The 69,931-nt window shown below is 53.6% G+C and overlaps 3 protein-coding genes and 1 long non-coding RNA gene across 4 annotated transcripts in view; 2 read left to right on the plus strand and 2 right to left on the minus strand.

The window, feature by feature from the left end:
* Nucleotides 1-814: 814 nt before the first annotated feature.
* Nucleotides 815-25,081, minus strand: LOC116941366 (G-protein coupled receptor 54-like). Its single transcript, XM_076068005.1, has 6 exons — nucleotides 22,207-25,081; nucleotides 20,832-20,956; nucleotides 19,107-19,242; nucleotides 8,106-8,344; nucleotides 7,660-7,779; nucleotides 815-1,147 (listed from the first exon to the last, which is right to left on the minus strand). Exons 1-6 carry the CDS (start codon nucleotides 22,550-22,552, stop codon nucleotides 815-817), a joined length of 1,299 nt encoding a protein of 432 aa, XP_075924120.1. The 5' UTR covers nucleotides 22,553-25,081.
* A 3,143-nt stretch (nucleotides 25,082-28,224) lies between these two features.
* LOC142931254 (uncharacterized) lies at nucleotides 28,225-29,532 on the minus strand. The gene is made up of 2 exons (XR_012947261.1): nucleotides 29,414-29,532; nucleotides 28,225-29,368 (listed from the first exon to the last, which is right to left on the minus strand). It is a non-coding gene; the product is annotated as an uncharacterized LOC142931254 (long non-coding RNA).
* On the plus strand, nucleotides 28,852-59,978 carry LOC116942005 (uncharacterized). Its single transcript, XM_032953503.2, has 9 exons — nucleotides 28,852-29,621; nucleotides 46,818-46,996; nucleotides 47,289-47,410; nucleotides 47,574-47,685; nucleotides 47,870-47,955; nucleotides 49,505-49,590; nucleotides 51,244-51,299; nucleotides 52,982-54,331; nucleotides 54,371-59,978. The coding sequence occupies exons 1-8, from the start codon at nucleotides 28,852-28,854 to the stop codon at nucleotides 53,083-53,085; spliced, it is 1,515 nt and encodes a 504-aa protein (XP_032809394.2). The 3' UTR covers nucleotides 53,086-54,331; nucleotides 54,371-59,978.
* A 9,452-nt stretch (nucleotides 59,979-69,430) lies between these two features.
* The window catches only part of PET100 (PET100 cytochrome c oxidase chaperone), a 6,188-nt gene continuing 5,687 nt past the window's right edge, over nucleotides 69,431-69,931 (plus strand). The window contains exon 1 of the mRNA XM_032953787.2: nucleotides 69,431-69,591. Within this exon, the coding sequence (XP_032809678.1) occupies nucleotides 69,562-69,591 (30 nt within the window). The 5' untranslated portion in view covers nucleotides 69,431-69,561. The remainder of the gene's footprint in view (nucleotides 69,592-69,931) is intronic.

Here is a 69,931-nt window from a genome sequence, read left to right on the forward strand (position 1 = left end):
AGCCACAACGGGTCAACAACAAAACCGGGTCAGTCAGCGACCCTGCCTGACCCACGATACCGAGCTCGAGACCGAAACGACGACCGAAAACCGACGACCGACGAGTTGATTCCACAATACAGCCGCGATTGTTCTCCGACCATCCCTCTTATCCTCTCGAGCGTGGCCTCGCAACAACAATTGTCACAACAACAACAACCACCATCGCAGGAATAGCTCCGACCGCACTCGCAACCACCAACCGATGCTAAAGGTCGAAGCTACGACGACAGCCTAACCACAGCGACAAGCAACCACAACCACCACAGCAGCCAACAACAACAACGACATATCACCATAGCAACGGTGACTACAGCCACAGAAGCAGCAGCGAGCGCAGCCTCTGCTGAGTCGTTGGGTGGCCTGAACGACGAATCCGGCCACACGTTCGGCTCTACCGAGCTGGTGGTCTCGACAAGGCTGACGGCTTTTGTTACATGCACTGCGCTGGTGCGTGTTGTTGAATTCAACAGCTGCCACAATCACGCCCCAACCACGGTCCACCACAACCACAACCGCAACATTAACCCCCTGCGGCGGTCACCGCGACCTCCGTCGCGGTGACCGCGCCGTCCGCGACGACTCCCACGCCGCGCGTGGAGCCGGCGGGCCGGAGCCTGCGGGGCCTCGCGGCTCGCGCCGCCTCCGTCGAGCGGCGGCGACGAGGCTCTGCGGTGCGGCCCGAACCGCCGTCGTCGCTACGGCGTGCCACCGGGCCGCGCGGACTCTGGAACTCCGCCCCGCCACCGCCGCCGAGTTCGCGCCGCCGACGCCGCTACGGTGCCTGCGCCATGCGCGCCATCTCCGCGTGGAGCGCGGCGACGCAGGCGGCGGCGGAGGAACCTGGGGCCGGGACCGGCACGGCCGTCGGCGGCGGCGGTGCCGGCGGCGGTGCCGGCGGCGGCGACGGAGGCGGCGGCGGCGGCGGAGCGGCGTGCACGCGCCGGTTGCACGCGCGCGGGAAGGCCGCGCGGAAGAGCTTGCGGAAGGAGCCGCCCATGAAGGCGTAGACGATTGGGTTGAGCGCCGAGTTGGCGTACGACATGCAGTGCGCCCAGATTTTCAGCTTGTAGGTGCCGTAGCTGTGCGAGAACGCCGGCGCCAAGGCCTGCGGGGGGAACCCAGAGAGCCGCGGGGGGTTAAACTTCTGGGTCGGGCGTCTCGAGCGACGCGCGCCACGTCGCCGTCGCGATCTTTAGTCACGCCCGGGGGAATCCGACGAGCTGTAAAGCTCTTGTTCACCGGTGTCCGGTCAGGGGGCGGGTTGGAGAGGTACAACAACTGAGAAAGCTCCGATGACAGGCGCCCTGAATGTGATGACTACTGCTCTGTGTGTGTGTGTGTGTGGATCGGAGGTCACCATGAACAATGGATCTCTCTCAGATGGAGCTCTGCGAGAGATCCGTTTCCGTGGGCCGTTCTCGAACGAAACGCGGAGAGACCTCCGAAGGGGAAGTCTTCATCACGTGATGACGCCGACAGCAGCGGGGTCGCGGGTAAAATACAATGGGGGGAGGGGGTGTGGGTGGGTGGGTGAGGTTGTGGGTGGCTGTGTGAGGGTTTCGGTGGGTAAGGGTGCGGGTGGGTGGGTGGCGGTGTGTGTGGGTGGTTGGGGGTGTGTGTGAATGAGAGGTGGACAGTCCTCTACTCGGGGCAGGAGACTACCAAACAACAGGGAATGGTCTTCTTTTATTTCTTTCGGTAAAGTCACGTAGAATGAGAATAAAATAATGAAGGGGGCGTGGGAGCGTGGCGGTGAGGTGTGGGAAGCTGGAAGCCCCAGGCTACTTTGAGCTCGCCTTCCCATCAACCGGAGGCGAGGAGTGGTGGTCGTAGTTACTTATGCCCCCACCGAAGACGAACATCCGTGTAGGGATGCAGGCAAAGCCGATGAGTCAGATGCCTTCTATGACCTCCTGTCACAGGTGCGAGCTAAAGTGGCCCCTCGGGATGGAGTCATCCTGTTGGGTGACTTCAATGCCCGAGTTGGTCATGATGCTGGCACCTGGTCTGGAGTGATTGGAAGGCATGGGCCAGATCAGCTCAATAACAACGGTAGGAGGCTGCTAGATTTTTGTGTAGCCCATGGCCTTGTAATTACCAATACGCTGTTCCGGCATCGGCGTATCCACACAACATCATGGATGCATGTCGGGTCCAAGCAAGAACATCTGCTGGTCTACGTAGTGATGGAACAGTGGATACGGGCCCATGTCCTTGACACCAAGACCTACCGTGGAGCTGATCTGCCCACTGACCATCAACTTGTCATCTGTAAGATGCGCCTGCCATTGTTCCACTCCGGTGGTGGGTGTACACCCAGGATCCAATTCAAACCCAGGGTGGCCTGGTCTCAGCTAGCTGATGAAAGTTGCAAGCGAGAATTTAATCATCGCTTGCAGCTGGGGTTCGCATTGTCCCCCACTCCTCCAGATGTCGAGGGGAAATGGGCGAGGTTTAGGACTGTGGCTCATGTAGCTGCAATGGCTGCTTTGGGTACACGGTCCAGACCTCTCCAAAGACCTTTGCTGACAGAGGAAGTGTTCAGGCTGGCTGAGAAAAAGCGACAGGTCTACTCTCATCGTCTACAGCATCCCATGTCAAAGAATGAGGAGGCTTACCGCAGCCTTCGCTCGGAGGTTCGGAGAGCCGTGAGGCGCTGCAAGGATGGGTGGTGGTCGCGGGTTGCTGAGGAGATGGAGTCTGCCTCAATGGCCCGCGATCATAAATCCCTATTTAACTCCATCAAAAAAGTGGCCTGAAGGGCCACACCTATTACCATCATGAGGGGGGAAAATGGTGATCCAATCTCCGACCCCCAGGAACAGGTTTGCAGATTTGCTGAGCATATCTGTGAAGTCCTGGGGGATGGGAAATCCCTCGGCATGGAAAACATCATGGGATAAAGTGGGGATGACCCTGCTGAGGCTGCGGTGTCTCAAATATTGGAAGAAGTCACCTCCTGTGAGTGGCTGACTGAGGTGCCATCTGTTGAGGACGTACTAAAGGCGATCCAGAGTCTGAGACCAGGAAAGGCACCGGGCAGAGATGATCTTCCAAGCGAAATGCTGAGGGAGGGTGGCGTTTGTGCACAGACTGCCCTACATTACATCATAACAAGTCTGGACCACTGGACGGGTTCCACAGGATTGGAAGGATGCCCTGGTGGTCCCCCTCTTTATGAAGGGGGACCGCACAGACTGTAACAACTACAGGGGCATCTCACTCCTCAGTGTGCCGGGAAAGGTCCCAGCAAGGATTATTCAATGTCGCCTTGCTAGGCACGCTGAGGAGACGCTTGCGGAGCCCCAATGCGGTTTTAGGAAAGAGCGGTCCTGCACAGATGCCATATTTTACGTCCGTCTTCTACAGCAGAGGTGTAGGGAATTCCAACAAGACCTACATCTCTGCTTTATTGACCTGGTCAAGGCCTATGATACCATCAGTAGGCCTAAGCTCTGGGTTATTCTTCATGCTTTCGGAGTCCCTGACCCTCTGATCACGATCATTAAGGACCTTCATGATGGTGAGCGGGCCCGGGTAAAACTATGTGGCCGGGAGTCGGAGCCATTCCCTGTTCACCTTGGGGTGCGACAGGGATGTTCTCTGGCTCCCACATTATTTAACATCTATTTTGACCACGTAGTTCGTGAAGCCTTTAATAGCTGTACCAAAGGAATTTCCATCTGGTACAGATACAATGGGAGGCTGATTGATGCCCGGGTGCGGTCAAGGGATGGCTCCCTATTGCTCAACCATGTTATATATGCCGATGATTTGGTAATTGCTGCTCACTCAGAGGAGGAGTTGGAGGCGCTGCTGCTGAACCTGGAACTTGCCACTAAGAGGTGGGGCCTTACCATCAGCCCCACCAAAACGAAGCACCTGCCTGGGTATTTTGTACCATCGGACACTCCATCCCCACAACTCCAGTACAACGAAATTTAAAGTGCTCACCAGTCAGTACATCATTCATAAATTTAAATAAATAAAACAAGAAATAAAAATAAAATAAAAGATAATCAATAAATTTTATATATAAAAACTGCCCAAGCATATCCACATACCCACATAAAACGGGAGCTGTGTAGTTCCTCCAGTGTGGGGAGAGAGCAGCCGGCGATTTTTTGGGCCGTGTTGATGACCCTCTGCAGCGCTTTCCTCTGAGCCACTGTGCAGCTGGTGCACCATACACAGATGCAGTATGTAAGAATGCTCTCGATGGAGGCTCGGTAGAAGGACACCAGCAGTTTCTGTGTGATGTTATTCTTCCTGAGTATTCTCAGGAAGAATGGGCCTTTTTCAGTAGCTCAGAAGTGTTGGCGCTCCAGGTCAGGCCCACCCCAATGTGGACTCCCAGGAAGCGGAAGTCTGCCACCCTCTCCACACAGTCCCCGTTGATGGTTAGTGGTGGAGTGTCCGTTTTCTTTCTCCTGCAGTCTATTATGAGCTCCTTGGTCTTTGCGGTGTTAAGGAGCATGTTGTTGCCCCTGCACCATGCTGTCAGCCGCTCCACCTCGTCCCTGTAGGCAAACTCATCCCGCCCAGAGATGAGCCCCACCACTGTGGTGTCATCAGCAAACTTCACGATGGTGTTCCTATGGTGGACGGGGGCACAGTCATGTGTGTATAGGGAGTAGAGCAGGGGGCTCAGTACACAGCCCTGGGGGGAGCCAGTACTGAGGCTCAGGGCTGTGGATGTATGACGGCCCACTCTGACCCTCTGTCTGCGGCCCGAGAGGAAGCTATGTATCCACATGCAGGTGGAATGTGGAAGCCCCAGGTCGCCCAGTTTTACCACCAGTTTGTGTGGCAGGATGGTGTTGAACGCAGAACTGTAATCCACGAAGAGCATCCGCACATAGCTCCCCTGCTGCTCCAGGTGTGACAGTGCAGCATGTAGTGCTGTGGCCACGGCGTCCTCCGTGGATCGGTTCGCTCTGTAGGCAAACTGGTGGGGGTCAAGGCTTCGGGGGAAATGTTGCAATGATGCGACTCCGGACCAGTTTTTCAAAGCACTTCATCACCACTGGCATCAGTGCTACTGGCCGATAGTCGTTGAGGCTGGAAATGTGGGGTTTTTTCGGCAGGGGGACAATGGTGGAGGACTTTAGGCAGGGTGGTACCGTGGACTGTTCCAGAGACAGGTTGAAAATCCTTGTGAAGACTCCAGCCAGCTCGTCAGCACAGTCCCTCGGCACACGTCCCGGGACGCCGTCAGGTCCCGCAGCCTCCCTCAGGTTGACGGCCCGCAGGGTGTGCCTCACCTCATGCTCCTCTACTGTGAGGTTCAAGCTGCTGTGGACCGTGGGGTTTGGTTATGCTGTCCCTGGTGGTGTCACCTCAAAGCGGGCAAAGAAGAGGTTCAACTCCTCTGCCAGAGCGGTGTCACCATCAGCAGCTCCGAGGTTGGCCCCGTAGTTGGTGAGGTGCTGGACTCCCTGCCACACCTGCCTGCTGTCGTTACCGTCCAGGCGTTCCTCAATCCTCCTCCTGTAGTCTGCTTTGGCCTCATGGATGCCTCTCTTCAGGTTAGCTCGGGCTGTGTCTGTAGAGAGCTTTGTCTCTCGATTTGAAGGCGATGTTCCTCTCCTTCAGCCGCTGCTGGACCTCCCGGGTCATCCAGGGCTTCTGGTTGGGGTAGACCCGAATGCGTTTGACCACAGTGACAGTGTCTATGCAGTTTTTAATGTAGCACAATACACTATCTGTGAACACCTCCAGGTCCTGATGTTCGAAGACCCCCCCAGTTGGTCCTATCAAAGCAGTCCTGCAGCTGCTGGGTGGCACCCTCAGGCCAGGTGGCGACAGTTTTTGTGATGGTAGGAGCCGTTTTCTTGATGGGGGCGTATGCAGGGATCAAAAGCAGGGACAAATGGTCAGACTGGCCCATGTGTGGTAGTGGTCTAGCCCTGTAACCTAGTTTGATGTTGGTGTAGACCTTGTCCAGAGTCTTAGTTCCCCTAGTAGCACACTTAACATGCTGCTGGAATTTAGGGAGTGCTCGCTTTAAATCTGCATGGTTGAAATCCCCTGCTATAATCTGCACAGCGTTAGGATACTTGCTCTGCTGAATGCTAATGCTGCCATGTAAAAGTCCAATAGCTGAGTTAGCATTAGCATCCGGTGGGATGTAAACAGCAGTTATCATGACCACAGTAAACTCTCTTGGGAGGTAAATGGGCCTGCATTTAACAGTCACATACTCCAGATCTGGGGCGCATTGGCTGTCCGCAGTCACTGTGTTAGTACACCAGCTGTTATTCATGTACACACAGAGCCCCCCTCCTCTGCTCTTACCGGAGTCTACTGTTCTGTCATGGCGCTGTGCTGTGTAGCCTGATAGCTCAATAGCAGATTCCGGGATGGATGAATGAAGCCAGGTTTCTGTGAAAAGCAGAATGCAACTGTCCTTCACTGTAGCATCGGTTCATCCATTTTGTTCGTGAGGGATCTGGCATTCGTGAGAAATAGGCTGGGTAGCGGTGGTTTGAGTGGCTGCCTCCATAACCTGGCTAGCGCACCGGCCCTGCAGCCTCGCTTCTGCCTTCTCTCTCTATGCTGCCTTCACCTCCTCCCTGCCGGGATAATCCACGGAGAGCTCCTTGCCAACGCCACCGGAATCTTGTGAAGACGGAGAAACTCGCTTGTAACACTCCGTTCGTAACATAGTCCGATCTTAAGGAGAATGTGCCAGCTAAAGGTGTTACTCGCCCGACAAAATGTACTCAAAACAAGACGTAATGCATACATAAACAACCATACAAGTCACCGACCGGGTAGACACTGAGCTGCAGAGGTCTCGCTCCAAATCATCGGTTGCGTAACGCTGTGTGGAAGCTACCTGGTCTGTTGCTCCGCACTAAGCTTCAGGTCTGCTTGGCCACGGTCATTCCCTCCCTTCTCTACGCTTGCGAAACGTGTACCCCCCTAATGGAACATCTTCGCCAGTTAGAAACATTTAGGATGGCCTGCCTACGATCCATCCTGGGTTTAACCAGGCTGGATTGTGAAAGATCTGGACAAAGTTCCAACAGTGAGCTCCTCTGGCAGGCAAGGCTGCGTTGGTTGGGTCATGTAGCCCGCATGCCTAGTCACCGCATGCCTAAACAGCTTTTGTTCGGCTGGATAGAGGGGGTTAAACGGGCGCGGCACGGGCTAGAGAAGAGATGGAGTGATGTGGTACAGGAGGACGTGGAGCTGAGTGGACTTGCCGATGACTGGTACCAGCGGTGTCAAGATCGGCCTCTGTGGAGGAGGCTCGTGAAGGACGCTGCTATTGGGCAGTTGGAGGCAGTCGCCCTCCAACAACAACGGAGGGCGGAGGAGCGACGCTCACAACAACGAGCGGAGCGCCGGGTGGCTAAAGCACAGCAGGTTGGCACAGTAGGGGGCACAGGTGGTGCATCAGCCAGTCATCTCAGTCAGTCGACCCGTGGCATCTGGGGTGTGCACCGTAACCTCCTGCCAGCGGGCGTTCGACACTCCGCGTGGCCTCAACGAGCCTGGCACAAGCGTCGTGGTGACGTCACCGCCACTTAGTGGCGAATGGCGCTTGTTGTTGTTGTTTTTGTGTGTGTGGGTGGCTGGGTGGCTGGGTCACGGGAGGGAGTGCGCCACCTGGTAGAGGATGAGGATCTGGATGGGGCCCCAGCAGACGGCGAACAGCACCACGACGGCGACCACCATGCGGGACACGGCGGCGTGCACCGCCCGCGAACGCTCCGACACCAGCTGCTCCTGGCGTGCAAGGACCCAGCGGGCGACGAGGGGGGCGGTACAACCGTGGTCAGGGCGCGACCCCCAACCCACCCCACTCCACATCCCTCCGCCCCCCTCCCACCCCCCGGGGTGACGGTTTTGCCGAGGTCTCACACAGAAGGTGGGGGGGGGGGGGGGGCGGCACATATATGTCTGTGGAACTTCCTTCGCAACCGTACGTGGCCAACCGCGTCAATCGGAGATGCAGAGGGGAGGTCAACAATCTGAACGCAAAAGGCGGCTGTGGAGGAATGCGTTTTCTGAGTCGCACCACCACCGTGGCCCCGTCCCGTCCCCTCTCCCACCTGGTGGTTGTTGTCGACGGGCTGCACGACGGGGCGGCCAATGCGGTTGAGCATGAATCCGTAGCTGAGGCAGATGGTGAGCAGGGGCAGCAGGTAGGTGAGCGCGAAGGTGTAGAGGAGGAAGGCAACGCGGCGGCCCTCCGACAGGAAGCTCTCCACGCAGTAGGTCCGAGGGCCGTACCAGAAGCCCTCCTCCACCCGGTGGTGCAGGGCCACGGGAAGCGAGGCCACGAACGACCCTGCGGGGGCGGGGTGGGGGGAGGGAGACACGGGGAGGGAGACAGGGTGACACGGAGGGTGACACGGAGGGTGACACGGAGGGTGACGAAGAGGGATACAGAGAGACAGAAAGGGTGACACGGAGGGTGACAAAGAGGGATACAGAGAGACAGAAAGGGTGACAGGGATACAGGGAGGGAGACACGGGGAGGGAGACAGGGTGACACGGAGGGTGACACGGAGGGTGACGAAGAGGGATACAGAGAGACAGAAAGGGTGACACGGAGGGTGACAAAGAGGGATACAGAGAGACAGAAAGGGTGACAGGGATACAGGGAGGGAGACACGGAGGGAGACACGGGGAGGGAGACAGGGTGACACGGAGGGTGACACGGACGGTGACAAGGAGGGATACAGAGAGACAGAGAGGGAGACACGGAGGGAGACAGGGAGGGAGACAAGGAGGGAGACACGGAGGGTGACAAGGAGGGATACAGAGAGACAGAGAGGGAGACACGGAGGGAGACAAGGAGGGATACAGAGAGACAGAGAGGGAGACACGGAGGGAGACAGGGAGGGATACAGAGAGACAGAGAGGGAGACACGGAGTGAGACAGGGAGGGTGACAAGGAGGGATACCGAGAGACAGAGAGGGAGACACAGAGGGAGACACGGAGGGAGACACGGAGGGTGACAAGGAGGGATACAGAGAGACAGAGAGGGAGACACGGAGGGAGACAGGGAGGGATACAGAGAGACAGAAAGGGTGACACGGAGGGTGACAAGGAGGGATACAGAGAGACAGAAAGGGTGACACGGAGGGAGACAGGGAGGGATCAGATAGCGTTAAGTACAACGGTTGCTTGTGTTGCGATCGAAACGCCGTAGCTTTGTTTGTTTGTTATTTTTGTTCTTTTCTTTCATCCTGTCCACGTGACTTTACCGAAAGACCCAAGAATACGTACGACGCATTTATATTTACGCGATCTTACCCCAGAAACAACAACCTTCATCCTTCACTATGGATTCTATTGGTGGCCCTTCGTCTTCCACTGGCAGCGCCGAGTGGTTGCGAGCGACCGCCATCCCACCTGGCCACGACAACGCGACCCCATCAGCACGTTCCGTGTCAATACCACTGCGCGTCACCTCGAGAAGTAATTACATATGTAATAGGCGACGTTTCCTGCAACGGCCCTTTTGTCATCGCACGTTTCTCTACGTATCGAGATTGCTAATCCGAGCTATTTGAAAATGCGGCAGGAGACCGGAGCTTGCCCCGACAGCACGTGGCGGCAATCCGGGAAAAGCTTTGTCTTTAACAGTAGCTGCTCTCATCCTCTCCCAAGAGCCGTGGGTGACCTTGAGCATCGTGAAACGTGGGCACGTGGGCACCTCCACCCACGTGGGCGCACCTCCACCCACGTGGGTGCACCTCCACCCACGTGGAGTGTTCCGTGGGCTGGACTCAAGGCCATTGATGAATATATTTTTTGTTGTTGTATATTTAGCGGTCAATCCATACCGTTTGGCCGTATTTTTGCACAGGGAAATTAAAATTCCAGGTCCATAGGGCATGCAGCTGTCTCAATACGGGCAAAGAAAAGGTTTTTTTGTCTATTTGTTTGTGTTTTTCCCTTGTGATGTGACTTTGTAGGATGAACTTTGAGATTTAGAAGGGTCACGGGGGTGACCATTGAGGCCTGAATTGGTCTGTAACAAGTTGGGCACTGATACGCGGTTGACAGGTGTGTAGTGGTGAGTGTACCAATGGTGAGTGTAGTGGTGGTGAGTGTACTAGTGGTGTCTATGGGTTTGTGTTTCTCCCTTGTGATGGGACTTTGTAGGATGAACGTTGAGATTTAGAAGGGCACGGGGGTGACCAATGAGGTCTGAATTGGTCACCGTATGGTGCTGGCCCGGGTCGTGCCCTTCGATGTTCCTACATCGTGGACAGCACCGTGTGGGTGGCTGTGTGTAACACCAGCCCTAGCAGGGCTTGGCGAGCACTGGGCTAGTGCGGGCACCACGCACATCGTGTGGTGGTGGCTCCCACGAGGGGGAGTGGGTGAGCGTCAGCCCAGGGGCAGGGTTGCCCCAGGCCATGGCACTCTGGTTGACCCCCAGGTGGGGGGGCTAGTGGGTGCTCACCGGGGAGAGCTCTTGAGAAGGATCGAGAGGGAACGAGAATGCTCGAGAAGGCTCCGCCCTCGGCCCCGCCCGGAGAGGGATATAAGGCGGGTCCCTGAGAGGGACTGGGGTCGCTGCATTCTACAAGCTGAAAGCTCAACATCTACAAGTTGGAAGCTATACGTCTACAAGCTGGAAGCTCCACGTCTACAAGCTGGAAGCTCAACACCTACAAGCTGGAAGGTCAACATCTACAAGCTGGAAGCTCAACACCTACAAGCTGGAAGCTCAACATCTACAAGCTGGAAGCTCAACATCTACAAGCTGGAAGCTCAACACCTACAAGCTGGAAGCTCAACACCTCCAAGCTGGAAGCTCAACATCTAGAAGTGGGAAGCTCAACACCTACAAGCTGGAAGCTCAACATCTACAAGCTGGAAGCTCAACACCTACAAGCTGGAAGCTCAACACCTACAAGCTGGAAGCTCAACATCTACAAGCCGGAAGCTCAACATCTACAAGCTGGAAGCTCAACATCTACAAGCTGGAAGCTCAACATCTACAAGCTGGAAGCTCAACACCTACAAGCAGGAAACTCAACACCTACAAGCTGGAAGCTCAACATCTATAAGCTGGAAGCTCAACACCTACAAGCTGGAAGCTCAACATCTACAATCTGGAAGTTCAACATCTACAAGCTGGAAGCTCAACATCTATAAGCTGGAAGCTCAACACCTACAAGCTGGAAGCTCAACATCTACAAGCTGGAAGCTCAACACCTCCAAACTGGAAGCTCAACGTCTACAAGCTGGAAGCTCAACATCTACAAGCTGGAAGTTCAACATCTACAAGCTGGAAGCTCAACACCTACAAGCTGGAAGCTCAACACCTACAAGCTAGAAACTCAACATCTACAAGCTGGAAGCTCTACGTCCTACAAGCTGGAAGCTCAACATCTACAAGCTGGAAGCTCAGCATCTACAAGCTGGAAGCTCAACATCTACAAGCTGGAAGCTCAACACCTCCAAGCTGGAAGCTCAACATCTAGAAGTGGGAAGCTCAACACCTACAAGCTGGAAGCTCAACATCTACAAGCTGGAAGCTCAACATCTACAAGCTGGAAGCTCAACATCTACAAGCTGGAAGCTCAACATCTACAAGCTGGAAGCTCTACGTCCTACAAGCTGGAAGCTCAACATCTACAAGCTGGAAGCTCAGCATCTACAAGCTGGAAGCTCAACATCTACAAGCTGGAAGCTCAACATCTACAAGCTGGAAGCTCAACACCTCCAAGATGGAAGCTCAACATCTAGAAGTGGGAAGCTCAACACCTACAAGCTGGAAGCTCAACATCTACAAGCTGGAAGCTCAACATCTACAAGCTGGAAGCTCAACACCTACAAGCTGGAAGGTCAACATCTACAAGCTGGAAGCTCAGCATCTACAAGCTGGAAGCTCAACATCTACAAGCTGGAAGCTCAACATCTACAAGCTGGAAGCTCAACATCTACAAGCTGGAAGCTCAACACCTACAAGCTGGAAGGTCAACATCTACAAGCTGGAAGCTCAGCATCTACAAGCTGGAAGCTCAACATCTACAAGCTGGAAGCTCAACATCTACAAGCTGGAAGCTCAACATCTACAAGCGGGAAGCTCAACATCTACAAGCTGGAAGCTCAACATCTACAAGCTGGAAGCTCAACACCTACAAGCTGGAAGCTCAACACCTACAAGCTGGAAGCTCAACATCTCTACAAGCGGGAAGCTCAACACCTACAAGCTGGAAGCTCAACATCTACAAGCTGGAAGCTCAACATCTCTACAAGCTGGAAGCTCAACACCTACATGATGGAAGCTCAACATCTACAAGCTGGAAGCTCAACATCTACAAGCTGGAAGCTCAACATCTACAAGCTGGAAGCTCTACGTCTACAAGCTGGAAGCTCAACACCTACAAGCTGGAAGCTCAACACCTACAAGCTGGAAGCTCTACATCTACAAGCTGGAAACTCAACATCTACAAGCTGGAAGCTCAACACCTACAAGCTGGAAGCTCAACATCTACAAGCTGGAAGCTCAACGTCTACAAGCTGGAAGCTCTACACCTACAAGCTGGAAGCTCAACACCTACAAGCGGGAAGCTCAACACCTACAAGCAGGAAGCTCAACATCTACAAGCTGGAAGCTCAACACCTACAAGCTGGAAGCTCAACATCTACAAGCTGGAAGCTCAACACCTACAAGCTGGAAGCTCTACGTCCTACAAGCTGAAGCTCAACACCTACAAGCTGGAAGCTCAACATCTACAAGCTGGAAGCTCAACATCTACAAGCTGGAAGCTCGACACCTACAAGCTGGAAGCTCAACACCTACAAGCTGGAAGCTCAACATCTACAAGCTGGAAGCTCAACATCTACAAGCTGGAAGCTCAACACCTACAAGCTGGAAGCTCAACATCTACAAGCTGGAAGCTCCACGTCATACAAGCTGGAAGCTCAACATCTACAAGCTGGAAGCTCCACGTCATACAAGCTGGAAGCTCAACACCTACAAGCTGGAAGCTCAACACCTCCAAGCTGGAAGCTCAACATCTAGAAGTGGGTAGCTCAACACCTACAAGCTGGAAGCTCTATACCTACAAGCTGGAAGCTCAACATCTACAAGCAGGAAGCTGAACACCTACAAGCTGGAAGCTCAACACCTACAAGCTGGAAGCTCAACACCTACAAGCTGGAAGCTCAACACCTACAAGCTGGAAGCTCCACGTCATACAAGCTGGAAGCTCAACATCTACAAGCTGGAAGCTCCACGTCATACAAGCTGGAAGCTCAACACCTACAAGCTGGAAGCTCAACACCTCCAAGCTGGAAGCTCAACATCTAGAAGTGGGTAGCTCAACACCTACAAGCTGGAAGCTCTATACCTACAAGCTGGAAGCTCAACATCTACAAGCAGGAAGCTGAACACCTACAAGCTGGAAGCTCAACACCTACAAGCTGGAAGCTCAACATCTACAAGCTGGAAGCTCAACATCTACAAGCGGGAAGCTCAACATCCACAAGCTGGGAGCTCAACATCTACAAGCTGGGAGCTCAACATCCACAAGCTGGAAGCTCAACACCTACAAGCTGGAAGCTCTACACCTACAAGCGGGAAGCTCAACATCTACAAGCTGGTAGCTCAACACCTACAAGCTGAAGCTCTTCGTCCTACGAGACAACCACGTGGTCGGAGACCCGAGTGAGGGTCTGACCCTTCGTAGCAGTAACTCCTCTGTAGAGAGTAGTTAGCTGGGTGGTCACCACCCTATGCGGTATCTTGTGTTACGTGTTACAAATAAATGTCTTTCCTCTAAAACGAGCGTCTGCGACTCAGTTGGACTCACTACAGGTCTGTCACAAGGTAGGCATTGCTAAGGGGTTGACCGGTGGACACAGGGAGCGCCGTAGCAGCTCAAGGCGCTGTCTATAACATCGTTTTGAAAAGCGGTGACAACATTTGAGTGATTTAGATGGCCAGGGGTAGTGAGCGTCAGGGCCGGGGAATTAATGACCGTGACAGAGAGCACGTGGGGAGTCACGAAAGGGCGATAGGGGAGGGGGAGAGGGAGTGGAGGGGCGAGGGGAGGGGGGGACGGAGTGGAGGGGCGAGGGGAGGGGGGGAGTGGAGGGGCGAGGGGCGGGGCGAGGGGAGACCGCGTGGGGCTCTCACCCCCTGGCCCGTCACCGTGAGGCGCCTGCCATCCCATTGTCTGTCTGTATCTGTGTGTGTGTCTGTCTGTGTGTTTGTCTGTGTGTGTGTCTGTGTGTGTGTCTGTGTGTGTCTGTGTGTGTGTGTCTGTGTGTGTGTCTGTGTGTCTGTGTGTGTCTGTCTGTGTGTGTCTGTCTGTGTGTGTGTCTGTGTGTGTGTCTGTGTGTGTGTGTCTGTGTGTGTGTGTGTGTTTCAGCAAAGGGCGGTCCTGCACAGATGCCATATTTTCTGTCCGTCTGCTACAGCAGAGGTGTAGGGAATTCCAACAAGACCTACATCTCTGCTTTATTGACCTGGTCAAGGCCTCTGATACCATCAGTAGGCCTGGGCTCTGGGTCGTTCTTCGTGCTTTTGGAGTACCTGACCCTCTGCTCACGATCATTAAGGACCTTCATGATGGTGAGCGGGCCCGGGTAAAACTACGTGGCCGGGAGTCAGAGCCATTCCCTGTACACCTTGGGGTGCGACAGGGATGTCCTCTGGCTCCCACATTATTTAACATCTATTTTGACCACGGAGTTCGTGAAGCCTTCAATAGCTGTACGGGGGGAATCTCCATATGGTACAGATATAATGGGAGGCTGATCGATGCCCGGGTGCGGTCAAGGGATGGCTCCCTATTGCTCAACCACGTTATGTATGCTGATGATTTGGTAATAGCTGCTCAGTCAGAGGAGGAGTTGGAGACGCTGCTGCTGAGACTGGAGCGTGCCACTAAGAGATGGGGCCTTACCATCAGCCGCACCAAAACTAAACACCTGCGGGGGTATTTTGTACCATCGGACACTCCACCCCCACAACTCCCAATCGGTGATGGGGCAGTTGTGGAGAGAGTGGAGAGTTTCCCATACTTGGGCAGTGTGCTTATGACTGGCTCCAGTTTAACAGCAGAGGTCTCACTCCGAATCAGTCGAGCGGCAATATCTTTTCATCGGTTGCGTAACGCTGTGTGGAAGCTACCTGGTCTGTCGCTCCGCACTAAGCTTCAGGTCTTCTCGGCCACGGTCATTCCCTCCCTTCTCTACGCTTGCGAAACGTGGACCCCCCTAATGGAACATCTTCGCCGGTTAGAAAAATTTAGGCTGGCCTGCCTACGATACATCCTGGGTTTAACCAGACTGGATTGTGTGAGGAGCTCACAAATCCTTGAAAGATCTGGGCAAGGTCCCATCGGTGAGCTCCTCTGGCGGGCAAGGCTGCGATGGCTGGGTCATGTAGCCCGCATGCCCAGCCACCGCATGCCGAAACAGCTTTTGTTCGGCCGGATTGAGGGGGCTAAGCGGGCGCGGCAAGGGCTAGAGAAGAGATGGAGTGATTTGGTACAGGAGGACGTGGAGCTGAGTGGACTTGCCGATGACTGGTACCAGCAGAGTCAAGATCGGCCTCTGTGGAGGAGGCTTGTGAAGGATGCTACTGGGCAGTTGGAGGTAGTCGCCCTCCAACAACAACGGAGGGCGGAGGAGCGACGCTCAGAACAACGAGCGGAGCGCCGGGTGGCTAAAAGCACAGCAGGTTGGCACAGTAGGGGGCACAGGTGGTGCATCAGCCAGTCATCTCAGTCAGTCGACCCGTGGCACCTGGGTCTGCCCCGTGACCTCCTGCCAGCGGGCGTTCGACACTTCACGTGGCCTCAGAGTGCACATAGCCTGGCACAAGCGTCGTGGTGACGTCACCGCCACTTAGTGGCGAATGGCGGTTGCTGTTGTGTGTCTGTGTGTGTGTCTGTGTCGGTTTCAGGAAAGGGCGGTCCTGCACAGATGCCATATTTTCTGTCCGTCTGCTACAGCAGAGGTATAGGGAATTCCAGCAAGACCTACATCTCTGCTTTATTGACCTGGTCAAGGTCTATGATACCATCAGTAGGCCTGGGGTCTGGGTTGTTTATCGTGCTTTTGGAGTCCCTGACCCTCTGCTCACGATCATTAAGGACCTTCATTATGGTGAGCGGGCCCGGGTAAAACTACGTGGCCGGGAGTCAGAGCCATTCCCTGTACACCTTGGGGTGCGACAGGGATGTCTTCTGGCTCCCACATTATTTAACATCTATTTTTACCACGTAGTTCGTGAAGCCTTCAATAGCTGTACCGGGGGAATCTCAATATGGTACAGATATAATGGGAGGCTGATCGATGCCCGGGTGCGGACAAGGGATGGCTCCCTATTGCTCAACCACGTTATGTATGCCGATGATTTGGTAATAGCTGCTCATTCAGAGGAGGAGTTAGAGACGCTGCTGCTGAGACGGGAGCGTGCCACTAAGAGATGGGGCCTTACCATCAGCCCCACCAAAACTAAGCACCTGCCTGGGTATTTTGTACCATCAGACACTCCACCCCCACAACTCCCAATCGGTGATGGGGCAGTTGTGGAGAGAGTGGAGAGTTTCCCATACCTGGGCAGTGTGCTTATGACCGGTTACAGTTTAACAGCAGAGGTCTCACTCCCAATCAGTCGAGTGGCAATATCTTTTCATCGGTTGCGTATCGCTGTGTGGAAGCTACCTGGTCTGTCACTCCGCACTAAGCTTCAGGTCTTCTCAGCCATGGTCAGTCCCTCCCTTCTCTACGCTTGCGAAACGTGGACCCCCCGAATGGAACATCTTCGCCAGTTAGAAACATGTAGGCTAGCCTGCCTACGATCCATCCTGGGTTTAACCAGGCTGGATTGTGTGAGGAGCTCACAAATCCTTGTGAACTACTCCGGCAGGCAAGGCTGCGATGGCTGGGTCATGTAGCCCGCATGCCCAGCCACCGCATGCCGAAACAGCTTTTGTTCGGCCGGATTGAGGGGGCTAAACGGGCGTGGCACGGGCAAGAGAAGAGATGGAGTGATGTGGTACAGGAGGACGTGGAGCTGAGTGGACTTGCCGATGACTGGTACCAGCGGCGTCAAGATCGGCCTCTGCGGAGGAGGCTCGTGAAGGACGCTACTGGGCAGTTGGAGGCAGTCGCCCTCCAACAACAACGGAGGGCGGAGGAGCAACGCTCACAACAACGAGCGGAGCGCCGGGTGGCTAAAGCACAGCAGGTTGGCACAGTAGGGGGCACAGGTGGTGCATCAGCCAGTCATCTCGGTCAGTCGACCAGTGGCACCTGGGTCTGCCCCGTGACCTCCTGCCAGCGGGCGTTCGACACTTCACGTGGCCTCAAGGTGCACATGGCCTGGCACAAACGTCGTGGTGACGTCACCGCCACTTCGTGGCGAATGGCGGTTGTTGTTGTTGTGTCTGTGTGTGTGTCTATTTGTTTGTTTGTCCTTGGGGGGGGGGGTAGGAGGGGGAATTCGTCTCGACCGTGGAAGTGGCGGCAATTCCCATTTGGCGATGGATGGGATGCGAGGTGATTCGCCTTCCTCGCGCGTCAGACACCTTCAGTCAGCCGCTCCTCGTGCACCGACAACGATCGTACTGATGGCTTTCATCGCCACCATCACCACTATCATCACCATCATCACCACCATTGTCATCACCATCATCACCACCACCATCATCATCACCATCATCATCACCACCATCATCACCACCATCATCATCACCACCATCATCATCACCACCATCACCATCAGCATCACCATCATCATCACCATCATCATTTCCATCATCACCACCATCACCATCATCATCACCACCATCACCACCATCATCACCACCATCAGCATCACCATCATCATCACCATCATCACCATCATCATCTCCATCATCACCACCATCACCATCATCAACACCATCATCATCATTACCATCATCACCATCACCGTTATTATTATTTCTTTGTATCTTATGTACACGTCTTCACAGAGTCTCAAGACGCTGGTTGGTTTTCAAGAGGTTCCTGGCCAAGCGTTGAGCAGTTGGGGGGGGGGGAGTTGGGGTGGGGTGGTCGCAGGGGGAGTTGAGGATTAAAATTTTGACTGAAACCTTTCGTGACTGCAGGAATCCACATTCCTTGGGTATTTCGATAAAGTCACGTAAATAGGTTCAACGAAAATAACAAAAAATATTTAACAAAAATTGTTATTAACGTTAAAAAAGTATTTTTTTTGTTATTTTCTATGAATAAATCTACGTGACTTTACCGAAAGACCCAATCAATGAAATTTGACTTCAAACTTTCGTGACTGCAGGAATTAACATTCTTGGTTCTTTCGGTAAAGTCACGTAGATAGAAAATACAAATAAATTAAAAATAAATGTAAATAAAAAATAAAAGAAAAAAAACCCCGCCACGTTTCGATAAATAAAAAAATAAATTGTAAAAAATTTAAGCAAAAAACCCACCACGTTTCGATTGCAACAGAAGCGGTCTTCATCTCTACCGCCTGATGAAGACCGCTTGCATTGCGATCGAAACGTCGTGGTTTTTTTGCTTTTAATTTTAATTAATTATTTTTATTTTCTATCTACGTGACTTCACCGAAAGAACCAAGAATCCACGGACGATAGTTGAGGTTTATTTTGTTTTAGTATTTTTGTTAAATTCCAGTCGTGGGTAATCAAATTCGCTGACGTGAAAGATCCCGCCGCCGCTGCTGCACGAGGGAGTTCCCCCGGAGCCCACCCGGGCCTGCGCGCCAGCCTCGCCGGCCGCAGTGGGCCAGTCCCCGACAAATCGCGCCGCGAATTCCCCGCGACGAGACGGGGTGGGGGGTGGGGGTGGGTGGCTCGGATCACCGCGGGACAACATCGCCCCCTCGCGGCAGAAACGTGAACAGCGGCAGCCTCTCTGCTGCTGCTGCCGCTGCTGCTGCCGGCTAGGACGACGGCGCTGGGGCACTGCCCGCCTGCCGCCTGCCCATCCCTGGTACCCGTCCAGATGGGGGCGCTGCCCGCCAGCCCTCCCTGCCCCTCTGCCCTCCCCGGTACCTGTCCAGATGGCGGCGCTGCCCGCCTGCCCCCCGTGTTACCCGTCCAGATGGCGGCGCTGACGGTGAGTGCGAGGCGCGTGGTGCGGCGGTAGAGCGACTTGAGTGGCCGCAGCGCGAGGTAGCAGCGGTCGATGCTCATGGCCGTGAGTGTCGCGCACGTGGCCTGCACCGTCACCTGGTCTCGCGCCAAGACACAACAGACAAAGGTCCCCCGGGTAGCCTGCGACGGGCTGGTGGGGCAAGTGCTTGGTAGCGAGCCACGACACTTAACACACGCGGAGTGTCCAAGTCTGCTGGCCACTACGAGGTGGCTACACACTCACACTCACTCACACTCATTCACACTCTCACTCATTCACACTCATCCACACTCTCACTCATTCACACTCACACTCATTCACACTCTCACTCATTCACACGCATTCACACTCTCACTCACACTCACTCACACTCATTCACACTCTCACTCATTCACACTCACTCACACTCATTCACACACACTCACACTCATTCACACTCACTCACACTCATTCACACTCATTCACACTCATTCACACTCATTCACACTCTCACTCTTTCTCATTCACACTCATTCACACTCATTCACACTCACACTCACTCATTCACACTCACTCACACTCATTCACACACACTCACACTCATTCACACACACTCACACTCATTCACACTCACTCACACTCACTCACACTCATTCACACTCATTCACACTCTCACTCTTTCTCATTCACACTCATTCACACTCATTCACACTCATTCACACTCTCACTCTTTCTCATTCACACTCTCACTCATTCACACTCATTCACACTCTCACTCTTTCACATTCACACCCATTCTCACTCTCACTCACCCGCACTCACATCCACACTCATTCACACTCTCACTCACCCACACTCACATCCACACTCATTCACACTCTCAGCCACACTCACCCACACTCTCACTCACACTCACCCACACTCTCACTCACACTCATTCACACTCACTCACACTCATTCACACTCATTCACACTCACCCACACTCTCACTCACACTCACCCACACTCGCACTCACACTTACTCACACTCACACTCATTCAGACTCACTCACACTCACTCACACTCATTCTCACTCATTCACACTCATTCTCACCCACACTCACATCCACACTCATTCACACTCTCAGCCACACTCACCCACACTCTCACTCACACTCACCGACACTCTCACTCACACTCATTCACACTCACTCACACTCATTCACACTCATTCACACTCACCCATACTCTCACTCACACTCACCCACACTCGCACTCACACTCACTCACACTCATTCACACTCATTCACACTCACCCACACTCTCACTCACACTCACCCACACTCGCACTCACACTCATTCACACTCACACTCATTCAGACTCACTCACACTCACTCACACTCATTCTCACTCATTCACACTCATTCTCACTCACACTCACATCCACACTCATTCACACTCTCAGCCACACTCACCCACACTCACACTCACCCACACTCGCACTCACACTCATTCACACTGACACTCATTCAGACTCACTCACACTCCCTCACACTCATTCTCACTCATTCTCACTCACACTCACATCCACACTCATTCACACTCTCAGCCACACTCACCCACACTCTCACCCACACTCAGCCACACTCACGCGCTCCATGACGAAGGGGTGGCGCGTGGGTGCTGAACACACACGACGTCACCACTGGCAAGCCGACGGTCACCTGCTGCAGGAAGTTGACGAACTTGCACATGAAATCCCCGAACACCCAGCTGGGCAGCGAGTAGAGCGTGGCCGTGAAGGGGACGCAGCTCACCAGGAAGATGACGTCCGTGCATGCCAGGTTCGCTGTGGCCACAGCAGCAGCGGCAGCGGGGATAGCAGCGGCAGTAGCGGTGGTGACCGCCTCCACGACTGCTTTGTCTACATCTGAGCGAGCAGTTGCTCGGTCAAGCACGGCTCTGGAAACCCAGAGACGTAAATCATGGCCCCCCACGACTAGTTTGACTACATCTGAGCGAGCAGTTGCTCGGTCAACCACGGCTCTCGAGAAACCGCGCAACGTAAACCATCGCCAGCGACTGCTTTAGCTAAAGCAATATACAGTCCAAAATGTATACTGTACATGATGACCCAGATGTCCCGTGACCCCCCCCCCCCCATGTGTTTTTTATTGGCCTCTAACATTTTTTTTAATTCTTGGGTCTTTCGGTAAAGTCACGTTGATTGGTTCAAAGGAAATAACAAAAATAACAAAAAAACACACGACCGCTTGTGTTGCGATTGAAACTTCGTCGTTCGTTTTTTTGTTATTTGAACCAATCTACGTGAAGGGAAACAATAAAATAATAAAATATATATAAAACAATAAAAAAATTCTCACGGACGTTTCGACCATAACGCAAACGGTCATCATCAATCAGTCACGAAAGCTTTAAATCAAAATTCATCATGATGACCGTTTGCGTTATGGTCGAAACGTCGTGAGAATTTTTATTGTTTTATGTTTTTTATTATTTTATTGTTTCCCTTCAACGTGACTTTACCGAAAGAGCTAAGAATATGAATCCCTGCAGTCACGAAAGCTTTAAATCAAAATTTAATCTACGTGGTGACTTTACCGAAAGAACCATGAATATGAATCCCTGCAGTCACGAAAGCTTCAAATCAAAATTTAAGTCAAATGTTTTTTTTCCTTTGCATATTTATTTCTGTTTTAAATAGACCTTACTTTTAAAAAAATATATACATAAGCGGAACGATGATGATGATGATGTTGATGATGTCTGTCTGTATCTCTGTATTGTATCGCGGTTCTGCCTATCGGATCAGCACGGTTGGCTACGCACGGTAAAGTCACGTAGGTATAAAATAATAACACCTACGTGGCTTTACCGAAGTATGGATTCCTGCAGTCACGAAAGCTTCAAATCAAAATACAAAAGTTGCCGGGGGTGGTCACGAACAAACCGCACTTGCCCCGATAGTCCTTCGAAGGCTACAACACTGTGGATATTTGTCCCTGCGTGTGCGCCTCTGTGTCTGTGCATCCGCGCGTCTCCATCTCTCTCCAAGGCCGGCCCCCTCCCCTCCCTTACCGATGTAGAAGTTGGTGACCGTGCGCATCCGTCTGTTCCTGCCGACGACGATCACCACCAGCAAGTTCCCCGTGAGCCCCAGGGCCATGATGAGGGCGAATACGAGCGGCACCAGCCACGCGTCCGTCAGGGGAGGCGGCGTGGCCCCTGCCGCCCATGCCATCGTCTCGACCGCCGCCGTCCCCTGAGGCCCCGCGATGACCTCTTCTGACCCCCGGGTCGCGGTCTCCCCGCGGCACCGCGCAGGCGAAACCTCCGGCTCAGTGCCGATCGCCAGGAGCGCCGACAGGAGGCAAGTCCAGCCGTCCTGCTGGCCCGTCACGTTGAGCGGAGCGTGCTGTGACATTCCCGTCTGTGTGAGCGTGAGAGTGTGTGCTGAGTGTGTGTGTGGGGAGCGGTGGTGCAGCGGTTAGGTGCCACGCTGCGCTACGAACCCGAGTTCGATTTACGCTCACGGACAAAAATCAGTGACGATTTTCTGAACCGGTCCTGGGTCTCCCCTAGGTCGACTCAGACTTCAGATGAGTACTCGGTGCGGTGTGTGAACATCGGAGACAAAGGCGGCCGGGCGTGGTGGTGCTGGTCACCCAACCCCCTCGTGTTCCGTTCTGGCCTTCACAGGTGCTGCTCGCTAACGGCACTTGCCCCAACAGTCTGTTAAGGCTATACGGGTGATCTTTGTCTTTGTGTGAGGTTGCTCGCTAGATAACAGCACTTGCCCCAACAGTCTGTTAAGGCTATACGGGTGATCTTTGTCTTTGTTTGAGGTTGCTCGCTAGCTAACAGCACTTGCTCCCTTACAGTCTGTTGAAGGCTATACGGGTGATCTTTGTCTTTGTGTGAGGTTGCTCGCTAGCTAACAGCACTTGCCCCAACAGTCTGTTATGTCTATACGGGTGATCTTTGTCTTTGTGTGAGGTTGCTCGCTAGCTAACAACACTTGCTCCCTTACAGTCTGTTGAAGGCTATACGGGTGATCTTTGTCTTTGTGTGAGGTTGCTCGCTAGCTAACAGCACTTGCCCCAACAGTCTGTTAAGGCTATACGAGTGATCTTTGTCTTTGTGTAAGGTTGCTCGCTAGCTAACAGCACTTGGCCCAACAGTCTGTTGAAGGCAATACGGGTGATCTTTGTCTTTGTGTAAGGTTGCTCGCTAGCTAACAGCACTTGGCCCAACAGTCTGTTAAGGCTATACGGGTGATCTTTGTGTGAGGTTGCTCGCTAGCTAGCAGCACTTGCTCCCTTACAGTCTGTTGAAGGCTATACGGGTGATCTTTGTCTTTGTGTGAGGTTGCTCGCTAGCTAACAGCACTTGGCCCAACAGTCTGTTAAGGCTATACGGGTGATCTTTGTCTTTGTGTAAGGTTGCTCGCTAGCTAACAGCACTTGCCCCTACAGTCAGTTGAAGGCTATACGGGTGATCTTTGTCTTTGTGTGAGGTTGCTCGCTAGCTAACAGCACTTGCTCCCTTACAGTCTGTTGAAGGCTATACGGGTGATCTTTGTCTTTGTGTGAAGTTGCTCGCTAGCTAACAGCACTTGCCCCAACAGTCTGTTAAGGCTATACGAGTGATCGTTGTCTTTGTGTGAGGTTGCTCGCTAGCTAACAGCACTTGCCCCAACAGTCTGTTATGGCTATACGGGTGATCTTTGTCTTTGTGTGAGGTTGCTCGCTAGCTAACAGCACTTGCTCCCTTACAGTCTGTTAAGGCTATACGGGTGATCTTTGTCTTTGTGTGAGGTTGCTCGCTAGCTAACAGCACTTGCTCCCTTACAGTCTGTTGAAGGCTATACGGGTGATCTTTGTCTTTGTGTGAGGTTGCTCGCTAGCTAACAGCACTTGCCCCAACAGTCTGTTAAGGCTATACGGGTGATCTTTGTGTGAGGCTGCTCGCTAGCTAACAGCACTTGCCCCCTTACAGTCTGTTAAGGCAATACGGGTGATCTTTGTCTTTGTGTGAGGCTGCTCGCTAGCTAACAGCACTTGCCCCCTTACAGTCTGTTAAGGCTATACGGGTGATCTTTGTGTGAGGTTGCTCGCTAGCTAACAGCACTTGCTCCCTCACAGTCTATTGAAGGCTATGCGGGTGATCTTTGTCTTTGTGTATTTGCGTTTGCGCACGGCCGCGCTACGAACCCCAACGGCACCCCGAGTTCGATTCCCGCTCCAATATCCGAACCTACCCTGAGTGCCCCTCCCTCCCTTCCTCCCCCTAGGTCGACTCAGACTTAAATGAGTGCCTGGTGCGGTGTGCCGTGCCGGCCTTCACAGATGCTGCCCGCTAGCAGCACTTGCCCTCGAATCGTCCGCGTGGGCTGCACGTGCCATCTCTTGCACGTGTGCGAGCGCGCAGCGCGCATACTCACGCGTGCGTTGCAGCGAAGCGAACGGTCGCACGCAACCTGGTTGCATGCAACCCGCCGGGAGTTGGACTGACCGCCCGGACCTGAGCGCGACTGATCGCCCGGACGATGCACCACGGACTCACGCGCGGTTATATTTGTCCGAAGGAGGTGGCGGTCTTCGTGGTGCGTCGTTTGTCCAATTCGGCTCGCCTGCCGAGAGATTGTCGATCGCCTTGGCGCACCGCTGGCGAGGACTGTGTGTTGACCAGCATATCGCCTGACCCGATGTGCGTGTGCGTGTGTGTTAGCCTGTTGGCTTGTGCGTGATACCACCAAATTGTCGCTGTGTCCGACCGACACTCTGGTGGTGCGTCTGCGCGACTTATCAGACGACGTGTCCGCCTGTCAGCTTATAGCACCCCGAGCACGACTGTCGTTGTGTCCGCCTGTTTGTGAACTCCTCAGTGTCCGCTCGCCTCGTGACGTTTCTGCCTGCCTAGCGAGACGGTAACCTCTATGAAGGTGGGAAATCACCAAGCCTGGGCCACCTCTCCCCCCCCCCGCCCCCCCCCCCCCCCAGTATCGACGTTTCGCACAGCCGACCAGGAAAGTGATTTCAGGCTGAGCAGATTTTCGGTGATGCGCAGGACCGGCTCAGATATTCGCCACTGAGCGGGAATCAAACTCGGGTCGCCGGATTGGTAGCGCAGTTGCGCTAACCACTGCGCCACCGCTCCCACAAGCGAGGATCCAACAAAGACAAAGATCCCCCGTGTAGCCTTTTAAAAGAGTGTTGGGGCAAGTGCTGTTAGCGAGTCAGCACGCTCATACGGGCAGGTGCATTTTTTTTATTCCACGATGGATCGGGCGTGATATCGAATAGCGGTTGTCCCCTGTTTAGACTCGCCATAGCAACGTGGAATTTCCACCAATAGTTCGGGGCTGTGAGCGGGAGATGAGTGCCTCAATGATCACTTGAGTGGGGAATCGCCGATTATCTGTAGTTTATGTTCAGGAGCGATGCACGCTTGGATTGATTACATCGATTTGTGGATTCGTGGACACACACCCAGGTTAGAGCATCACGTTGATCTTCATCCAGCAGTAGACAGACCATGTTACTGATAGCACAATTGTCAGGCCGTGGTCAATCCACTGCTGGACGAAGGCCTTCCTCCGCAAGCCACCGCCGACCACCTCTCACGATGATCCTGCGATGTAGCAATGACACTCGCCATCTGCTCGTCAACTGATGACATCGCTCCATCTCCTGCGGCCCACCCTTTGTCCGCCACGCCGTTATCATTCTTTGCCAAATCATCCGGCGATGACGCAGCTGCTGCGTAGGTAGAGGCGCACAATCATAACCAACAACAACAACAAACTCAACACGCTCCGTGTCAATAACAACAACACCGCGCGCGCGTGTGTGGCCTTAAAAGGGATAACATAACAGGAGACGTTTCGGGCAATGGCCCTTCTTCAAAGCAGATTTCTTTTTTAATTTTGATTTAAAGCTTTCGTGACTGCAGAGATTAATATTCTTGGTTCTTTCGGTAAAGTCACGTAGAAGGGAAACAATAAAATAATAAAAATAAAATATATAAAACAATAAAATTCTCATAATCTGATGACTGTTGCAATCGAAACGTCGTGAGAATTTTATTGTTTTATATATATTTTATTGTTATTTTATTGTTTTCTTTCTACGTGACTTTACCGAAAGAACCAAGAATATAGCAGATATATTATTACTCGCATTTTTCCCGTCCAAGGACGAATATGCATTGCAGTAAATGTGAAACTTGCAAGCGACAAGCAGCCGGCGACGTGATACATTCATTGCATCCGTTCGTGTGCAATGTGTAAGGCCGCGGTGACCCAGACTGGTTTCATGTCAAGGTTATAATCCCTTGTTCATCACGACGTCCTTTTTACTCCCATGTCTCAACAACAGCGCTACGGAGATCACGTGATGACGTGACGGTTGTCAGTTGACGCCGGGGAGGGGGGAGGAGGCGCCTCGCCCCCCCATGTGGAGTGACGTCAGCCGCTCATGATTATTAATGAGGGGGGTTCTCAATGCGGAGTGACGTCAGGCGCTCATGATTATTCATGAGGGGGGTTCTCAATGCGGAGTGACGTCAGCCGCTCATGATTATTAATCAGGGGGTTCTCAATGCGGAGTGACGTCAGCCGTCATGATTATTAATGAGGGGGGGTTCTCAATGCGGAGTGACGTCACCCGCTCATGATTATTAATGAGGGGGTTCTCAATGCGGAGTGACGTCACCCGCTCATGATTATTAATGAGGGTCGGGTCCATGTGGAGGACGTCACCCGCTCATGATTATTAATGAGATATATTATTACTGGTGGAGTGACGTGACGCGCGTTACACACTGACATCCTTGGGTAATACTGGTAGCAACATCATTTTCACCATCGGCCATCGTGGTTACACCCAAGCTCCACCCCCACCCAGTTGATTATCGCGACACAGCGCAAGAGAAGCACAGTTAATGATTGGCACGTCGCGTGTAGTGGGATGGGTGTGTGAAGTGTGGGTACTCCGGATTATTCCGAGATGTACCGCCCCCCCCCCACCATAGCAGAGGGGCTGTCTCGAGTGGAGGTCTCCACCACAGGCAATGGCACTTGCAGGGCTGCGCCTTGACATTGTTTTTTTTTCTCAAGGGGAACTGGAGCCGTCCCGTGGCCCGGTGTGAGCGAGACCACAATGCTGCCCAGCGCGTGGCTCGACGTTCTGTTGAAGGCTGTGTGGGAGGCCTTTGTCCTTTGACCACACGGTGCACCTAGCCTGGCACGAGCGGGTCTCGTGAGCGGCGAGGCTCGCTCACACACCGCTTGTAAAATGTGACTGTCACTGCCATCGTGAGGGTGACGGGGAGGGGAGGGAGAGATGAGGGTGGAGAGAGAGAGGCGAGGGACAGGAAGAGAGAGAGTGGCTGACAGGAAGAAGACATCAGAGAGGGGGGTAGAGAGGGGGGTAGAGAGAGAGGGAACGGGTAAGGAGAGCAGAGCGAGACATCTATTGTTAAATCTTTCATTTAAAAGGGGGGGGGGAGAGATTAAAAAACAAAACGAAATGATGAACGAAGCAAAGTGCCGACTACACCGAGCATATTCTTGTTTCCTCTGACGGTAAACAAAGAGAGAGAGGCGAGAGGGAGCGGGAGAGATGGCACAAGAGAGGCGAGTGGAAGGACAAGAGAGTTGCCGAGAGGAAGACAGGCGGGAGGGGTGGAGGAGGAAGCAGCGAGACGAGACAGAGAGGCTGGGAGCTGGGGAGGAGAGTTTAGAGGCAGAGTCGAGGGCAGTGACGTGCGGTGAGGTCAATGGCTGGGGAGGCACTGGCTAGTCACTCAGAGCCAGGTTCACGCACTAAGGGGGGCGTGTCCTCACTGGGGGGCGTGTCCTAACTGGGGGCGTGGCCTCACTGAGGTGGGCGTGTCGAACACGCCCCCCTCAGTGAGGCAGATGTGATAGCTGCCTCCCCTGGCGCCTTTTCTTTGCAGTTTCATGACGAGACCAGCGAGCCTAAATATCTTTATACACATACGGGACACATCCCCCCACAATATTCAAATATTCTCAAAATGCCCTCCCCCCCCCCCAATATATTGCTATAAAATAGATTTCTGTTGATATGATTGTGGTTATGGTTGTACTTTATTAATCCCTAATCTCTGCCATTACATACAATGAAACAAGAAAAGGTTAAAAAAACAAAGAAAAAACAGAGCAATGTAAATACAATAACACTATTAGACATTATTGTAAAAAAAAAATCATTTAAAAAATGTCCACCTCACGTGTTGGTGAATTTTTGTAATATTTTATGCAGGAAATGGCAAGAAGATTTGGTCCCTCGCAATGTTGACTCCATTCGCTACGACCTTTGGGTGACACACGGAGAGATCTGGTAACGCGCTCATTGCTCGCGCTCCATGCAGTTGCTGAGCGCGGTTGCGCAATCACAGGGGAGGCTGAGCTCGTCGCTGCCTCACCTCCCGTCTCTCCCTGCAAGTATTTCCAGCGGACACACCGCAAATTTGGCGACGTTGACTATGAAAAGGATTGGAACCGTACAGAAATGACATCAATAACACAGATCGGTGGGGGGTTGGGGGGGTAGGAAAAAAAACTTACATTTTTTTATTTGATTATTTTTGTTACTTTTTCCGTAACAGCTAATTCCCCCCCCGCACGTCCCTGATAGAGGAGAGAGACGCACGCACACACACCGAGAGAGTGAGGGACACGATCTTCGCCTCACGATGTCCTCCTCGCTTGCCGCTTCCCAATGGCCGCCACGTCGAGGCGGCGGCGGGGGGAGGAGGGAGCGGAGATTTTCTGGTTCCGGTCGCTCGCTCCACCTCATCCGTCTCCCCGCTCCACCTCATCCGTCTCCCCGCTCCACCTCATCCGTCTCCTCGCTCCACCTCATCCGTCTCCCCGCTCCACCTCATCCGTCTCCTCGCTCCACCTCATCCGTCTCCTCGCCCCACCTCATCCGTCTCCTCGCTCCACCTCATCCGTCTCCCCGCCCCACCTCATCCGTCTCCTCGCTCCACCTCATCCGTCTCCTCGCTCCACCTCATCCGTCTCCTCGCTCCACCTCATCCGTCTCCCCGCTCCACCTCATCCATCTCCTCGCTCCACCTCATCCGTCTCCTCGCTCCACCTCATCCGTCTCCTCGCTCCACCTCATCCGTCTCCCCGCCCCACCTCATCCGTCTCCTCGCTCCACCTCATCCGTCTCCCCGCTCCACCTCATCCGTCTCCTCGCTCCACCTCATCCGTCTCCTCGCTCCTGCCTCATCCGTCTCCTCGCTCCACCTCATCCGTCTCCTCCTCCTCCTGCCTCCCTCCTCCTTCCTCCTCCTCGTCCTTCGTCGTCCCCGGCGCGGACAGCCGGCCCGTGCAGTCGACCTTGCAGTAGTAGTTGTTGTTGTGGTTGTTGTTGTGGTGGTGGTGGTGAAGACGTCGGCACCGTCATGGTGGTCGCCGGTAGCGGCGACAGCAGCAGCGGCGGCAGCGGCATGAAGTGAGTCCAGCCGGGAGAGAGTGGAGTGGTGTGTGTGGTGTATGTGTGTGGGGAGAGAGTGGTGTGTGTGTGTGGTGTGTGTGTGTGGTGTGTGTGTGTGTGGGGAGAGAGTGGTGTGTGTGTGTGGTGTATGTGTGTGTGGGGAGAGAGTGTGTGGTGTATGTGTGTGGGGAGAGAGTGGAGTGGTGTGTGTGGTGTGTGTGTGGGGAGAGAGTGGTGTGTGTGTGTGTGGTGTGTGTGTGTGTGGTGTGTGTGTGGGGAGAGAGTGGTGTGTGTGGTGTGTGTGTGGGGAGAGAGTGGTGTGTGTGTGTGGTGTGTGTGTGTGTGGTGTGTGTGTGTGTGGTGTGTGTGTGGGGAGAGAGTGGTGTGTGTGGTGTGTGTGTGGGGAGAGAGTGGTGTGTGTGTGTGTGGTGTGTGTGTGGGGAGAGAGTGGTGTGTGTGTGGGGAGAGAGTGGTGTGTGTGTGGTGTGTGTGTGCGGAGAGAGTGGTGTGTGTGTGTGGAGAGAGAGTGGTGTGTGTGTGGTGTGTGTGTGTGTGGGGAGAGTGTGGTGTGTGTGTGTGGTGTGTGTGGGGAGAGAGTGGTGTGTGGTGTGTGTGGGGAGAGAGTGGTGTGTGTGGTGTATGTGTGGGAGAGAGTGGTGTGTGTGTGTGGTGTGTGTGTGTGAGGAGAGAGTGGTGTGTGTGGGGAGAGAGTGGTGTGTGTGGGAGAGAGTGGTGTGTGTGGGGAGATAGTGGTGTGTGTGGTGTATGTGTGTGTGTGGGGAGAGAGTGGTGTGTGTGTGGGGAGAGAGTGGTGTGTGTGTCTGTGTGGTGATAGAGTGGTGTGTGTGTGTGTGGTGTGTGTGTGAGAGTGGTGTGTGTGGGAGAGAGTGGTATGGTGTGTGTGTGGGGAGAGAGTGGTGTGTGTGGTGTGTGTGTGGTGTGTGTGGGAGGGAGTGGTGTCTGTGTGTGGGGAGAGAATTGTGTGTGGTGTGTAGGATGGAGTGGTGTGTGTGTGTGGGGAGAGAATTGTGTGTGGTGTGTGGGAGTGAGTGGTGTGTATGGAAGAGAGTGGTGTGTGTGTGGTGTGTGGGGAGGGAATGGTGTGTGTGTGGTGTGTGTGTGTGGTGTGTGTCTGTGTATGTGGTGTGTGTGTGGTGTGTTTGGGAGAGAGTGGTGGTGTGTGTGTGTGGGAGAGAGTGGTGGTGTGTGTGTGTGGGAGAGAGTGGTGTGTGCGTGGGGAGTGGTGTGTGGTGTGCGTGTGGGGAATGGTGTGTGGCGTGTGTGGGGAGTGGTGTGTGTGGCGTGTGTGTGTGTGTGTGGGGAGTGGTTTGTGTGTGTGTGTGGGAGAGAGTGGTGTGTGTGTGGTGTGTGTGGGAGAGAGTGGTGTGTGTGTGTGTGTGTGGGAGAGAGTGGTGTGTGTGTGTGGTGTGTGTGTGTGGGAGAGAGTGGTGTGTGTGTGTGGTGTGTGTGTGTGTGGGGAGTGGTGTGTGTGGTGTGTGTGTGATGTGTGTGTGTGGTGTGTGTGGGGAGTGGTGTGTGTGGTGTGTGTGTGGAGAGAGTGGTGTGTGTGTGGTGTATGTGTGGGGAGAGAGTGGTGTGTGTGTGGAGAGAGTGGTGTGTGTGTGGTGTATGTGTGGGGAGAGAGTGGTGTGTGTGTGGGGAGAGAGTGGTGTATGTGTGGTATGTGTGTGTGTGTGGAGAATGGTGTGTGTGTGGTGTGTGTGTGTGGTGTATGTGTGGGGAGAGAGTGGTGTGTGTGTGGTGTGTGTGTGGTGTGTGTGTGGGGAGAGAGTGGAGTGGTGTGTGTGTGTGTGTGGTGTGTGTGTGGGGAGAGTGGTGTGTGTGTGGTGTGTATGTGTGGTGTGTATGTGTGGTGTATGTGTGTGTGGTGTATGTGTGGGGAGAGAGTGGTGTGTGTGTGGTGTGTGTGTGTGTGGTGTGTGTGTGGGGAGAGAGTGGTGTGTGTGTGGTTTGTGTGTGGGGAGAGAGTGGTGTGTGTGGTGTGTGTGTGGGGAGAGAGTGGTGTGTGTGTCTGGTGTGTGTGTGTGTGGTGTGTGTGTGGGGAGAGAGTGGTGTGTGTGTGGTGTGTGTGTGTGCGGAGAGAGTGGTGTGTGTGGAGAGAGAGAGTGGTGTGTGGGGAGAGTGTGGTGTGTGTGTGTGGTGTGTGTGGGGAGAGAGTGGTGTGTGTGTGTGGTGTGTGTGGGGAGAGAGTGGTGTGTGTGGTGTATGTGTGGGAGAGAGTGGTGTGTGTGTGTGTGGTGTGTGTGTGAGGAGAGAGTGGTGTGTGTGGGGAGAGAGTGGTGTGTGTGGGAGAGAGTGGTGTGTGTGGGGAGATAGTGGTGTGTGTGGTGTATGTGTGTGTGTGGGGAGAGAGTGGTGTGTGTGTGGTGTGTGTGTGGGGAGAGAGTGGTGTGTGTGTCTGTGTGGTGATAGAGTGGTGTGTGTGTGGGGAGAGAGTGGTGTGTGTGTGTGGGGAGAGAGTGGTGTGTGTGGGGAGAGAGTGGTGTGTGTGGGAGAGAGTGGTGTGTGTGGGGAGATAGTGGTGTGTGTGGTGTATGTGTGTGTGTGGGGAGAGAGTGGTGTGTGTGTGGTGTGTGTGTGGGGAGAGAGTGGTGTGTGTGTCTGTGTGGGGATAGAGTGGTGTGTGTGTGTCTGTGTGGGGAGAGAGTGGAGTGGTGTGTGTGTCGTGTGTGGTGTGTGTGTGGTGTGTGTGTGGGGAGAGAGTGGTGTGTGTGTGTGTGTGTGGGGAGAGAGTGGTGTGTGGTGTGTGTGGGGAGAGAGTGGTGTGTGTGTGTGGTGTGTGTGTGAGAGTGGTGTGTGTGGTGTGTGTGGGAGAGAGTGGTATGGTGTGTGTGTGGGGAGAGAGTGGTGTGTGTGGTGTGTGTGTGGTGTGTGTGGGAGGGAGTGGTGTGTGTGTGTGGGGAGAGAATTGTGTGTGGTGTGTGGGAGGGAGTGGTGTGTGTGTGTGGGGAGAGAATTGTGTGTGGTGTGTGGGAGTGAGTGGTGTGTGTGGAAGAGAGTGGTGTGTGTGTGGTGTGTGGGGAGGGAATGGTGTGTGTGTGTGTGTGGGAGAGAGTGGTGTGTGTGGTGTGTGTGTGTGGTGTGTGTGTGGGGAGAGAGTGGTGTGTGTGTGGTGTGTGGGGAGGGAATGGTGTGTGTGTGGTGTGTGTGTGTGGTGTGTGTCTGTGTATGTGGTGTGTGTGTGTGTGGTGTGTTTGGGAGAGAGTGGTGGTGTGTGTGTGTGGGAGAGAGTGGTGTGTGTGTGTGGGGAGTGGTGTGTGCGTGGCGAGTGGTGTGTGGTGTGCGTGTGGGGATGGTGTGTGTGGCGTGTGTGGGGAGTGGTGTGTGTGGCGTGTGTGTGTGTGTGGGGAGTGGTTTGTGTGTGTGTGTGGGAGAGAGTGGTGTGTGTGTGGTGTGTGTGGGAGAGAGTGGTGTGTGTGTGTGTGTGTGGGAGAGAGTGGTGTGTGTGTGTGGTGTGTGTGTGTGGGAGAGAGTGGTGTGTGTGTGTGGTGTGTGTGTGTGTGGGGAGTGGTGTGTGTGTGGTGTGTGTGTGATGTGTGTGTGTGGTGTGTGTGGGGAGTGGTGTGTGTGGTGTGTGTGTGGAGAGAGTGGTGTGTGTGTGGTGTATGTGTGGGGAGAGAGTGGTGTGTGTGTGGGGAGAGAGTGGTGTATGTGTGGTATGTGTGTGTGTGTGGAGAATGGTGTGTGTGTGGTGTGTGTGTGTGTGGTGTATGTGTGGGGAGAGAGTGGTGTGTGTGTGTGGTGTGTGTGTGGTGTGTGTGTGGGGAGAGAGTGGAGTGGTGTGTGTGGTGTGTGTGTGTGGGGAGAGAGTGGTGTGTGTGTGGTGTATGTGGGTGGGGAGAGAGTGGAGTGGTGTGTGTGGGGTGTGTGTGGAGAGAGTGGTGTGTGTGTGGTGTATGTGTGGGGAGAGAGTGGTGTGTGTGGTGTGTGTGTGGGGAGAGAGTGGTGTATGTGTGGTATGTGTGGAGAATGGTGTGTGTGTGGTGTGTGTGTGGGTGTATGTGTGGTATGTGTGGAGAATGGTGTGTGTGTGGTGTGTGTGTGTAGTGTATGTGTGGGGAGAGAGTGGTGTGTGTGTGGTGTGTGTGTGTGGTGTATGTGTGTGTGGTGTGTGTGGAGAGAGAGTGGTGTGTGTGTGGTGTGTGTGGGGAGAGAGTGGTGTGTATGTGTGTGTGTGGGAGAGAGTGGTGTGGGGAGAGAGTGGCGTGTGTGGGGTGTGTGTGTGGTGTGTGTGTGTGTGTGGTGTGTGTGGGGAGAGAGTAGTGTGTGTGGGGAGAGAGTGGTGTGTGTGGGGAGAGAGTGGTGTGTGTGGGGAGATAGTGGTGTGTGTGGTGTATGTGTGTGTGTGGGGAGAGAGTGGTGTGTGTGTCTGTGTGGGGAGAGAGTGGTGTGTGTGTGTGGGGAGAGAGTGGTGTGTGTGTCTGTGTGGGGATAGAGTGGTGTGTGTGTGTGTCTGTGTGGGGAGAGAGTGGAGTGGTGTGTGGTGTGTGTGTGGGGAGAGAGTGGTGTGTGTGTGGGGAGAGAGTGGTGTATGTGTGTGGTGTGTGTGTGGGGGGAGAGTGGTGTGTGGTGTGTGTGAGAGAGTGGTGTGTGTGGTGTGTGTGGGAGAGAGTGGTATGGTGTGTGTGTGGGGAGAGAGTGGTGTGTGTGTGTGGTGTGTGTGTGTGTGTGTGGTTTATGTGTGGGGAGAGAGTGGTGTGTGTGTGTGGTGTTTGTGTGTGTGGGGAGAGAGTGGTGTGTGTGTGTGGTGTATGTGTGGTGAGAGAGTGGTGTGTGTGTGTGTGGGGAGAGAGTGGAGTGGTGTGTGTGTGTGTGTGGTGTGTGTGTGGGGAGAGTGGTGTGAGTGGTGAGTGTGTGGTGTGTATGTGTGGTGTGTATGTGTGGTGTATGTGTGTGTGGTGTATGTGTGGGGAGAGAGTGGTGTGTGTGTGTGTGGTGTGTGTGTGGTGTGTGTGTGGGGAGAGAGTGGTGTGTGTGGTGTGTGTGTGGGGAGAGAGTGGTGTGTGTGTCTGGTGTGTGTGTGTGGTGTGTGTGTGGGGAGAGAGTGGTGTGTGTGTGGTGTGTGTGTGTCCGCGGAGAGAGTGGTGTGTGTGTGTGGAGAGAGAGTGGTGTGTGTGTGGTGTGTGTGTGTGGGGAGAGTGTGGTGTGTGTGTGTGGTGTGTGTGGGGAGAGAGTGGTGTGTGTGTGGTGTGTGTGGGGAGAGAGTGGTGTGTGTGGTGTATGTGTGGGAGAGAGTGGTGTGTGGTGTGTGTGTGAGGAGAGAGTGGTGTGTGTGGGGAGAGAGTGGTGTGTGTGGGAGAGAGTGGTGTGTGTGGGGAGATAGTGGTGTGTGTGGTGTATGTGTGTGTGTGGGGAGAGAGTGGTGTGTGTGTGGTGTGTGTGTGGGGAGAGAGTGGTGTGTGTGTCTGTGTGGTGATAGAGTGGTGTGTGTGTGGGGAGAGAGTGGTGTGTGTGTGGTGTGTGTGTGGGGAGAGAGTGGTGTGTGTGGGGAGAGAGTGGTGTGTGTGGGGAGAGAGTGGTGTGTGTGGGAGAGAGTGGTGTGTGTGGGGAGATAGTGGTGTGTGTGGTGTATGTGTGTGTGTGGGGAGAGAGTGGTGTGTGTGTGGTGTGTGTGTGGGGAGAGAGTGGTGTGTGTGTCTGTGTGGGGAGAGAGTGGAGTGGTGTGTGTGTCGTGTGTGGTGTGTGTGTGGGGAGAGAGTAGTGTGTGTGTGTGTGTGGGGAGAGAGTGGTGTGTGGTGTGTGTGTGTGGTGTGTGTGTGAGAGTGGTGTGTGTGGTGTGTGTGGGAGAGAGTGGTATGGTGTGTGTGTGGGGAGAGAGTGGTGTGTGTGGTGTGTGTGTGGTGTGTGTGGGAGGGAGTGGTGTGTGTGTGTGGGGAGAGAATTGTGTGTGGTGTGTGGGAGGGAGTGGTGTGTGTGTGTGGGGAGAGAATTGTGTGTAGTGTGTGGGAGAGAGTGGTGTGTGTGGTGTGTGTGTGTGGTGTGTGTGTGGGGAGAGAGTGGTGTGTATGGAAGAGAGTGGTGTGTGTGTGGTGTGTGGGGAGGGAATGGTGTGTGTGTGGTGTGTGTGTGTGGTGTGTGTCTGTGTATGTGGTGTGTGTGTGTGTGGTGTGTTTGGGAGAGAGTGGTGGTGTGTGTGTGTGGGAGAGAGTGGTGTGTGTGTGTGGGGAGTGGTGTGTGCGTGGGGAGTGGTGTGTGGTGTGCGTGTGGGGAATGGTGTGTGTGGCGTGTGTGGGGAGTGGTGTGTGTGGCGTGTGTGTGTGTGTGGGGAGTGGTTTGTGTGTGTGTGTGGGAGAGAGTGGTGTGTGTGTGGTGTGTATGGGAGAGAATGGTGTGTGTGTGTGTGGGAGAGAGTGGTGTGTGTGTGTGGTGTGTGTGGGAGAGAGTGGTGTGTGTGTGTGGTGTGTGTGTGTGTGGGGAGTGGTGTATGTGTGGTGTGTGTGTGATGTGTGTGTGTGGTGTGTGTGGGGAGTGGTGTGTGTGGTGTGTATGGGAGAGAGTGGTGCGTGTGTGTGTGTGGTGTGTGTGATGTGTGGTGTGTGTGTGTGGTGTGTGTGTGGTGTGTGTGTGGGGAATGGTGTGTGGGGAATGGTGTGTGTGGGGAATAGTGTGCGTGTGTGGTGTGTGTGGTGTGTCTGTGGTGTGTGTGTGGGGGAGAGTGGTGTGTGTGTGGGAAGTGGTGTGTGTGGGAGAGAGTGGTGTGTGTGGGAGTGGTGTGTGTGTGTGTGGTGTGTCTGTGGTGTGTGGTGTGTGTGTGGTGTGTCTGTGTTGTGTGGGGAGTGGTGTGTAGAGTGGTGTGTGTGGGAGAGAGTGGTGTGTGAAGAGTGGTGTGTGTTTGGGGAGTGGTGTGTGTGGGAGAGAGTGGTGTGTGTAGGAGAGAGTGGTGTGTTTGGGAGAGAGTGGTGTGTGTGGGAGAGAGTGGTGTGTGGGAGAGAGTGGTGTGTGTGTGTGTGGGGAGTGGTGTATGGGAGAGAGTGGTGTCTGTGGGAGAGAGTGGTGTGTGTGTGGTGTGTCTGTGGTGTGTGGTGTGTGTGAGAGAGAGTGGTGTGTGTGGGAGAGAGTGGTGTGTATGTGGTGTGTCTGTGGTGTGTGAAGAGTGGTGTGTGTTTGGGGAGTGGTGTGTGTGGGAGAGAGTGGTGTGTGTGGGAGAGAGTGGTGTGTGGTGTGTGTGTGGTGTGTGGTGTGTGTGTGGTGTGTAGGAGAGAGTGGGGTGTGTAGAGTGGTGTGTGTGGGAGAGAGTGGTGTGTGTGTGTGGGGAGTGGTGTGTGTGTGGGAGAGAGTGGTGTGTGTGGGGAGTGGTATGTGTGTGGTGTGTGGGAGAGAGTGGTGTGTGTGTGTGGTGTGTCTGTGGTGTGTGGGAGAGAGTATTGTGTGTGGGAGAGAGTGTTGTGTGTGGTGTGTGTGTGTGGTGTGTCTGTGGTGTGTGGGAGAGAGTGTTGTGTGGTGTGTCTGTGGTGTGTGAGGAGTGGTGTGTGTGAGAGTGGTGTGTGTGTGTGGTGTGTGGGAGAGAGTGTTGTGTGTGTGTGGTGTGTGGGAGAGAGTGGTGTGTGTGTGGTGTGTGGGAGAGAGTGGTGTGTGTGTGGTGTGTATGTGTTGTGTGTGTGAGAGTGGTGTGTGTGGTGTGTCTGTGGTGTGTGGGGAGTGGTGTGTGTGGTGTGTCTGTGGTGTGTGAGGAGTGGTGTGTGTGGGAGAAAGTGGTGTGTGTGTGTGGTGTGTCTGTGGTGTGTGGGAGAGAGTGGTGTGTGTGGTGTGTCTGTGGTGTGTGAGGAGTGGTGTGTGTGGGGAGTGGTGTGTGTGGTGTGTGTGTGTGGTGTTTCTGTGGTGTGTGGGAGAGAGTGGTGTGTCTGTGGTGTGTGGGAGAGAGTGGTGTGTGTGGTGTGTCTGTGGTGTGTGAGGAGTGGTGTGTGTGGGGAGTGGTGTGTGGGAGAGAGTGGTGTGTGTGTGTGTGGTATGTGTGTGGTGTGTGGGAGAGAGTGGTGTGTGTGTGAGAGTGTTGTGTGTGTGAGAGTGTTGTGTGTGTGAGAGTGGTGTGTCTGTGGTGTGTGTGTGTGGTGTGTCTGTGGTGTGTGTGAGAGTGGGGGGCGGTAGTGCAGCAGTCACCAACACCGGTGACGAGTATCTGAACCGCTCCTGGGCCTCCCCTAGGTTGACTCAGCCTCAAACGAGTACCTGGTGCGGTGTGTAGTAAACATCGCCACTGGGGAGACAAAGGCGGCCGGGCGTGGTGTTGTCCACCCACCCGCTCGTGTACCACAGTGCCGGCTAACAGCACTTGCCCCAACAGCCTGTCAAGGCTACACGGGGGATCTTTGCCCGTGTCGTGTATTTTGAGTGTGAGATCGAGTTACACGTTGCCTAAGTGTCCACGGCAAAGGGATACAAAGGCGGCTCGGTCGTGGTAAACCACCTACTCCACACCACCACCATCACACTTTATCTTTTACAAGGCGTCCTCTCTCACAGCACGTACCCCATGAAGGGGAGTGATTAGTCTGTGTGTGTGTGTTCATTGTGTGTGTGCGTTGATTGTGTGTGTGTTCATTGTGTGTGTGTGTTCATTGTGTGTGTGTTCATTGTGTGTGTGTTGATTGTGTGTGTGTTCATTGTGTGTGTTGATTGTGTGTGTGTGTGTGTTGATTGTGTGTGTGTGTTGATTGTGTGTGTTGATTGTGTGTGTTGATTGTGTGTGTGTGTGTTGATTGTGTGTGTGTTCATTGTGTGTGTGTTTGTTCATTGTGTGTGTGTTGATTGTGTGTGTGTGTTGATTGTGTGTGTGTGCGTTGATTGTGTGTGTGTGTGTTCATTGTGTGTGTTGATTGTGTGTGTGTGTTTATTGTGTGTGTGTGTTGACTGTGTGTGTGTTGACTGTGTGTGTGTTTATTGTGTGTGTTTGTGTTCATTGTGTGTGTGCGTTGATTGTGTGTGTGCGTTGATTGTGTGTGTGTGTTGATTGTGTGTTGAATATGTGTTTGTGTGTTGATTGTGTGTGTGTGTTGACTGTGTGTGTGTTGATTGTGTGTGTGTTGATTGTGTGTGTGTTGAGTGTGTGTGTGTGTTGATTGTGTGTGTGTGTTGATTGTGTGTGTGTGTTGATTGTGTGTGTGTGTTGATTGTGTGTTTGTGTTGATTGTGTGTGTTGATTGTGTGTGTGTGTTGACTGTGTGTGTGTTGACTGTGTGTGTGTTGATTGTGTGTGTGTTGATTGTGTGTGTGTGTTGAGTGTGTGTGTGTGTGTTGATTGTGTGTGTGTGTTGACTGTGTGTGTGTGTGTTGATGTGTGTTTTTGTGTTGACTGTGTGTGTGTTGATTGTGTGTGTGTTGACTATGTGTGTGTGTGTTGACTGTGTGTGTGTTGATTGTGTGTGTGTTGATTGTGTGTGTGTTGAGTGTGTGTGTGTTGATTGTGTGTGTGTGTGTTGACTGTGTGTGTGTGTGTTGATGTGTGTGTTTGTGTTGACTGTGTGTGTGTGTGTGTTGATTGTGTGTGTTGATTGTGTGTGTGGGTGTGTTGACTGTGTGTGTGTGTGTTGACTGTGTGTGTGTGTTGATTGTGTGTGTGTGTGTTGATTGTGTGTGTGTGTTTATTGTGTGTGTGTGTTTATTGTGTGTGTGTTGATTGTGTGTGTGTGTTGATTGTGTGTTTGTGTTGATTGTGTGTGTTGATTGTGTGTGTGTGTTGAGTGTGTGTGTGTTGACTGTGTGTGTGTGTTGATTGTGTGTGTGGGTGTGTTCACTGTGTGTGTGTGTGTTGACTGTGTGTGCGTGTTGTGTGTGTGTGTGTTGACTGTGTGTGTGTGTTGATTGTGTGTGTGTTGATTTTGTGTGTGTGTTGATTGTGTGTGTGTGTTGACTGTGTGTGTGTGTTGACTGTGTGTGTGTGTGTTGACAGTGTGTGTGTGTTGATTGTGTGTGTGCGTTGACTGTGTGTGTGTGTGTTGATTGTGTGTGTTGACTGTGTGTGTGTGTGTTGATTGTGTGTGTGTTGAGTGAAGGAGGTTCGAACTACGGCTAACATCTGAACTGGGTTCCGCCCCCCCCCCCCCCCCCAGGGCGACTCGGCCTTTAATGAGTCAGTAGCTGGCGCGGGTATGTAATGGACTTCAGGGGATGTTCGTGAGTCCAGTCCATAAATTAACACTAAGTCCAGGGACTCCTTTACTTACGAACGAGTTAGGTTCCAGGGTGGGGGTCTGTTCGTAAGTCCAACTTTACTCCTGTCGATTCCAAACGCTTGTACGGCGTGTCCACTAAACACGGGGGAATGGCTTTAAAAGTTGTAGAATCTCCTGCAGATGCCACTGGTTCTTCACATTCTGTAGATGTAGATGCCACTGGTTCTTCACGTTGTGCAGATGTAGATGCCACTGGTTCTTCACGTTCTGCAGATGTAGATGCCACTGGTTCTTCACGTTCTGCAGATGTAGATGCCACTGGTTCTTCACGTTCTGCAGATGTAGATGCCACTGGTTCTTCACGTTCTGAAGATGTAGATGCCACTGGTTCTTCACGTTCTGTAGATGCCACTGGTTCTTCACGTTCTACAGATGTAGATGCCACTGGTTCTTCACGTTCTGCAGATGTAGATGCCACTGGTTCTTCACGTTCTGCAGATGTAGATGCCACTGGTTCTTCACGTTGTGTAGATGTAGATGCCACTGGTTCTTCACGTTCTACAGATGTAGATGCCACTGGTTCTTCACGTTCTGCAGATGTAGATGCCACTGGTTCTTCATGTTCTGAATATGTAGATGCCACTGGTTCTTCACGTTCTACAGATGTGGATGCCACCACCGCCATCTATTGCGTGGCGATTGAACTTACGACTCTCAGTCTGAACAGGTTTTTCGTATCTCTGAAAGTCCGTAAGTCGAGTGTTCGTAAGTAGAGGGGACTTTGTACAGCACTGTAACCCCCCCCTCCCCCCCGGGGTTGCTTCAGTCTGATGGTGATGTCACTCCCCCAAACGCAACTCTGTGTTGTTGTGTTGCCATACGCGTCAGTAGTGGGTGTGGGTGTGTGCGTGACCAAGCCTAGGTCGACTCACTGGGGAGACAGGCGGTCGGGCGTAGCGTTGGCCACACCTCCCCTCCTCCACGTGCCTTGATAGCTGCTACTCGCTCACAGCATTTGCTGCACGCGGGAGCTTTGTCTTTTTAGCCCTTGCAGAGAAACGGCATCACCGGTCATGATCTGTCCACTGCTGGTTGAAGCCTCCAGCAACAGCGGTTGTCCCACAGATAGACTCGTCCCCGTCATTGGAGCGTGGAATTTCCACCGCCACTGTCTCTGTAGGGCTGTAAACGGGAAATGATCACCGATCCCTCTGTGCATTTCATGCAAACAGGAAGTCACTTTGGCTTGACTTTGACTCTGGCTGGTTTGTAGTAGATCTGTGTTATTGGCATCAGTACCATACCAGCTGCGTCAATCTCCATATATATACAGTGTGAGGGAAAAAATTATTTGAACCCCTGCTGATTTTGCACGTTTGCCCACTGAGAAAGAAATTATCAGTCTATAATTTTAATGGTAGGTTTATTTGAACAGTGAGAGACAGAATAACAACAACAAAAGCCAGAAAAACACATGTCATAAATGTTATAAATTGATTTGCATTTTAATGAGGGAAATAAGTATTTAACTTGTTGGCAATCACAGAGGTCAGACGTTTCTTGTAGTTGGCCACCAGGTTTGCACACATCTCAGGAGGGATTTTATCCCACTCCTCTTTGCAGATCTTCTCCAAGTCATTAAGGTTTCGAGGCTGACGTTTGGCAACTCGAACCTTCAGCTCCCTCAACAGATTTTCTATGGGATTAAGGTCTGGAGACTGGCTAGGCCACTCCAGGACCTTAAATGTGCTTCTTCTTGAGCCACTCCTTTGTTGCCTTGGCCGTGTGTTTTGGGTCATTGTCATGCTGGAATACCCATCCACAACCCATTTTCAATGCCCTGGCTGAGGAAAGGAGGTTCTCACCCAAGATTTGACGGTACATGGCCCCGTCCATCGCCCCTTTGATGCAGTGAAGTTGTCCTGTCCCCTTAGCAGAAAAACACCCCCAAAGCATAATGTTTCCACCTCCATGTTTGACAGTGGGGATGGTGTTCTTGGGTTCATAGGCAGCATTCCTCCTCCTCCAAACACGGCGAGTTGAGTTGATGCCAAAGAGCTCCATTTTGGTCTCATCTGACCACAACACTTTCACCCAGTTGTCCTCTGAATCATTCTGATGTTCATTTGGCAAACTTCAGACGGGCATGTATATGTGCTTTCTTGAGCAGGGGGACCTTGCGGGCGCTGCAGGATTTCAGTCCTTCACGGCGTAGTGTGTTACCAATTGTTTTCTTGGTGACTATGGTCCCAGCTTCCTTGAGATCATTGACAAGATCCTCCCGTGTAGTTCTGGGCTGATTCCTCACCGTTCTCATGATCATTGCAACCCCACGAGGTGAGATCTTGCATGGAGCCCCAGGCCGAGGGAGATTGCCAGTTCTTTTGTGTTTCTTCCATTTGCGAATAATCGCACCAACTGTTGTCACCTTCTTACCAAGTTGCTTGGTAATGGTCTTGTAGCCCATTCCAACCTTGTGTAGGCCTACAATCTTGTCCCTGATATCCTTGGAGAGCTCTTTGGTCTTGGCCATGGTGGAGAGTTTGGAATCTGATTGATTGCTTCTGTGGACAGGTGTCTTTTATACAGGTAACTAGCTGAGATTAGGAGCACTCCCTTTAAGAGTGTGCTCCTAATCTCAGCTCGTTACCTGTATAAAAGACACCTGGGAGCCAGAAATCTTTCTGATTGAGAGGGGGTCAAATACTTATTTCCCTCATTAAAATGCTAATCAATTTATAACATTTTTGACATGCGTTTTTCTGGATTTTGTTGTTATTCTGTCTCTCACTATTCAAATAAACCTACCATTAAAATTATAGACTGATCAGTTCTTTGTTAGGGGGAAAACGTACAAAATCAGCAGGGGATCAAATAGTTTTTTTCCCTCGCTGTAAAAGGAAAAGTTGTGAATGTGTGTGTCTGTTCAAAATGTTTAGCGTACTTCCCGACATGCAACAAACTTGAAATTTTACGATGTGGGTACTTCCCAGACTGTACACCATGCCAAAAATTATAAAAAAATACACTTTCGTTTTTTTGGGGGGGGCCGAGCTCAATACTGCATATTTATTTTACACGGCAAGTGAGCCGTGACGTCAAATCTGTCACGTGACACCGCGTCGCGCGGCGCTTTGAGACGCGCTTTCTGCGGCCGTCTGGAGTACTCCTTCCGATATTAGGAAGCAATGCGCTATTAAATCATTCCCATTGAAAACGAATTTCTTTCAAACTGCTTTTAGCGTTTGGTTCGTTGCCCTTCGGCCGCGCTTCCAATTAGCGCGGTTGGCTACGGGGACGACGGCACGCGGGTCAAGGTTGGCGACGGAGTGGCAGCCGAGAGGGGCGAGCGGAGGGGACGGAGCGATGAATCCAGCTCGCGCGCTGGTCCGGTTCCTCCTCGTGCCTCCGAGGCGTCTCCGTCTTCCAGAGCGAGGCACTCGCGTGCGACGGCGTGCTGCGCGAGCCCGAAGCATTAATGTTGTCATTGTTGAACTCAAGGTTGACGAAAATAATTCTGCCTTGGGCCTTCGTGGTTTTTCCAAAAATGCTGGCACATTTTTGTTATTCCTGGGCCTCCCCTAGGTCGACTCGGCCTCAAACGAGTACCTGGTGCGGTGTGTAGTAAACACCGCCACTGGGGAGGCAAAGGCGGCCGGGTGTGGTGCTGGCCACCCATCCACCCGTGCGCCGTGCCGGCCTTCATAGGCGCTACACGAGAACAGCACTTGCCCCAGCAGCCTGTGTAGGCTACACGGGGGACCTTTGTATATTGATTGCCTTTCATCATTCTCAGCCGTGGTCAATCCACTGCTGGATGAAGGCCTCCCCAAGCCTCTGCCACCGCCTGTCACGATCCAGTGATGTGACGATCCACTCAGTCTCTACAGACGCACTCAAGAGTTACGTAAAATTTAATTGTACGGTGTTTACCCAGCCTTGTAGAATCCTTACGAATCATTACTTTAGTTTGCAATTATTATTTTTTCAGGAGCACTCAATAACCGCCAATAATTGGTGCTCGGAGCTTGACATTCCTAGCTAATGCATGAGGTCTCCATGTGCTGGGAGTTGCATCGAGAGCCGGTGAGAGGAGCCACGTGGATTAGAGAACAAGCCCTCATTAGGGACATCATCACCCACACTGCTCAGGAGACTGAGTGGGGCTTGAACAGCGGAACGCGTGACGTCTGTATGCATGATGAACTTCTTTCGCGCCGTGCGAAGCCAACCGTGTTAATTGGAGGTGCGGTGGAAAGACAACAAACTGAACGCTAAAAGCAGTTTTCAAGAAGTGAGTTTCCAATCTAGATTCAAGAGTGCGTAGCTCCAGTCGCTTCCAACATGTGGGAAGAGCGTTTTGGACTGCAGCAGCAGCAGCGCATCTGAAAACGCGCGATGCGGTGACCACCGTCTTTGCTCGATGGCGAGCCAAAAGCCGCATGCCAGGATGACCGAAAGTGTGCGTGGTGGCATACGTTCCGTGACGAGATCAGCGAGGTATTGTGGTTCACTTGCGGCACGGGCTTTGTGTGTAACGAGCGCGACCCTTTTAATGCCACGGCCAGAAGGGGGGCGGTCGTGGCCGGCGGTCGCGATTGACCGCGGAGCGGCTTCGGAGGAATCTGAACGCGTTCTGCGATGACGTCCGCCGTGGAGACGGACCCGATGATCAAATCAGCTCCTCGTGCATAGAGCAGGCGCTGGGCAGATCGTTACATCGCGGGATCGCGAGCGGTGAAGGCGGCGGCTTGGAGAGTAATCGGTGGATGATGACGATGACGATGACTGCAACGAGTTTAAACGCTTGTGTCGCATTCCACACTTTACAGCATATCGAGTGGGTGCTTGGCAGTGCCATGGCACAGGCCTTGTGCACGAAAGAAAAAAAAACCCGTCAATGATTAACCACCTCCGCCCTACGGGACTTGTGACGATGGCACGGTCTCCATCCGGCCTCAAGTACAATGCGCCTAATGCCACGAGCCATGGTCAACCCACCGCTGAATCAAGCCCCCCTCCCCAAACCACCACCGCAACATCTCACGTGACGGCCCAGCCCCAGCGCCTGGCTGCAGAAGCACGTTGCGTGATTGTCATTGTTGCTACCCGGGCGGGCGGGCGGGGAGGGGGGAGGGAGCGGTGGCGCAACGGTTAGCGCGCTGCCTTATGAACCTGACGACCCGAGTTTTGATTCCCGGCCACGGCTAAACGTCAGCGGCGAGCGGTGACCGATCGCCTTTGTGAACGTGCTCGAAGACCCGTGCGGTCTACGTTTCGGTGATGATGTCCACGTTGCTATTATGAGGATAGCAGAGACGGTGGTGGCCATGCAGCTGGCTGCCTGTAATCCAGGAGGCAAGCAGCGAGGGTTGGTGGGTCACACACAGAGTAGGGCTGAGGAGGAGCCGTAGCCTGGCTCGCCAGGTGAAGGCGTTGCAGCATTTGTACGCGGGGAATAGAGCGTTGCCCCCTCGCGCTAGGCTTGGATTTTCTCCGGGTGCTCTGGTGTTCTCCTCCTCCGACGCGCGCTATAATAATAATAAACACGGCTCGTCATCATTAATTGGCTGAGGGCATCTTACAACAATATGGCAGAGTACAACACACATACTTGGAGACTCGCCCCCTCTCTCCCAGTTGAGCAACTCCCCGCGTTGCCTTTATGTCTGTGGGCCTCGGAAAAGGCCAATTGTGTAATTTGCGTATTGCGTGCGCATTGTGCGTGCGGTGGCGGAAAGATCGGACCGTCTCTTTTGAAACGGAAGATAAGCGGACGATAAATACGCCTCCACGCCACGTTTGTCTCTCCCCTCAATACTTATAAATGTATATAAATGTTTACATCATGAGACCTCCTTTGCCAGTACCAAAATTTAATAATAGGGTTTTTCCCCTTTTTTCTGGCAACAAAAACTGAAACCTTTTTACAAGGAATCGTTTTTTGTTGGCATTAACCGCGATACTTGTGGACAAAATGCAAACAAAAAAACACACACTCTTGTAAAAAGGTTTCAGTTTTGTTGCCAGAAAAAAGGGGAAAAACCCTATTGTTGTATATAAATGTTTACACTTAACTTTGGGCCGCGCACGGCATTCTGGGAGTGCAATTCTTTCAGCGGCATTCGCCAAACGCGGTCCCAGACTCCCGGACCGGTTTCGAATTTCATTGTCTCGCCAGCAGAGCTGGGCTCGCCTCATACGGTGCTGCCGAACAAATCGTTCACACGCTCCGTTCGCTGACTTATCTCCACGATGACACTCCACGGTAATTCTGTGCTGTGCGGTCCTGCATCGAACCGGGGACCACATCTGGCAGGGGGAGGGTCCTCGCCTAGAAACATCTGGCACTTCACCAAGATGGGTGTTGTTTTTAGGCCAGACAAATGGCCGTGGAGCTGATGATGAGATGTGTTCAGAAGGCGTATTTTTTTTTTATTTGGAGGGACCAATATGGGAAAGGAGGCTGATTGGGTTCGTCAATTTTGTTCCTTGCATTGACAACGGCTCGCAGAGCACGCTCCACACTCGCACACAAGACAAAGATCCCCCGTGTAGCCTTTAACAGACTGTAGGGGGCAAGTGCTGTTAGCGAGCGCCTACGCAGGCCGGCACGGCACACTAGCGGCTGAGTGGCCAGCACCACGCCCGGCCGCCTTTGTCTCCCCCAGTGTCGACGTTTACACGTTGTATCAAGTACTCATTTGAGGCTTGCGTCGACCTTCGCACCGTGCGTATCCCGCCGTGCTAATGGCTGCGGGGATCGGAACGCCGCACGCTAACCGCTACACTACCGCCCTCCATTCTCATACACATTCACGCGACCTTTCAGGCGCACTCGCTCATTTACACCCTCGCACACTCGCTCAGACACTCGCACGCTAACGCGCACTCTGCAGGACGCAGGGGAGAACATTCCTCTCGCACAAACTCACTCAGGACGGTGCCCGAGTCACGAATCGAACCCAGGTCCCTTGTTGCTGCGAGGACCGCGAGCGTCGCCACCGCGACACCACAACCACCACCGCCGCCCCCACCAGCCCCCAGCTAACCCCCGCGTGCGCCGTGCCTCCCTGCGGAGCAGGCCGGGCGCCGGAGAGAAAGGCCCCGGGGAGGCCGGGGAGCCGGGCGCCTCGCCGGCCAAGCGCGCGGCGGCGGCGGCGGCGGCCCGTCGCAAGCAGTTCTACGTCAACCGCGCCGTGCGCAACTCCGACCTCGTGCGTCAGGGCAAGGGGCGCCAGCGCCTGCGCCGGCAGGAGAACGGTAAGCGCCGCTCGCGCCGGTCCCCGACGATGTCTCCCCTTTAATTTTTGTCCGCCGCACCGGGTGGCCGAGCCGCCCCGGCACGGCACGGGAGGCACCGGCGCCGTCGGCGTTTCCACGACGCCGACGGTTCCGCGCCTGTCCCAACGAGCGGCGCGGCAAAAAAAAAAAAGCCCCTCTTGAGCCGCGCCGTGAGACGCGAGCGGAACCGGCGCATCCGTGGCGAGGCGCCTCTTGAACGGCGGCGGCGGTGGCGGCGGTGGCGGTGGCGTGTCCCCCCGCGCGCGTGCAGCTCACTACCTCGTGAACCTCGTGGACAAGATGGGCCCCTGCGGCGCGGAGGACGCGGACGAGAGCGACGCGAGGCCCAACTCCATCTTCTCCGAGGTCCTCACCAAGGAGGACTACATCCAGGTACGGGGACCCTCCCCCGCCTCCGCGCCACCACCCGGGGAGGGAGAGGGACGCGCCGCTCTCCCGCCGCGGACCCCCCACCCCCACACACCCCCCCGCCGTGTTGTCCGGGCGACGGCGGCAGCGACGGCGGCAGTGACGGCGGGTTACGCTGCGCTCGCAGATTTGGAACGACTTCATGAACCGGCCCGGGGAGGAGCAGGAGCGGCTCCTGCGGGGACTCGACGGGGAGGAGACGGTGGGGAGCAAACTCGGCCCGCACGGCGCCACCCACGGTACGGCGCGCTCACCCTCGTGCTCGTCGTTAGTCTGCAAAGAGCTGAGTGGGCTCGGTGGACCGAGTGGGCTCGGTGGACCGAGTGGGCTCGGTGGATTCGAGGGACCCGGGGGGGACAGGGAGAGACGGGATAAAACGTTTGAACGCGGCCGCTCGCGGCCGTGGCTTCTCCTCCCCGGCAGGGCCGCTGCCGTACAGCCCCAGGGAGTGCTACGAGCGGATCGACAAGCACATCCGCCTTACGCTTCGCAAGAAGCGTCTTCCCCTGGTGAGCCACGCGCCCCCCCTAACCACTACCCCCCCCCCCCCCCAATTGTCCCCCCCCCCCCCCCGCGCCGGCCCGCGACCTCCTCTTGCCCCTCCGTGACCTCCGTTGGAGTCGAAACCCGCAGGGCCGTTAGCGGCTCCGGACGAGCGTTTGCGGGCGTCGCGGCTCGTGCCGGGGCCCACTGCTCGGTGGCCCTGGCGAGCGACGGCGCCGTGCCGGGCCGGGCCGTATGACGGCTCAAGTCCGTTGTTTTGCTTCGGCTACGTTGGGGGAAAAAAAAATATTTACGCGTGTTAATTTTTTTATATATATATTAAAAAAAAATATTCCCCGGCGAGAGATGGATCCGTCGCGTGACGAGTCCGTTATAACGGAATTCGCACACACGCACACGCGTGTACATTAACACGGGGCATGGAGTCTTCTTGAGATTTGGGACGGGAATGAGCAGAGATGTGGGCAACGTGGTTTTGGTGAAGGTGGGGGGTGAGCGGTGGCCCCTGCCAGGAGAGCGGAGCAAGCGGAGCCCGGCGACCCGCAGCCATTTGCCTTAATCTCCCGAGCACCGCGGGATGATTGCGGTGATCACGGTTTCAATCTCTCCTCCCGCTCGCCGCCGAGATCGACAGCGGCGGCGGGGGCGGCTAAGCGCTCCGCTTATCTCGGCGAGCGCCCGCCGCTCGCCGGGGGGAGGTTCGCGGTTCGAACACCGGCGGCCGTCCTGGTTAATGCCGCCGCGCTTGTGGCGAGCGTTCAAGAGGGCCCGCGCTGTCGCCGGCGTCGCGGTCCAGATTGGCCCAGTTTGAAGGAGTGAACCTCATCGGGAAACACGACGCAGCGTTGCCCCGTACCGCGAAAAACCCGGCAGGGCCCGCCTCTCCGCACAGAGTCTTGGGACTCGGTGAGGCTTCCCTGGGTAAATCGGCCAAATTTGATAACTTGACGCCGCAGCTCACTTCACTCGTGGCACGCGCAGCAACGTCGCCCCCCGGCTGTGGCCTCGCTCGGACGCGACACTGCGCTGGCATTGCTCATCGGGGGCCCTCCAGGACGTCGCGGCCACAATTTCTCGTTCGACGATTTTGGGCCGATCCTCCCGGCCGGCCTCGCTGCTGCCGCCCGCACGCCGGGTCACGGGCCATGGGTCCACGGGTCATGGGTCACGGGCCATGGGTCCACGGGCCATGGGTCCACGGGCCATGGGTCACGGGCCACGGGCCATGGGTCACGGGCCATGGGTCAGGGGCCACGGCGGCCGTTCCCCATCGTCGTCGCTGCTCGACGAAGACCCCCACCCCCCCCACCCCCCCCAAGCCCCGTGCCGCTCACGGAGGGATTGTTTGGCCATACTTCACCACGCCGGTCACAGGCCCGGATCGATTCACATCTCACCCTGGGCCTTCCCTGGGTCGCCTCGACCTCAAGTGAACGGCGTCAGCATCAGCGTCACCGCAGGGGAGACGAAGGCGGCCGCTCGCCAACGGCACTCGCCCATGCAGTCTGCTCCGGCTATCCGGGGGGTGCTCTTTGTCTTGGTGCGTGCGTGCAGGGTACGCTGGAGTTCCTGGAGGAGAATGTGACCACGTTCTTCTGCTCGTGCCCAGAGGCTGTGTACCTGGCCATGCTTGAGAACAGGTGCAGCCTCAACACCCCCCCCCCCCCCCCCCCCCGCACAAACCCCCGCCCCTCCAACGCCTCTCTTTCCCTCGCCGCGCCCCTCACCGCTCTCGATGTAATTGGGGTCCTTTGTCATTTGGCCCCGGAGATTTGTGAGCAAATTGGGCCCGGGGGTGTTTAGCGTGAAGCGTGAACCCCCCCCCCCCTCCTTCCCATCTCGGCAGAGGGGCGCAGCCGGCCACGGCGGTGCAGGATGGGTTCTAGCGGTGCCGTGGCGCTCGCAAAACCGCGCGGTCGCCGGTTCGACTCCACGTCCCGGCGTGGGGGTTGGAACATCGGGGGGAGGGGGGGGGGCCGGTTTGTCCCCCCCCCCACCCCCCCGCCTCCTGCCCCCCCCCCCCACTGTTACCACGCAAACAGCGGCAGGAACGGGTTCACCGCGGTAAAGTTGATCGGCACGTCGCGTGTGGTGATGGTGGTGGTGGTGGGGTAAAGTGTGGGTGCCCACGCCTCTTCCAGCACGTCTCTGTGGCGTGGAAGAGTAGGCCAAACACTGCTCGACACACACGGAGCTGTCGTTCAGCCATCGGCGGCGCAAATTCGCGTTTGCATCCCGGCCCGACTGCGACCCCTGTGACCCCGTGACCCCGTGACCTTGTGGCCGTGTGACTATGACCCTGAGATCCTGTGACCATGTGAAAGTGTGACTGCGTGAACGTGTGACCCTGTGAACCTCTGGCCCTGTGACTCTGTAACGCTGTGACCCCATGACCCCGTGACCCTGTGACGCTGTGACCCTGTGACGTTGTGACCCTATGACCCTATGACCTTGTCACCTTGTCACCCTATGACCTAGGGCAGGTAGCCGGCATCGCTGGGAATCCTGGGTTCCGATCCCAGTCCTGGCCACGCGTAGTTTGTTTTCATTGGTGTCTTATAATATTAATAATTTATTCGTGACAATAATAATATTTTAGATTTAAAGCTTTCGTGACTGCAGGGATTCATATTCTTGGTTCTTTCGGTAAAGTCACCACGTAGAAGGGAAACAATAAAATAAGAAAAATATAAAACGATGAAATTCTCACGACGTTTCGACTGCAACACAAGCAATCATCATCAGGTGTGAAAACCACAGCAAGAAAAAAGTGGCGTTAATTTTTTTAACGTGAGCACCATTGTTTCCCTTCTACGCGACTTTACCTAAAGAACCAAGAATACAATAATAATAATAGTTTACTTATTTATCCAGGAGAGCCACGCTGAGTTGTAGGACTCTAGGACGTTGGGTTTTTCTTCGTAAGATGTTTTCAGCCAATGAATGATGAGTCGTGTTTCTTCGACACGTGTGAGAGGAACAACCGGAGCGCCCTCAGAAAACCCACGCCTTTGTTTCGAGGAGGCAACGCTCGATCCTCCGTGTGCAGACGGAAACAGGTGGCGATTAGTCCACGGGCAGCCAGGCTAGCGCACATCTTTGACGCCCACGGGAAGGAAGTTTCACAACGCCTGCGTGTGATCCACCAACCCTTGCCGCTGCTGCTGCTGCTACCTCCACAGCGCTGGATCACTACAGGCAGCCAGGTGCAGCAGAGAGCAGCGTAGCCACCACCACTACCACTGCTGCCGCCCGGCGTGGTATGACTCCTGGTTGTGCCCTGTGTGTTGCAGCTTTGAGCGAATGCTACTTCACGGCCTGTGCCAGTACATGGACCTCGCCTCCTCCAGTAAGCCACTGGGGGGGACGGTGGGGGGGCTGGGGGATGGGGGGCAGGGGCAGAGCCAGGATTTTCAGCCCGGGGTGACATTCAACAAATGTTAATTTCAAGAACGATTTGGAGAGTTCAGGCTGTTGAACTGGACGCCATCGGTTGGCGGACACGCTCTGACAATGCAGTTGACACGGAGTGTCGTACTCTTACACGCAGAATGTCACCCCCTGTCACCCCCCCTGGCTCCGCCCCTGGCTCCGCCCCTGGTGGGGAGGGCCCGCGAGTTTAAGCACCGCACTAGGCGAGGATTTTTACATCCACGATTTTATTTTTCTCAGATTTTGTGCTTACGTGTTTTAGCGATTGCGACAATACTAAAAATCATGTTGACATATGTAGTTAGTTCACCGGTTGTGCACTAATTGTAATCGTTTTTATTGTGTTCATTAATTATTCATCGTTCGGTTGTTATGATAAAGATGTAACGTTTTGGCGGTAAAGCAATAATTTTAACGAAAAGTTTGAATGTGTATATATATATGCGCTGAACTTCTTTTCGCGCCGTACGTAGCCAGCTGCGCCAATCGAACTGAGCCAGAGTGGCTGGCGAGGCGTAAAAGCACGCAGGCAGCGGCGCTCCCCGTGACGTCGCAGCTTCAGATCGATCCGTTAACCAATTTTTCCCTGCGAAATCTCGACATAAACCATTTTCAGTGTGGGAGCGTGGGCGAGTTAGCGAGTGTGTGAGTTAGCGAGTGTGCGATTTAGCGAGTGTGCGAGTTAGTGAGTTAGTGAGTGTGTGAGTTAGTGTGTGAGTGAGTGTGTGAGTTAGTGTGTGAGTGAGTGTGTGAGTTAGCGAGTGTGTGAGTTAGTGAGTGTGTGAGTTAGTGAGTGTGCGAGTTAGTGAGTTAGTGAGTGTGTGAGTTAGTGAGTGTGTGAGTTAGCGAGTGTGTGAGTTAGTGAGTGTGTGAGTGTGTGAGTTAGCGAGTGTGTGAGTTAGCGAGTGTGTGAGTGTGTGAGTTAGTGAGTGTGTGAGTTAGCGAGTGTGTGAGTTAGCGAGTGTGTGAGTTAGCGAGTGTGTGAGTTAGCGAGTGTGCGAACTCGTGAGTGTGCGAACTCGTGAGTGTGTGAGTTAGCGAGTGTGCGAGTTAGCGAGTTTGCGAGTTAGCGAGTTTGCGAGTTAGTGAGTGTGTGAGTGGGTGTGCGAGTTAGCAAGTTTGCGAGTTAGTGAGTGTGTGAGTTAGTGAGTGTGCGAGCTTGTGAGTGTGTTAGTTAGCAAGTGTGCGAGTGGGTGAGTATGAGTGAGTGTGCGAGTTCGTGAGTGTGCGAACTCGTGAGTGTGCGAGTTAGTGAGTGTACGAGTTAGCAAGTGTGCGAGTGGGTGAGTGTGCGAATTAGTGAATGTGTGAGTGGGTGTGTGAGTTAGTGAGTGTGTGAGTTCGTGGGTGTGAGTTAGTGAGTGTGCGAGTTAGTGAGTGTGCGAGTTAGTGAATGTGCGCGTTAGTGGGTGTGTGAGTTCGTGAGTGTGTGAGTTAGTGAGTGTGTGAGTGGGTGTGCGAGGTAGCAAGTGCGCGAGTTAGTGAGTGTGCGAGTTAGCGAGTGTGTGAGTTAGCGAGTGTGTGAGTTAGCGAGTGTGTGAGTTAGTGAATGTGCGAGTTGGTGAGTGTGCGAGTTAAAGCGCCGGCCTTCCCTCACAGGCTGCAATCGTGATGGGCGCCGTGCGACGCGCGTGGTGAACAAGCACCGGGTGTTCGAGCCTCCCGGCCTGGCCCTCTCCGCCTTCCTCGGCCTGCACGCCTAGAGCGGACGCCAGCCCCGTCGCTCGCGCGCCAGGGCCAACCGCACGCACGCCCCACCGCCCGCCACCGCCCGCCACGGACTTCGATTTTGCCGCAAACGTTGCCCGTCGAGAGTTTTTGCGCGCGTAACTTTCGACCCGGCGTTCGCGCGGCCGGGCACCGAAGCCCTCCGCTCGGTCGCGGGCCGTCCGCGAACGCCTGTCCCCAGTTTGATTCCCCCGGTCTCGTCAGCGGCCACCGAAGGTACCGATTCGCGAGCCGCCGCCGCTGCTCGCATGCCCGGCATTCCCCTTTTAAAGAAACGCAATTCTCGTCGGGACGGGGCGGCTGTGTAATTTTAGTATCGAGTCCCGTGCCTTCCGCACGGCCTCGAGGCACCCCGTTAACTTTGTGCCGGAGCTCAGGCCCCAACTTAACCCCGTCCGAACTCGCCACCACGCACGTACGTACACACGTACGTACGTACGTACATACGTACGTACGTACACGCATACGTACGTATGTACGTACGTACGCGCGTCTCTCTTTGCCCGTTTTAACAAAACTGTGCCGGCCGTTGCCGAGCATCGGCGATGTCGCCACGGCAAACGCGGGCATCGTGGGAAGAGAGAGAGAGACGCGAGGCGCGACTTGATCGACGCGGGCCGCCCCGTCCACTTCGAGTGGAGAGAACGCCAGTGCCGAGCATGGCACGCGTTTTGACGGTCTCCCATGCTGGTCTCCCATCTCCTCAAAGGCGCTCTACGTGAACGCGCGGAGAGGGAGCCACACAAAGGGCCTGGGGCGATTTCCGCCTCGGCGTAAAGCGTTCAGCCCCGGCTGACCCTGCGGGAGGTCCCTCGGAGCTGCGGAAGGGTGGCGGTTACGAGGCGGTGCGCGTGTGTGGCGTGGTTTGCTGGTGCGTGTGCGTCTGTGTGTGTCTGTGTGTGTGTACGTCTGTGTGTGTACGTCTGTGTGTGTTTATGTCTGTGTGCGTCTGCGTCTTTGTACGTGTGTGTGCGTGCATCTGTTTGCACGTGTTCGTGCGTGTGTGCGTGTGTGCGTGTACGTCTTTGCCTCTGGTCCCACGTCGCCCACGCCGTGCGTGTCGCCACGCGCGGCGCTCTGCGCGTATTTATCGCCTCGTTTTACCTTCACGAATGTAATCATCGCGTTGCATGTATTTATGATTGTTACGTGGATTTTATTGGTTTTTAGCTTGCGTCGGTTATCGGTAGGGTGGGGGAGCGGCAGGGGCGGTTCATGAAGGCTTGTGGGGAGGCCTTCATGCAGGGGCGGTTCATGAAGGCTTGTGGGGAGGCCTTCATCCAGCAGTGGATCGACCAAGGCCGAGGATGATGTCGACGACGACCATGACATGTTTAACAGTTGGCCAAACACCCCAACATAGGACAACAGAGCTCGGGCAATCGTGTGGCACCCATCCTGGCTGCCTTCGCCGTGCGTCTGTAGTCCCCTTGGCCTGTGAATCATTCTCTCCAAGGCGGTAAAATGAAACGTGTGTGCGCGCGCACGTCACAAATTCTACAGCGTGGTTTCACCCTCGGGCACAAAGTGAATGTCAAAACGAAATTTCAGACCGAAACAGGAGGAGGATCTCTCCACATCTCTGCGGCTGTCCGCCCGACGGTGGCGGTTGTTGTGATTACTGGCGACACGTCACGGTAATGGAGTTGTAAATGTCATCGTGGCACACACAACCGCTGTGTGTGTGCGCTGAACTAGTGACGAATTGGCCACGTTTTGTTTACGTGACCAACCCCTTACTAATCGGCCGTGTCGGGGTGCTGGCGATGTTTAACGACACGTTCATATTTTTCTTCTTTGGTCGACTCGGCCTGAAACGAGTACCTGGTGCGGTGTGTAGTAAACATCGCCACTGGGGAGACAAAGGCGGTCGGGCGTCGTGCTGGCCACCCACCCCCTCGTGTACCGTTGCCGGCCTTCACAGGTGCTGCTCGCTCACAGCACTTGCCCCCACAGCCTGTTTGAGGCTACACGGGGGATCCTTTTGTCTTTGTTGCGCGAAGCAGAGAGCCCCGCGTTGTGGGAGGCCTCCTGGACGGTGGCTTGCGGGTGACGCTGCCGCGGTAAGACTGGCGCGGTCCGCTCTCAGCCCGCATGGGTAGAAGCGGGTCGCGGTGCGAGCGAGGAAGACGGCGCTCCGTCTTCGCGACGACGCGGTCGCGGGTAGCCTCCCAAACGTCCCAGGTGCTGACAAATCTCACCGCAGACCCCCTCAGTCGGGATCGCAATCACACAGCGGCAGCGATCATCACCCCACGCCCCCCCTACTGCGACAACCTTGGCAGGACCCTCGTGAAAAAGAGTTGAGAGTCGGTGAGGCTTTCCTGGGTGAGCAAGGGTAATAATGATACTAAACGACGTTGGTATGTGTTGTAGGAATGTGTTAGATTGCTGTGGTGTGCATTGTTTGTCTATCAACACGTTGACTAATCGTGTTACACAGCCTGCTTGTAAGTGATGGTGTGCATTAGCTCTGCTTGTCATTATTTTATGGGGGGGGCTTTGGTAGATTTGTATCTCTCCCCAACGCTCATTAGGCCTGGGTGTGTACACGTGTGTTAGCAATGAGTTTCCGATTTAACAATATCTTATTTTTTCAACTGTTTTTGATTGTGATTTTCAGTTTGGTGCTCACTAAAGTGACGTCATCTGATGCCACGCGACGCCATTTTCGGTTGAAGCACGGCGGGCGTGACGTCATCCTCAGTGACGTCACTTCCCCTTTCGGTAAAAATCCGAAACGTCTAATTTGTTTTTCCCCTTCTTCATGACCCCGGCAGAAATTTCGTTGTCGAGTCCAGATTTCCGGAATCATCCGGAAATGCTCCGAAATTCGGGAGAGCTCATCGCCAGCTCGCTGCCTCGAGTGTCGGAGGATTTGCGGTGCCGTTTGAATTTTCTTGTTTCTTTGTATAGAATATCGGTGGAAAAAGTCGAGCGGGAGGCGATCCGGCGCCTGTGGGCTTCTGTTAGCGGAGCGCCGGAGGCGTGTGACGGTGCGGCTCGGGTATTTGAGATCGTTATTCGCAGGTTCGTCTTATCCGAGTATGTATGTCGGAGGAACTTCTTCCGCACCGTACGCAGCCAGCCGTGCTAGTGGATGGGCACGCACGCATAGCGGCGGTGTGTGCGTGGCTTCATAGGTGCTCGCCTAACAGCGCTCGTCCCAGCAGTTTGTCGAAGGCGGTCCGGGGGAAGGGGGATCTTTGTCGTTCGTCGCGCCTGAAACGCGCGCAGTGGGGGGGATCTGAAACGTTTCAGATCGCGGGCCTCCAGCGAGAGCCAACGCGGACTTGCGTCTCACGCTGGCCAGATTTTAATTGGAACGTTTTATAATTGCGTTGGTAGCATCCGAGTTTTGTATCGTCGGTATACGGTGCCGGGGGGGGGGGGGGGGCGTGAGGGCTGCTTCGGAGATCGCGATGCCGTCGGTCCACAAGGGGAGCCAAGCCAACTCCTCTCCGCCACGCGCGCGCGCGCGTGCGTGAGAGGCGGTCAGATGCCCTCGTGAAGTTAGCCACGCTCGGTGGACGAAACGTCCCCCTTTTTCACGCGTTCGTCAATATCACCCCCGGCCGCGCGTGGCCTTAAAAGAGCGCGCAGAGTAGGTTCTGTCTCGGCGACGGCCCTTCTTGGCAGCACGGCAGAGAGGCCGGAGAGGTGGAGCCACGTGGACGTTGTTTTTGACGCAGGGAGCGTGCCGGGTTTGTTGTTGTGGCGTGTGCACCGCTGCCCACGTAGGGCCAGCAACAACATCAACATCACCACCGCCGCCGCCGCAGCAGTGACTTTACACCTCGAGAGACAATTGGACTCGAGAAACTGCTAGGAGCCTTCGAAGCTCTCGCAAACCCGGGCCTTAAATAAACTCCAAAAGTTGCATTATTCATCAAGAATACGGCAATAAAACATTTGCAAGAAAAGTGTACTTGCGTGTCGCCGTCACGCGGCAGCTGGGAAGGGCCAAAAATTCGCATCGAAATCACGTGGGGAGGCGTCGTTGTGGACCGGGTGGGCGACTCGACTTCGCCAAACGTTAAGACAACGTTACGAGGAATTTGTTTGGTTTTTTCGGGGGGGGGGGGGGTGGTTGGTGGTGGGGAGATGGAGGTCTGGGTTTGTGGTGGCCCGTGATGTGTTCTTCCGTGCGCCGTGTACGGCTTAAAGTGTCACCCCCCCCCCACGCTGAGCACGCCTGTGCTCTGTGGGTCACGGTACAACCGGTGTACCGATAGTCGATGGAACGTCGCGTGGCTCAGCCTCGACACGACACCGTCTGTTTTAAACAACAACAAAAAAAATCTAATTTTTTTTGGTGGGGGATGAATTTTTATCTTAAGGTTCATATCGGCGCAACTGTGACCGTGCTAGGCACAGCGCAGCATTGCTTTAAAACGCGTGCGTGTGCGTCTGTGTGTATCTGCGTGTGGGGAGCGGTAGTGTAGCGGTTAGCGCGCTGCGCTGTGAACCTGGCGACCCGGGTTCGATTCCCGCTCACGGCCAACACCAGTGACGATTATCTGAACCGGTCCCGGGCCTCCCCTAGGTCGACTCAGCCTCAAATGAGTACCTGGTGCGGTGTGTAAACATCGCCACTGGGGAGACAAAGGCGGTCGGGCGTGGTGCTGGCCACCCACCCCCTCGAGTACCGTTTCGGCCTTCATAGGTGCTCGCTAACAGCACTTGCCCCTACAGTCTGTAGGCTATATGGGGGATCTTTATCTTTATCTGCGTGTGGTCATCTATTACCAGGTACACAATTATATTTTCGGTTGGGGTGGGAAGTCTTTGATAAGTAAGCACGTGGGGGGGGGGGGACATCATCGGTCGCGTCCTTAATAAATACAAAAAATCCAAAATGTTTCACGCGCTGCGATCGCGAGCGTCTTGTTACCGGTTTGTGCTTCATTTGTCTGAGAGCGGTTACATTGCCCGTGTAATTGGACGCGCTCGCCTTAATGGCCATCTCATTAGTGGATAAAGCGTGCAGCTGGGCAACCGGCTGCTTGAGATTTCTTTCCACGCGAGGGGCCCCCTCCCCCCCCCCCCCTTTCGTTTTTGTGAAGGCCTCCGCAGCGGAGGATGGATGGACATGGACTACGAAGAGATGTTTGGCGATGGCTCGGGTGGGAGGGAAAGGGAGTTGCCTTCGTCAAGAAGCGGATTGACCATCGTCGATTGATGCTGATGATAATGCTCGTGACAAATTATATAGACGCCGATGAATGCCGCCTAGATGCAATAATTTCGCACTTGATCAGCACACGGCGTCTTCATCTCGGCAGCGCTGGGAGATGTGTGAAGGGCTCTGCAAGGTGGGGTTAGCCGCGCTCCGATACAAAGCCGAGTTCGCCCCTGAGCGGTGCAGTTGCCAGCAACCTGGTTGCCTGCAACTCAAGTCGGCTTCGGTGTGAATGTCCCTGCAACCGATTGCTCAATACAGCAAATATGCCCAAAATGTCCCCCCCCCCACAATATATTGATGTAAAAATATTTTTAAAAAAATAATTATTGCTCGGCTACGACAGGCAACCACGCACCGCCGTCCGAAATAATCGGTAGCAAATGTCATCATAACTAAACTTAACAAATTGCCATTATTACTGCTACCGGTTCTAGTATAACGGTGCACTGCAGTTCTGCGTGTGGTGGTTTGTCCACGTGGTGTTGCCGTACCACAGCAGAAGCCGCTGCTCGACTACTGTGGGTAGGTACAATCAGAGTCAAACACTGTCTTTGTCTCTCCGTTTCGTTACTTTCAAATGTATTGAAAGTGTAAAACTAGAATGTAATATGAATGTTACGTAGGCTATATCACTGTCGAGTTTAAACAAACTTTTTTGGGTGAAAACGGGCCTCCGATTTGCGATTGCTATTCAACCGTCACTCGCGTTAGCTATCATAGCTAAGTAAGTTACTTGGCAAGTTAACTAGCCACACATTCACCCGGCGACCAGCAATGGCACTCACGGGCGTATGCAACTAACGCGAATGTCTCTATTACGTTATGTTTGTCAGAAAGCCCACGTGAAGTTTGAGGAACGTGTCGATCATTTATGTTGCGCTGCGTGCGTCATATGCGCAGAGAGTAGTGGCTTTCATTGAATGCATATTCGTATAGTGTAGTGTATAGCTTAATAAAGTATTAAAGCTTTCGTGACTGCATAACATTACTCATTGTTTTTTTCGGTAAAGTCACGTATGTAGAAATACAATAAAATTATATTAAAACAAAAAACAATCACGACGTTTCGATCACAACGCAAGCGATCTTCATCAGGTGTCAAGAACAAATCACGGAGGTAAATACAACAAAAAGATGAGAGACGAGAATTCAACAAACCTGAAAAAAACATTATGTGAAGCCAAATCCAGTCAGGCCAACAACACAGTTAGACACTTCCTGGCGGACCACGAATTTCAGAAGAGTGAACACGAAATTTAACACTTCTGAAATTCGTGGTCCGCCAGGAAGTGTCTAACTGTGTTGTTGGCCTGACTGGTTGTGCTTCACATAATGTTTTTTTCAGGTTTGTTGAATTCTCGTCTCTCATCTTTTTGTTTTATATTTACCTCCGTGATTTGTTCTTGACACCTGATGAAGATTGCTCGCGTTGTGATCGAAACGTCGTGATTTTTTTTTATTTCAATATAATTTTATTGTATTTCTACATACGTGACTTTACCGAAAAAAACAATGAGTAGTGTATAGCTTTACTAGCTTATGATAAATAACATTATTAGTGTTGCTTCGATTAAAGCGCAAGCAGTTTTATTACCGTCAGTTTTCGTTCACAGCGAGTGTCATCACGAGCAACAGGGAGGGTGGCAGTGACATTCGTCAGTTTCTTGGGCAGCCTCAGAAAAGTAAGTCGAGAGCAGTGAGAAAAGTGAGTACCAGCCAGATGGTAGAAGTTTCCAGTCGTGCAAGACACGAGTCAATGTTTCTCGATATAATAATAACAATTGCCATTCAGATCAGAAATGGTTGTTAATCCATCCCTGAACATCGTGGCGAGAAACGCCGCTTGTTTAATGATCATATTTATTTCATGTTCACCCTGGTGCGTTCAGAGTAAAGAGAGAGAGAGAGGGACAGAGAGAGAGGGCATGAGGATTCCGACAGGGCAGGAAGATCAGGTGACATGGAGGCGAGTGGGAAAAGGAGAAAATATTGATGCCTGAGACCGAATAATGACATCGCAACAGTCTAATCCTCACGTGAATTTAAGCTGAGATATTCCTCCAAGTGTGGCTTCTCGCGTGTTCTTCAGATAACACAATCAAGCAGGGAGAGTGAGCTTGAGACAATGGCAAGACAGGCAAGCGAAGATGAAGGTGCAGGAGAGGGAGGAGAGGAGCTTTGGAATCTCGCCCAAATCAGCCAAATGTTAATGTCATACCAAGTCAAACCCTGTCAAATAGGGCACTCTACTTTCAGGAGAAATGGTTTTAAAGATTAAACTTGGCTCCGTTACAGCCCCTCCTTAAAAAGGGGGTCCTCCGTTTCTATTGCGCTAAATACTTTGCAACACGAAAGTCGAAGCTTGCGTCAAAAGCAGATTCGGCTTTTTGTCTTCGACGGGCCTTCAAAATTGGAAGTAGGCTGTGGAGAAATGTTGTGCGCACGAAGGCAGCCGGTGTCACAGATGATCTGCGATGACTCGGGATTTCAGGAGCCAAGACCTGCTCATGTTCAACTTCCACGTGAGCTTGGAACACAGCGGCAACAAGCGACGAGAAATCTTGCGAAGATTGTTGGGGTGGTGTGAAGTACTTGGCCACGGCAAGGTCCGGCTTTTCGAGGCGTTGATTAGGAGAGTGGGAATTTCAGGCAGCTTCTAAAGGGCGATGCAGAGCCGACCACCTGGCTTGAAAGGTCACTTCGCTTTCACCAGTCCCCGAATGCGAAACGAAATGTTGCAGCTGTGTGTGGGCAATACAATCGTGAAAGAAATTGCGTCGGAAATAACATCAATGCCCGTGGTTCCAGTTCGCACTTGTCATTGATGGCAGCCAGGATATATCGGGAGTTGAGCAGGAGTCATTATGTTTGCGCCTTGTAGATGCAGATCTAGAGCGAAAGGAATCATTCCTGGGACTCTACGAAGTGTCATCAACGACAGGGCAAAATATAGCCAAGATGGCATGTGATGTGATGATGCGTCGAGGCCTTCCTCTGCCCCAACTTCGAGTACAAACCTTATGACGGTGCCGCAAATATGGCTGGGCTATGTATTGTCACCGTGGTCCACTCTGCGTGAACTTAGTTACACAGGCTGCCTGTGTCGCCTCTCCACTAGTAAGAGAATCAATGGGTCTGGCGCATGAATTTGGGGGACTTCTTTAATCAATCTGGCAAGTTCAAGGTGATTTTCCAGGAAATCGCTAAATCAGAGGACGGTGTCACCTCGTTGAAACCTCTCTGTCCCACCAGGTGGACTGTTCGCACCCCCGTCATCCGCTCGGTTCTCAGGCAGTATGAGTCAGTACTGACAGCCCTTTAAGAAATGGCATCATGCAGCTCATCCGACTCCTCAACTGAGGCCAATGGTCTTCATGGAACATTTCTAAATGGGAACACTGTGCTCGGCCTTGCAATGGCTGAAGACCTTCTGGGGGATTTGGAGTGCCTGAACACCTCCCTGCAGCTTAGGAAACAGACAGTTTCAGGCGTGTTGGAGGCTGTGGACCATGTCAAAACAAGCATGCAGGACACGCGAACGGAGGAGCCCTTTGATGTCTTGTTCGCAAAAGCAACAAAGTTGGACCTACAACCTATTCAGATGCCTCATATCTGCAAACCTACAAAGCGTTACGCCGGTCGAGCTGCAGCCCTGCATGCCCAGTCTTTACAATTCTGCAACGCCTTGGACACAGTGAATACTCAATTCATAAGAGAGGTTTGGTGCAGCTGAATTCCCCGAGCTGCAGCATCTTGAGAATGTGCTGCTACGTGGAGACGTGGACAAGGTGGGAGACGAGTATCCCGAATTTCATTCAAGACGACTGCAGCTGCAGCTGCCCACGTTTGGGGCTAATTACACAGATCAAACGAGCTCAGATGTTGATCGCATTATTAGGGAAACGGTGCCATAGATGAGAGGTCTCTTCAGTCAGGTGGAAGCTTTAGGAAGGCTTCTGCTGGTCGTCCCTGCCTCCTGGGCAGAGGCTGAGAGGAGCTTTAGTGCCCTGCGGAGGCTTAAGACGTGGCTTAGATCTTCGATGAGTCGAACAGGGATGAATAATGCGGCCATGTGTCACGTGCACCAGGAGAAACTGGGCAGACTGGACCTTGAGGGAATATGCCAGTCTTTTATCGGTGTCAGCGATAAGCGCAAAAAAGGCCTTTGGATCCTTTGCTTGAAGAATGGCAAGTCAAAACACTTGTCATTACAAACAAACATAGTAAACTTAGAAATATAATGCAATGCAACACAGATAGTCGGCTAACATAACAGTCAACACCCTACCTGGTTGATTACGTTCTTCCAAAGATGGCTAAATTTTTAGAGAGAGATCAAACACAGAACCGGAGACACACAGACAGACACACAAGCAGAGAGAGACACACAGAGACACACAGAGAGAGATAACACAGAGACACAGAGAGGGACACACACACATAGACACAGAGAGAGACACACAGGCACACAGAGAGAGATAACACAGAGACACAGAGAGAGAGAGACACACACACATCAGCACACAGAGAGAGACAACACAGAGACAGAGAGAGAGACACAACATAGACACAGAGAGAGATAACAGAGACACACAGAGAGAGACACAACATAGGCACACAGAGAGAGATAACACAGAGACACAGAGAGAGACACAGAGATAGACACACAGAGAGACACACAGGCACACAGAGAGAGACAACACAGAGACACACAGAGAGAGACAACACAGAGAGACACAGAGAGACACAGAGACAACACAGAGAGAGACACACACATAGACAGAGAAACACACACATAGACACAGAGAGAGATAACACAGAGACACAGAGAGACACACAACATAGGCACACAGAGAGAGACACACAGAGACACAGAGAGAGACACACAGACACAGAGAGACAACACAGAGAGAGACACACATAGACAAAGAGAGAAACACATAGACACAGACAGAGATAACACAGAGACACACAGAGAGAGATAACACAGAGACACAGAGATAGACACAGAGAGAGAGACACACATCGGCACACAGAGAGAGACACACAGGCACACAGAGAGAGAGAGACAACACAGAGACACAGAGAGAGAGACAACACAGAGAGAGACACAGAGACACAGAGAGAGACAACACAGAGAGAGACACACATAGACACAGAGAGAAACACATAGACACAGAGAGAGACACACAGAGACACAGAGAGAGACAACACAGAGAGAGACACACACATAGAGAGAAACACACACATAGACACAGAGAGACACACACATAGGCACACAGATAGAGACAACACACAGACACACAGAGAGAAACACACACATAGACACAGAGAGAGATAACACAGAGACACAGAGAGAGACACACAGAGACACAGAGAGAGACAACACAGAGAGAAACACACACATAGACACACAGAGAGAGAACACAGAGAGACACACACATAGACACAGAGAGAAACACACACATAGACACAGAGAGAAACACACACATAGACACAGAGAGAAACACACACATAGACACACAGAGAAACAACGCCTCTGTATCGAGGCCTTAAATAGAGAGAGGGGGGGTAGAGAAATTAGCAGGTCAATGAGAGACTTGGCGTAACTGCAGGAAATAAGAGTAACAAAACCACACTAAATAAAACAAACTTAGCAAAATTTGGAAATGCAATGCAACACAGAGAGTCGGTCAACACACAACGCATGGCCTGATTGATTACGTTCTTCCAAAGATTGCTAAATTAGAAGTTAAGTGTGAAATTTGAGAGAGAGAGACGAGACACAGGCACGTGACTTCACTGAAAGAACCAAGGAGTAATTCCCCGAGTCACGAAAGCGCCGAATCAAGGTTGGACACTTGGAGAGATGAGATGAGAGCACAGGGAAGGAGCAGAAATTACTGCAGAGGAGAGGAGAGGAAACGAGATGACTGGAGGAGAGAGGAGAATATCGGACCGGAGGGGTGAGAGGAGAAGTTTGGAGAGCAGAGCAAACGCCTCTACTGTCCACCCACATTTAAATGTGTAAATAAAAATAACAATTTGCTAAACCTTGTCCACAATATCTGGGACTTAATATAACAATGCATAGATATCTGTTTATATGATTGTGGTTATGGTTGTGCTTTATTAATCCCGAATCTCTGCCATTACATACAATTAAACAGGAAAAGATTTAAAAAAATAACAGCAATGTAATACAATACACTATTAGACATTATTGTCAAAAATAAGTCCATCCTATGTGTTAGTGAAATTTTTCATATTTTAGGCAGCAAATTCGTTTTCAAATTCAGATATTTTTTTTCTGGGGGGGGGGGGGACCCCCTGGAAAATGTGCCCCCCCAATGTTGACTCCATGGCTATGGCCTTGCGACGCCGACACAGATTTTACTTCCGAGTGACGGACCGCGCGATGATTTCTGCGCGACGTTTCGCTGCCACGTGACAGGCGATTTGGTCGTTACAATGCCCTTTTGCTGCGGCAAGTCCTCGCCCGGACGCGGACAAGGCAGCTAGCTGCCTGCCTGCCTGCCTGGAGGGCGACAATTGTAAGTAAACAAAAATAAAAGAACACGTGACTTTACCGAATAGAACCAAAGAGTATGGATCCTTGCAGTCACGAAAGCTTCAAATCTAGAAAAGACAATTGTAAGCCCCGGACAGATTCCCGGAACCGCAGCGTAGCAGATGGAACCCATCCGCGTCCGAGTTTTCACATGCCGGGGTGGTTGATGTGCCGGGTGATTGCGTGAGGAGTAGCGCAGCAGAGTGGTCGAATCGTCGCCGCTGTGGTGATGACGATGATGAAGCCTCCAAAGCATTTCGTAAAACAACAAAACAAAATTCACCACGTGGTGGTGCTGGTGGTGGTGGTGATGGTGGTGGCGGTGCACGAGCATTGGGCTCGATAGACAATGTCGCGCCGCCTGGCAACTTTGTTGACATGGTTGTTGTTGTGGTGGTGGCGGCGGTGGTGGTGAGTCACCGACTCAGCTGTTCTGGAGGAACTCCCCCCTGCTATGTTCCTGCCAATGGCGTTGTCATCGGCAGGGGCCACCGCGCCTTGAAGCCCTCTCGCTGTCTGGCAACTGGAGTGCCTCATTGTCGAGTGACAACATCTTGTCTGTCCATCGTTGTCAGTTGACACAACAACAACAACCGCCATTCGCCACTAAGTGGCGGTGACGTCACCACGACGCTTGTGCCAGGCCATGTGCACCTTGAGGCCACGTGAAGTGTCGAATGCCCGCTGGCAGGAGGTCACGGGGCAGACCCAGGTGCCACGGGTCGACTGACTGAGATGACTGGCTGATGCACCACCTGTGCCCCCTACTGTGCCAACCTGCTGTGCTTTAGTCACCCGGCGCTCCGCTCGTTGTGAGCGTCGCTCCTCCGCCCTCCGTTGTTGTTGGAGGGCGACTGCTTCCAACTGCCCAGTAGCGTCCTTCACGAGCCTCCTCCACAGAGGCCGATCTTGACACCGCTGGGACCAGTCATCGGCAAGTCCACATCACTCCATCTCTTCTCTAGCCCGTGCCGCGCCCGTTTAGCCCCCTCGATCCGGCCGAACAAAAGCTGATTCGGCATGCGGTGGCTGGGCATGCGGGCTACATGACCCAGCCAACGCAGCCTTGCCTGCCGGAGGAGCTCACCGATGGGACCTTGCCCAGATCTTTCAAGGATATGTGAGCTCCTCACACAATTCAGCCTGGTTAAACCCAGGATGGATCGTAGGCAGGCCAGCCTAAATGTTTCTAACCGGCGAAGATGTTCCACCAGGGGGGGGTCCACGTTTCGCAAGCGTAGAGAAGGGAGGGAATGACAGTGGCCGAGAAGACCTGAAGCTTCGTGCGGAGCGACAGACCAGGTAGCTTACACGCAGCGTTACGCAACCGATGAAAAGATATTGCCGCTCGACTGATTCGGAATGAGACCTCTGCTGTTAAACCGGAGCCAGTCATGAGCACACTGCCCAGGTATGGGAAACTCTCCACTCTCTCCACAACTGCCCCATCACCGATTGGGAGTTGTGGGGGTGGAGTGTCCGATGGTACAAAATACCCAGGCAGGTGCTTAGTTTTGGTGGGGCTGATGGTAAGGCCCCACCTCTTAGTGGCACGCTCCAGTCTCAGCAGCAGCGTCTCCAACTCCTCCTCTGAATGAGCAGCTATTACCAAATCATCGGCATACATAAAGTGGTTGAGCAATAGGGAGCCATCCCTTGAGCGGACCCGGGCATCAATCAGCCTCCCATTATATCTCTACCAGATATAAATTCCTCCAATACAGCTATTGTAGGCTTCACGAATTACGTGGTCAAAATAGATGTTAAATAATGTTGGAGCCAGAGGACATCCCTGTCGCACCCCAAGGTGAACAGGGAATGGCTCCGACTCCCAGCCACGTAGTTTTAACCGGGCCCACAATGACACACTCCCACGTGCACAAGTTTTAAAGTTTTTTCAAGTTTCATTAATTCGGTGTAGCCCTGTGAGCCAATGCGGCTCTTGAGTCGGGTGCAACCGCAACAAACAGAAATATGAATAGAGAAACATCTTAAAGCGACGACGACGACACGCAACAGAAACTTCCTGGGATGAACCAGCAAATCTTCCAGAGAGAGAGAAAAAACCCCCCACCGTATTACAACGCTGCGTGCAAAAATCCCAGCGTGATGCAAGTCAAACAATAACAACAGCCGTAAGACAACTTAGATTAAAGTTAGCGCGCCAACTCCACACTTCCGCAAGAAACGTGGCTTAACCACGTGTTCTCGAAATCACCAAAATAAAGCTGTAAGAACATTGTAACAACAGTGGTCACAGGAACTGTGATTCAAATTGAACAATAAACGATATACATAACATGTACGACCAAACTTGCAGCCATAACCTACGAACAAAGACAAAGATCCCCCGTGTAGCCTGTGACAAACTGTTGGGGCAAGTGCAGCTCTGAATGCCGGAACTGTGGCACATGAGGGGCTGGGTGGCCAGCACCACTCTCATTGCTCGTGGTTATAGAGGTAAACCCTCTGGGCCTGACACCAAAGCACCTGGGAAGCTTATTATCTGGAGGTAAAACCTCTGGGCCTGACACCAAAGCACCCGGTGAGTTTATTATCTAGAGGTAAACCCTCTGGGCCTAACACCAAAACACCTGGGGCGTTGATTATCTGGAGGTAAACCCTCTGGGCCTGACACCAAAGCACCTGGGGCGTTGATTATCTGGAGGTAAAACCTCTGGGCCTGACACCAAAGCACCTGGGGAGTTGATTATCTAGAGGTAAACCCTCTGGGCCTGACACCAAAGCACCTGACACCAAAGCACCCGTGGAGTTGATTATCTGGAGGTAAACCCTCTGGGCCTGACACCAAAGCACCTGGGAAGTTTATTATCTGGAGGTAAACCCTCTGGGCCTGACACCAAAGCACCTGGGGCGTTAATTATCTGGAGGTAAACCCTCTGGGCCTGACACCAACGCACTCGGGGAGTTTATTATCTGGAGGTAAACCCTCTGGGCCTGACACCAAAGCACCTGGGGAGTTTATTATCTGGAGGTAAACCCTCTGGGCCTGACACCAAAGCACCCGTGGAGTTGGTTATCTGAAGGTAAAACCCTCTGGGCCTGACACCAAAGCACCCGTGGAGTTGGTTATCTGGAGGTAAACCTTCTGGGCCTGACACCAAAGCACCCGTGGAGTTGATTATCTAGAGGTAATCCCTCTGGGCCTGACACCAAATACCTGACACCAAAGCACCTGTGGAGTTTATTATCTGGAGGTAAACCCTCTGGGCCTGACACCAAAGCACCTGGGGAGTTTATTATCTGGAGGTAAAACCCTCTGGGCCTGACACCAAAGCACCCGTGGAGTTGATTATCTAGAGGTAAACCCTCTGGGCCTGACACCAAAGTACCTGATGAGTTTATTATCTGGAGGTAAACCCTCTGGGCCTGACACCAAAGCACCTGGGGAGTTTATTATCTGGAGGTAAAACCCTCTGGGCCTGACACCAAAGCACCTGGGGAGTTGATTATCTGGAGGTAAACCCTCTGGGCCTGACACCAACGCACTCGGGGAGTTGATTATCTGGAGGTAAACCCTCTGGGCCTGACACCAAAGCACCTGACACCAAAGCACCCATGGAGTTGATTATCTAGAGGTAAACCCTCTGGGCCTGACACCAAAGCACCTGTGGAGTTGATTATCTGGAGGTAAACCCTCTGGGCCTGATACCAAAGCACCTGACACCAAAGCACCTGGGAAGTTGATTATCTAGAGGTAAACCCTCTGGGCCTGACATCAAAGCACCTGTGGAGTTGATTATCTGGAGGTAAACCCTCTGGGCCTGACACCAAAGCACCTGACACCAAAGCACCTGGGAAGTTGATTATCTAGAGGTAAACCCTCTGGGTCTGACACCAAAGCACCTGACACCAAAGCACCCGGTGAGTTTATTATCTGGAGGTAAACCCTCTGGGCCTGACACCAAAGCACCCGGTGAATTTATTATCTGGAGGTAAACCCTCTGGGCCTGACACCAAAGCACTCGGGAGTTTATTATCTGGAGGTAAACCCTCTGGGCCTGGCACCAAAGCACCTGACACCAAAGCACCTGGTGAGTTGATTATCTGGAGGTAAACCCTCTGGGCCTGACACCAAAGCACCTGGGGAGTTGATTATCTGGAGGTAAACCCCCTGGGCCTGACACCAAAGCACCTGGGGCGTTGATTATCTGGAGGTAAAACCTCTGGGCCTGACACCAAAGCACCTGGGGAGTTTATTATCTGGAGGTAAAACCCTCTGGGCCTGACACAAAGCACCTGGGGAGTTGATTATCTGGAGGTAAACCCTCTGGGCCTGACACCAAAGCACCTATGGAGTTGATTATCTGGAGGTAAAACCTCTGGGCCTGACACCAAAGCACCTGGTGAGTTTATTATCTGGAGGTAAAACCCTCTGGGCCTGACACCAAAGCACCTGGGGAGTTTATTATCTGGAGGTAAACCCTCTGGGCCTGACACCAAAGCACCTGGGGAGTTTATTATCTGGAGGTAAAACCTCTGGGGCCCGGCACCGCTTGCTGCGTGTGGGCAGGGCCCTGGCGCGGCCCCGGCTCTTCCGGTTCGGCCTCCCCACCACGTGCCGTGACGTCACAGCTGTCGTAGGAAGTCGCCGCCGCCGCCGCTGCCGCTGCCGCCGCCGTCCTCGCGCTCTCGACAACGACAACACAGGAGGGGGGGGGGGCACCACCAATCATGGGGGGCGTCCGACTCGAGATCTTCCGCGTGAGACCCCCCCTAACACCCCCCACACCCCCCACCCCCCTCCCCCGTGTCTCTCTGCACCACCGCCGCCCGTGACCTCAAGGCGACCTCCCCCGGCGCAGCGTGGCGCCCCCTCTTGCTGACCCCCCCCCACTCACTCACTCACTTTGACCCCCCCACTCACTCTGACCCCCACCCACTCTGACCCCGCCCCTCCACTCACTCTGACCCCCCCCCACTCACTTTGACCCCCCCACCCACTCACTCTGACCCCCACCCACTCTGACCCCGCCCCCCCCACTCACTCTGACCCCCCCCCCACTCACTCTGACCCCCCCACCCACTCACTCTGACCCCCACC

Source organism: Petromyzon marinus, chromosome 1 (genome assembly GCF_048934315.1).
Source record: "Petromyzon marinus isolate PM22_M1 ecotype Great Lakes invasive population chromosome 1, UKy_Petmar_22M1.pri1.0, whole genome shotgun sequence".
NCBI lineage: Eukaryota > Metazoa > Chordata > Hyperoartia > Petromyzontiformes > Petromyzontidae > Petromyzon > Petromyzon marinus.

Excerpts from the sequence above, each read along its gene's own strand:
- LOC116942005 (XM_032953503.2), top strand. The coding sequence starts at position 28,852 with ATGTCCTCCTCGCTTGCCGCTTCCCAATGGCCGCCACGTCGAGGCGGC. Across the intron at positions 49,591-51,243 it reads CTGGCCATGCTTGAGAACAG|CTTTGAGCGAATGCTACTTC; the intron begins GTGCAGCCTCAA and ends TGTGTGTTGCAG. Across the intron at positions 51,300-52,981 it reads CATGGACCTCGCCTCCTCCA|GCTGCAATCGTGATGGGCGC; the intron begins GTAAGCCACTGG and ends CTTCCCTCACAG.
- LOC116941366 (XM_076068005.1), bottom strand. The coding sequence starts at position 22,552 with ATGTCACAGCACGCTCCGCTCAACGTGACGGGCCAGCAGGACGGCTGG. Across the intron at positions 20,957-22,206 it reads GGTCACCAACTTCTACATCG|CGAACCTGGCATGCACGGAC; the intron begins GTAAGGGAGGGG and ends CTGTGGCCACAG. Across the intron at positions 8,345-19,106 it reads CAGCGCCGCCATCTGGACGG|GGTCGTTCGTGGCCTCGCTT; the intron begins GTAACACGGGGG and ends CCGCCCCCGCAG.